At 42.5% G+C, this 72,089-nt stretch overlaps 2 protein-coding genes across 4 annotated transcripts in view; both read right to left on the bottom strand.

The window, feature by feature from the left end:
* LOC134460847 (receptor tyrosine-protein kinase erbB-4-like) overlaps positions 1 to 2,335 on the bottom strand; it is a 387,488-nt gene extending 385,153 nt beyond the window's left edge. For both annotated transcript variants that reach the window (XM_063213431.1, XM_063213432.1), the window contains exon 1: positions 1,964 to 2,335. In XM_063213431.1, the coding sequence (XP_063069501.1) occupies positions 1,964 to 2,042 (79 nt within the window). In that variant the 5' untranslated portion in view covers positions 2,043 to 2,335. The remainder of the gene's footprint in view (positions 1 to 1,963) is intronic.
* Positions 2,336 to 37,175: 34,840 nt separating this feature from the next.
* Positions 37,176 to 66,578, bottom strand: ikzf2 (IKAROS family zinc finger 2). 2 transcript variants are annotated; one of them, XM_063213429.1, is made up of 8 exons: positions 66,339 to 66,578; positions 63,817 to 63,865; positions 57,805 to 57,909; positions 51,359 to 51,562; positions 47,922 to 48,089; positions 40,943 to 41,077; positions 39,315 to 39,443; positions 37,176 to 38,071 (listed from the first exon to the last, which is right to left on the bottom strand). In XM_063213429.1, the coding sequence occupies exons 1-8, from the start codon at positions 66,345 to 66,347 to the stop codon at positions 37,269 to 37,271; spliced, it is 1,602 nt and encodes a 533-aa protein (XP_063069499.1). In that variant the 5' UTR covers positions 66,348 to 66,578; the 3' UTR covers positions 37,176 to 37,268. The 2 variants fall into 2 exon arrangements, with proteins under 2 accessions (XP_063069499.1, XP_063069500.1); XM_063213430.1 differs by lacking the exon at positions 66,339 to 66,578 and adding an exon at positions 65,532 to 65,954.
* Between the last annotated feature and the right edge of the window lie 5,511 nt (positions 66,579 to 72,089).

Below are 72,089 nucleotides of genomic sequence, written 5' to 3'. Positions count from 1 at the left end.
ACAATGTACAAGATACAACACAATTTCATCTCCTACAGGCCTATTTCTTCACAACACATTGTTGTCGCTCGCCATGATGTAGGACAACACAAAATAACGTTTGTTAGGACAAAAATCACTTAACATACAACATCTAATGCCTTCCAGAATGCTTGAGTATTGTCTATTTAATTCTCAAACAAACAGCCTATCAATTAAATATACCTAATGCTAAATAGGGGGCACAATGAACACCTGCACAGAGTTTCAAACAACGGCAAACTGCTAGTCGCATATGCACTTCTCCGTCCTGGCGCTTCTTGGCACAAGTGCACCTCGTTACGCACGGCGCCTCACGCAGCTCTGGCAAGCGCACCCAAATACAAGCGGAGGGAATGCTTTCGTACACCGACAGAGACCAAAATCAAGTGATTCACACGTAAGTAGCCCTTAGACTCAATGGACAGACATGTTCGTGTCGTTAGATCAAAAATAACACCGCAAAAAAAACAAAACAAATAGATTGAAACACCGAGGAAAAACAGTCACCCCCTGCCTGAACAAGTCCAAATCTAAAACGCCTAAGTCCTATTCAGAACAATCATTGTCAACATCAACGAAAATAAGGTACATGTAATTACAACTCGAGAATAGTTTGGGAAAACGTTTAAAACATTCACCATGAAACTGAGCAGTCGCCTTTGCCATTTCTTGGATATTGAATTGGAAATACAGCACTGTGTGGTATCATTAAAAAAAATCAATACACATAGTTCATTAAAGAATTTCCTACGTGTCCTAAAATTTAAAAGGGGGGTATTCGTCAAACGTTTGCGTGTGCCGCGCAACCATTAGGCTATAGGACCACCGTAACGGGAGGACACTGGTCTCCGTGTCATACTACCACCATGTGGATATTTGAGTTTTTCAGCACTCAAAACAAACCTTTTATTTCGCTAGACCCTTATCGCATATTATACAGAACTCGATGTAGGATTCCATATCCGCATTTCATTTGTCTGGCTGTTTCCAGACTGTCAATTCTGAAAAATAATGTCGCTTCACAAATAACCACGACTTGTGACATATCCTCTTTACATGACTTGGGCATGGATAAAACAATGCAAGGGCAACTTGCTATTACCCTATCTGAAGATCTCAAAGCTATACCAGCTAGGGAAAAAAACACCTCCAAATATTTTTGGGGAAATAATATCACAGGCTTTCACAATCTGGAAACAATGTGTGGCAGATTGAGCGATGGGAGCAGAAAATCTCCCTGAACAAAACACATTTTGTTCAGCAATACTTATTGTTCTCCTAAAAAGCGACAGAAAAAAATCTGGTCAGGGTAAATTCCTTCTCCCACCAGGGACGGGATGAGAATAATAACGCTCCAGTTGGAAGAGGCGAGCGAGCAGCTTTGGTAGTGGGACACGTGTGATAGATACCGTTTCTCACTGCCTCATTCTTTGTAGCCTACATTCAACAGTGCCTCTATGCGCCCACACATCAACTGGTTTGCTGTTTTCATTTGCACTTTTCACAGCGATGTAAATGGCACACCGGAGTTCCATCCAAAAAATAACCAAATGAACCTGTTCTGAGCGAAGAGAACAGCGCTGCCTCTCAAAGGCGTCCTTTACTGCCGGTTGAAAAGTAGCACAATGATCTGTGAATGTAGTTTGAAAAGCCGAAGAAAGGAAACTCACTTTTCCCAAGAAAACGGAATGTGTGCTTCCTATGTGTATGCTATGAAATATGTTTCTAAAATACTGTTTGGATGAAACTCCAGAAAAAGAAAAACTAATTTCACCTCCTCAAATAATTGTGTCTGTAATTTTGGTCACCACGCAGTGCAAGAATTGAAAATACAGAGAACTGAATGTATTGCACTGCCAGACAACAGAGATATTGACAGGACGGCTTTGAAGTCAAGTGTCATGACAATCGTCCACATAGCGCGGGCAGAGCTGTCACTCACCTGACTGCGATGTGCCCATCCGAAACACGAGTGCGGTCAGAAGAAAGCCAAACAAACACGGAGAAGACGCCAGCTTCATTTTGGGCAAGAAGGTGGTTGTAACTCCTATAATTCACATGTCCAACACCATATCCCTTTTGCGGTTGTTGTTGTTGTTGTTGCTGTTGTTATTATTGAAATGAACCAAGTGTCAGTATCGGAGCGCACCGCTACTTTTAGGTACTTGTCCGCAAACTCTCCTTTATTGATGTATAGGTTCCTCGATGAACTGTCAAGAGTTTAAACCAGTGGCGTTTCGTAAGCGCACAATACAGTGGCTGGACTAAATCGCAATGCAATGCTCATGCCATTAGAACTACTGTCTTCAGACTTCAGTACGCAGACGGCTCAGCGGCTAGACACTCCCACATGCGAATACCCTCTCCCTCTCTTTCCAGACATTGGACTAGATTGGAGTATGTAGAAGTACTCGGAAACCCGCCCTCTTCAACTCGCTGTCTACTACTATTGGAATTTGAAGTCTTTGAGTACCTCCATTTTTTCTCCTTTGCGATACACCTGTCTGTCAAAGTGAAATAACCGCGCGCTTTCACATGCCCCGTGTAATAGCCCATCCATAATTACAAGGCAGATGAAGATATACATTTCAAGTTTAGCGTTGGTGTGCACTGTGCGTAATAATGGCAATGTAGGCCAACTAGTTGTGTATTGTTTTCTAGGTTTAGTGTGAAATTGTAACTCCGCTGGTGTATCTGCCTCGCATTGCGCACCTGCCTTTTGACAGCCAGTAAAGCTGTTATTTCAGTTTTGTTGTCAATAATAATAATAATAATAGGCTAATAATAAAGGCTGTTTCGTCCCTTTCAGTCTATTGTCCTTTCAATATCATTTCACTTTAACACCTCATTCACGGGGTTAGGACTTCCTGGAGATACAATATGTTGAAACATCTGGTCTTCCTCTGTGAGTGACAGCAGTGACAAACACCTGTTCTTAGAGGTCAAGCTGGAAAAAAATACGAACAGAAGTGGTCACTAAATGCCGCGCATAGCCAGCGTTGCTGAAAGTATTTGACGATTTTGGTGTTTCATACGTTGATGAGTTTCATTGGATGTGCCATGGTGTGCGCAAATCATGTCTGGATAACTTTTAGTCTCTAGGTTTTGACGTTTATGAAGCCTATATAGCCAAGCAGGAAAGCAGAGGCACCATGTCCTCTCCCGTGACATTAATGTTGACGCTTTCGCTAGGGGTGCGACTAATACATTCCCCGCTAGAGGGTGACAAACACTTGTGAAGAGCGAAACAGGTGTACGCTTTAACCTCCACCCAGTATCCAATAAGAGCAATTGCTATTAAGCTTACAGTGATGAACCAAGTGTTGGGTCTTGGAGAAACTGATTTTATACACATCAAATAGATTGTCAAATCTGCAACTTAATTTCAGACACACAACAGACGTTGTGTAAAACGTCTGTTGTGTGTCTGAAATTAAAAAAAGACCTTAAAATGGGAATGTAGGGCTTCCTTGAGATAACAAAAGATAATGTGGAGCTTGTTAAACGTGTTATACACTGTCAGTAATACAGCCCACTGCTCCACAAAAAAATGTTTAATGGATGGACATTGTCTGTGTCAATAAAATAAATAAATAAATAAAAAAGCGTCTCTGGAGAGGGCTCCTCTCATAACGATTCCAGCCACACAATATCCAAGTAATGAAGCAGCTTTATCAAACTGGGCAGAGCATATTTCCAACAGTGTCCGCGCATCCCCGGCAATCCCCCATTATCCTACAGCAATCATACACATGGGCATTCATATGCCGGCCACAGAAAGAGGCCCACCACCACAGCAGCACAGCTGAATGCACTTTCCTATCTGAACGCTGCAATGTGTCATATGCATAGCCAGCCGGCTCTTAGCTGTTTGTCATTTGGGCAGAGAGAGAGAGAGAGAGAGAGAGAGAGAGAGAGAGAGAGAGAGAGAGAGAGAGGGAGAGAGAGCTGGCGTGCCATTTTTACACACTAAATATTAGTCATAACAGGTCCTGGTCTCAGAGACATTTTATTAGAGTCCCTCGCTGGGCAATTAAAAAGGTTATGAATGATTTGATTATAAAATGCATTTATGGACTTCGGGAAATTTGTGGTGATGAAGGCTTTACAAGGAAACTGTAATCTGTTCTGGCACAGACTCCTTTGTGTCGAACAAATAAAACACGTACAGTACTGTACTCACCTGCTTGCAGAGACACATCTATGCCAATGGGGATCCCTTCTTGCACACTTGGCCTTTCCCAAGTCTTTGGTTGCCATTTGCAAGATCCACCCCAGTCACCACCAACCCCTACCCTCACTCCCCCTCACTCAGCTCATGATTATCTTCTTTAACCAAGCGTCTACTACACCAGGGTTTCCCAAACTGTGGTGCGTGCACCCCCGGGGGGTGCGCAGCCAGGCATTAGGGGGTGCGCGAGCTAAATAGAGCAATGGTGGATATGTGAGTTTTTATCCAGCATTAATGACCATGGAGTAGTTTTTAATTGTATGGTGCATTATATGCTGGAAGGGTCCATCTGAAGTGTAGTTTAACTTCTAGACTGTTGGAAAAGAGGATTCCCCAAAACAACTGTGCAGTGAATACGCAGTTAATATACTTGCGTGGCCATCAGCACACCAAAATATTCGCTCAGGGGGTGCGCGAACTACATTGAAATGTACAAGGGGGTGCGCAGGGGGAAAAGTTTGGGAACCGCTGTACTACACCATGTCAAACCATTTCCATTACGATCTAGTTAGGAGGGAATTCATGAATTTTACCTGATGGCCCTCTCAATGACATTGCATTTGTAGTACCTGCTGTAGTACAAAGATAGCGCATTGTGATTCGAGGGCAGATTTTGTCTCCTAGGTCAGGGTTAGTGTACATGTATGTCAGATGGTGTGGTGCTAGTCAACCTATTTTGAATAAACACCTCCAAATGCCCTCCTTTAGCCCCTTTACCTACACACACACACACGCGCGCGCGCGCGCGCGCACGCACGCACGCACGCACACACACACACACACACACACACACACACACCTTGCATAAATACACATATACAAAACATCCATTCAGACCTAATGCACATTATTGCACATTGCAGTAAACATATAGCACACAACACACAGACATCACCATAAGTCTGCCAATGACCCCCCTTCCATTCATGATAATAATATCACACAAAAATCCCGGAGACTACATGTTTGGGACAACATCACCTCTAACTGCGCACCCTACTCAGAAATTCATGAAAAGCAGATGTGTCACCAATGCGATTTAACAGAAGAATAAACACAACTATCTATCTAGCAAAAAGAACACAAGGATGTTATTATTATAATCTTGTGCAATCACATGTAATGCTTGGTTAAACTGAAAACAATATTTTCTGTGTGGAGAAATTCCTCTGCATATTTACAATAGGCTGTAACACAAGCTAACGTCACTCAGGGAGCTAGACAGAGCCTTATGAAAACCCAACTGGGAAACTCCAACTACCATTGTCATTGTGACACAGCACTCCACAGCACACAAGTGAACACTGCACACAACGAAATTGCATTTATGCCTCACCCATGCAAGGGGGCAGCCCCCAAGGGAGCAGTGTGGCAGGACGGTACCATGCTCAGGGTAACTCAGTCATAGAGGAGGATGGGGGAGAGCACTGGTTAGTTACTCCCCCAACCAACCTGGCGGGTCAGGAGTTGAACCGGCAACCTTTGGGTTACAAGTTTGACGCCCTAACCGCTTACTCATGACTGCCCTCAAAGATGTTTTGATACACCAATCACACAGAGAAAATTAGGTATACACATCCATCTGCATTACTACTATTACAGAGACAATAGGTGTTATCCAATTAGGCAGAAAACTAGTTGTGAATTGTCCAACCACCCAGCTTAAAGGAATGTACATATGTCAAGATCATTTCATGCCAAGTTTTTTTCTATTTTTCAAATAATGCAACCGTTATTGCCATGAAAGCCCATTGATGCAGCTAACCACCGGTGCAAGTATTAACACAACTCAAAAACCTTTAAACCCTTTCTTCATTCTGCGGACAGGTAGAAATGTGACATTTTAAGCAACGTCCAAGCACTCCTAAAAGGGAAACCATAGCCATATTTAAAACATTAATTGATATTTGCTGTACAGAACTATGGAACAAACTCTTTCAAGGCTTTGCTTCAAAGATCTAGCACCATGATTCACACAAAGCTTCACTACCATTTCTACAGCTTTACAAGAGTGCATAGGCTACAGCATGTACATGTACGAATATGGAGAATGACACAAAACACACAGAGTGGCACACACTAGACCTATTCATTCAGTATTTTGAACTGTTGTCAGCATACGTAGTAACCTACATTTCAGTCAGTTATCCAGAGGTTCACTTTTTCATCCATGTATCACCGATTCTCAAAGTGTGGTCCAGGGACCACTGGTGGTCCGTGACAGAGCTCAGGTGGTCCACGAGGGGATTTCTACTTTTCCAAGAAAAACTAGCAGTAGGCTTTATTTGTAACATTATTACAAAGCTAAACATAGCTGAAGCCATATTATAACCACAATAAGACAGGCTTCTAATGTGCATAAAAAGCAAGTGATCTGCATCGAAATGAGCAGTGTCAAATTAGCACCTGTCAACTGTCAATTCAGTTGACAGGTGGTGCCAGAACATTTTTAGGGGGAGGGAGTGGTCCTTGGTCTGAAAAAGTTTGAGAATCACTGATATAGACTATATGCATGAGTCATATGTAAGGGAGGGAGCACAGCACATGCGTGTTTATTTCTAATCTGCTCTTAAATTCAGCCCAGTATGGCTGTCACGGCGCTGGCCTGACTAGCTGCCCTGCTGGCATGACTAATGGTGTCTATGTGCCCTTGTGAAGGTGCTGTAAATTGGACGGCCTACGCGGCAAATTATTGTGGGTCGAGAGTTCAGAGAAAGCCAGATGTGTCAGCGGTGACAGGGACGAGTTTGAAAATAGTTTTCCTCACTCAGTGGCGGCCGGGGACAGTTCTTTTCAACATGCCGTGTTCCAGCCAGTAATTTACTGACCACTACACTATACTCTACTACACTGATGGTGATTGCATGGCACTGGGTCAACAAATGTGCACTGTTTTACAGTAGTATGCTGCCATCTGCTGAAGAAAACCCGATGCAGCACTTGAAGCATATTAACCCTTTCAAGTACTAGACCCTATCAATTAGAGCAGGGGTGGGGAACCTTTTTCATTCGAAGGGCCACTTGAAATTCATCCGAGGGGCGTAAAAGTCCTCCGAGGGCCGTACTATGAACACAAACTAGGATTAATCCCTTCACTTTAGGCTTATATTAGAGGCAGCCACCCTTTAAACAAACACCACCTTCTCTAGGCTCCCTGAATACAACTTAATTGTATTGCAAATGCATTTTCTAAGATTCCTTTACAAAATAGTTCATATTTCATGTGAAGCTGAATAACATTAAAATTATATCGGGTGCCGGATAAAGCGGCTCCAAGGGCCACAAATGGCCCTCGAGACATAGGTTCCCCACCCCTGAATTAGAGTGTTGTTACTAACCAACATGGTAATAACCCAATCTTAATCTGTTATTGAAGACATTTATTAAGTCAGTATTGCAGTAGCAGTGTGGTCATGATGTAGTCGAGTTGTTTAAGCAAGTGAGAGATTGCAGCTGATATCATCTGCACCGAAAGGTACGTTAAAGACATACACTTCTTCAACACTCGGATCAAAGGGTCAGCATTATGTAATCCTACTAATATGGACTATCTACTACAGTGTTTCTCAACCTTTTTTTAGGCAAGGCACCCTTTCAATTCATGAAAAATGTCAAGGCACCCCAAACCAACAAGCCGTAACATGGCATTGCATCCGATAGGCCTACCACACAAGCTTAGAAAAGTAACACATTTGGAGACGTCACACGACCTACGTTCGAAGTTGCAGCTGAGTGGGGTGACCTATATTTACTTTATTGTGCATAATTGGCAGATGAAAGATTCCACTGACAAGCATTAACTTATCAATTTAGACAAATATGTATTACATTACATAATTCATGCCCCGGCACCCCTGTTGAGAAACACTGATATACTACACACTAATGCTTGAGCTGCCCCAGTCCCGGGCCTGACTCTATGGCATTTTTGTGTGTGCGTGTGGGTACTCCACTTGACCCTGTGGTAATGTACTAAAAAAAAGTAAATCTACTTAGCATCTGCACTTGTTGCTTTGTATATTTCCTGTGCAATTAGTATCTGTTAGTGATGTTGGCTATGATTATATCCTCGATTGTAAGTCAGTTTAGTTGAAAAAAGTGTCTGCCAAATGCAGTTTAATGCAATGAGATGTGTGGTTGATATGAGTGGTGTTCAGCAAGCATGATTTTGGATGTATGATGCTTTTTCACTCACTGACCACTGTGCTTTACCTTTTAGTGTTGTGAACAGGGCAGGTTGAAATGGCAACAGTGACCTCTGCTGTGCATTTGTGGTAAGTCTGAAAAGGGTAAGTGAAGAAAAGTCCTGCCATGCAGGCTTGGTAAAGTACTTAGTGCAGTGTTTTAGCCCATAGTAACAAAACAGGTTGAGCTAGTTTGAGAAACGCATGAGAAAATCTGGTGACACTGTTTGAAAAGTCCTAAATCTGATCAACCGCACAACATGGAGAGAAAGTTCAGGGCATGTCCAAACTGGTTTTGTCATCACTGACATCATGTTGTAATACATTTCTGTTACTACCAACTCTTTCAACAGATCCATAAGCAACCATAACTGTAAAATGTGGGTTTTTTTCAGGACAGTGTCTGTAGAAATGTTAAAAAAGATGACCCATGATGTCACCTTCAAATAGGGACAGTAGTACAGCAGCTTTAGAAAGACAATCAAAGTGGACCTTATATCCTACGTGAGTATGAATATGTGTGGAATATTTCATATGTCCAAACCAATAACTATGCTTGTTTACAGTTAGAATGAATGAACAGAAATATGTACGTAGTTAACCAAGCATAGGGTGTGAAGGGTACCCAGTTTTTCTGACCCATTACTGTAAATGAGAAACCCAGTCTGGACATTTATTTACCGCATATAAAAAAAAATTGGTTGCAAGTGGGTGGATTATTTGCCACTTCGCATAGGTCATAATGCAACTAAGGTTAATGTAAATTGCTAATCTGAATTCATCCCATTTTTTTATTGCGTTTCTGTCACGAGTCGCCCTGAAAACCTTATGTTGTGGTGACACAGCTTGTCACATCTCACTTGATTAGTAGACTGTGCTTCTGTAATTATCTCAGCATGCGAAAACACACACACACACACACACACACACACACACACACACACACACACACACACACACACACGCATCTTCTTTACCCAAATGTTCATGAAAGCACTTAAAATATGCAGATGAGCTGGAATCTATCCACTTCCAAGATGTCAACACTTTAAGGGTTTCTGCTGAGGTTATCTCAGTAGCATACATTTGAATCAATTAAGTTCCAGCACCGCAGGGTCTTACTAAATTAAAAAATGCAAGGCAGTCTGGGGGCTTGCTGTCCGTCAAGCACAGAATAAGAGTGAGTGGGTGCTGTGTCTGAGTCCAGTTCCAACAGGCTGTTACAGCTGACAGTTGTTAATCCTCACCCCCTTATGAGCGTGACATTGCACAGCCACTTTTAAAGGTCCGGTATGTAATTTTAGTCATTTACTTTCAAAATGTGTGCTGTCCATTCACAAATACGATCTTTTCATAACCATTTACTAAATAATTAACTCATATTTTCTGCTCTGACTCAAGTATAGCAAGTTTTGCAGCTAGAGATCTGTGGTAGTTCTAAATGGTAGACATGGAGAATATCCCCCTATTCATGTATGAAAAGAGTGAATTTCCAACAATAAGTCAAAGATAACATTTCTGAATGGACAGCATCAGTTTTGGAAATAAAGTTACTCAAACACTGTAATGCATTACTGATTACTTGTTACTGTTAGTGTTAAAAGGCCGAAACACCCCCTGATTCAAAGGAACACTACTGATGATGTGTCCCAAAATTGACGGACGTTACGACCTCCACGCCACTCTCAACATCAAGGCAACTCATGCAGCTTAAAGGGGTATGCCACTATTTTGGGGCTTAATACAGTTAAAATCGTTGGCTGGGGTTTATAAAGGCGGTAAAGTGTCTTATTTTTCATGTTAAGCGTTGTCTTGCTTTAAGACCAGTTAAAAGAGGGGATATGTCGCTAAGCTAGTGAAAGTCAATGTATCTGTGTAGCATACATTTCCTCTTTAAAGCCCCAAAATAGTGGCATACCCCTTTAACATCTAGTGGCACAATGGACAGTAAACCATCTCGTCCTGTGTATCATGAATCTGAAGCCCCAAAATAGTGGCATACCCCTTTAAAATGTAAGGCATTACACTACTTTTGCATTACTTTAGTTACTTTCGCCAAAAGAACTGTAGGCCTAAATATGGATCTGGCAATATATTACAGTGTAAATCAAGCTCATGAGTCATGACTTTTTCACCTCTCATCCAGGAGGTGGTTTTTGGCAGCATGCAGACTAAAAACTGTCAGGTTCAGGAATAGCTTCTTTCTGACCAACCACACTGAATATCACTAAATCCATGGCATTGTAATGCTTTGTAACTTAAGGTATTTAGCATTGTAACTAAGTAAATATTACATTAATACATTACTGACCAACACTGGAAATAAACTAAGAATGACATACTCTACCTCTGAAGTCCAGTGCTAGACCTAGTGCCTCAGCCCTGGAGGCATGAGATGACCACTGCCATATTCATAAGTTCCGATTCATGACACCAAAACATAAAATTCTCAGTATATGTCAGATGACCACAGCCACCCTATCTCCTGGCATGCACATGGGTTCTCTTGATACTACACCGTCTTGGTGAAATGAATCACCCAACCTTTTCAAACTAAAAATATTTTCGGCTAATGTGTCACTGACTCAGAAGACAGCTCCACACCAGGACAGGATCACTTCACTGGCAGCCTGCCTGCACAGTACACTGTAGTGTTAATTCGACACTAGTGATGTTGGTCCTGCTCTCTAAGTGTTAAAATGCTTTTTATCCATCCCTGAACAGTTTCAACATTAAAAGCTTTAGGTCAACAGTCTGTCAAACTGCCTGTCAGATCACTGTGTGGTGTGTCCTGTACCCCCTGCTGTGGTAGTAGCCATACACTTATGGGTACACTTATGGCCAGTTTGAAGTCTCATGGGGCTCAAACATCCTGGATGATGCCGAGTCAGACAGCGCAGGCAAACAGGCATGTGTTTTGTGTCTTAAAACATAAAAATGTGGGTAACACTTTACTTGACGTCGGCATCATACGGTAGGTATGACATAACAGTGTCATAATGGTGTCGTAACACAGTCATGGACGTGTCATAAACATCATGTCCATGTCATAAACATTTAAGCTTATGACTGTTGAAATGAAGTGACATTCATTATGGTAAAGACAGCCCTCACAATGTCAACTCTTCATGACCATAAAAACTTTATGACATTGACATAATGTTTATGACTCATGAGTGCGTCATGACACTGCTTTGACACAATTAATTTATGACACTGTAAGATTATGTCATTCATATGACGCCGGCATCAAGTAATGTGTAACCAAATCTTGTTGAATCTGTACCTGCAAGGTGTACTATAGATCTGATGTAGATACAGATATATGCATACTGTACTGGACAGAGTCTATCAAAACTGCATTTACGGGTGAAAGACGTTGTTTTGGGCTAAGACGTCAGGTGGAGTAACAGCATTTAATGCCCATGAATTCATCATTAGTATTGGTGGCTGATATGCTGCAATGAATATGCTTCTTAGATAGTTCACTAAAAACAAAAAAAAACAAAAAAATCCATATAATAGTGGCGCATGGCTGTCGTTGCGCCGTCCAGACGTGTACTGAAACGTGAGTGACTTATGCACTTTCAATCATTCTAAAATTAGTTTATGAAAATGTTTTTACATCGCCTGCTTTTCTCAAATGGACATCCATTCTGATCCTGTCCTCTATCCATTCACTAATGTTACCTTTTTCTAGCCTGATAAACCAGCCTAAATGGATTGGATGCAAAACATTTTGCCGTCCAGCAGTTGGTGCTGGTTTTCCAGGCTAACCTTTTTCATGAATACTTACCACCACCATCAAAGTATTTATTATGACTGGAAACATTTAATTTCCAGAAATAACCATTTTAGCTGTAAAAATGACTACTTGGGCCATCCTAGAAAATATTAGTAAACGTTCATGAAAAGATCAAATTTGGCAATAGACAACCCAGTTTCAATGAGCAGCATAGTTGCAGGAGGCTACCTTTTTTAGCCATTTCCTGCACAGTGTACCTATAATGTAAAAGGTCTAACATACCAATACTTCATCAATTATGTATGTTATAATGTGTAGAATGTTTAATATGCCATACAATTATTCTTACAATTCAGATAGATGTCATATATGGACTTGTGCATTACTACCTTTGTCTCGGTCTTTGACACTGAGCATGTGGTTTGAAGGTGGGAGGGTGAACTGGATGGGGGTGCTCGTTGTGGTGGGGTATTGGTGGCTGTGAATGCACCTGTCAATTTGTCTGTGGGGGGGGGGGTCTTGTGGTAGGTTTTGGGTGACTGCAAATGCATGAAGGTGTGGCTGGAGTGGAGACTTGTGGATAAACAATATGAGTCAGATTGCTATTTCTTTCACACCTACATACAGTTACATAGTAGTATTTATGAGAAAGTTAAAAATAACCTAGCAGAAACAATATTTCAGTGTTTTGTGAAATTGGATGTCTTGATGAATTTAAAAACAAAGATTACTGTATTCTGTCATATCATTTTGCATCACTATACTGTAAGCTAAAACAACATGCATGTACGTAAAAGAAAGGTTGCTGAATTAAGTGTTCACTTCTTGTTGGTGAGCCAAAAGGCTACATTGTAGTCCTGGCTCTAAATTAACTTTTTTCAGCCAAAATGGCTAATAGATGTTAATCTTACTAGCCACAAACACACTCACTAATGGGTCAAAGTGGCTAGCAGGTTTTCTTTTGTACCAGCCAGACTGAATTTTCACCAGCATTTGGCTGGTTGGCAGGTGTTAATTTAGAGCCCTGATTGTAGTATAATAATAATTTAATATAATAATAATAATAATAATAGTAATATATAATAATTTACCGTATTTACAGTAGCTTACAGTACAGTATTTACAGTACAGTTATTTTGGGCCTTCCTCTCGCAGTGGAAATGGGGATGATGGACCACCATAACCTGACTCAAATGTACACCAAAAGTGCAATTTTCACACCAGGCAGGCGGTTCGACTGTGGGGGCAGTGGAAAGTTCTGAAGCAGGAAGTAAAATTCTTGCAGTTTGAGTAAAAAATGAATGCTGCGTGTGGTTGAGTGTATCATTCAGAACTGAACTTGAGTGGCCATCCCCACCACACCACACACAGGCAACCCCCCTCTGTGATATGACACCCACTTCACAGGTGGTGCCAGGTGCAGTAGAGTGAGACAAAGTGAAACAGGAAAGATGTTGAGGAAAGATGACTGTAGACCCTCCAGTAGGCCTACAGTATAATCTCCCCTATATTTCAACACAAGAAAAATGTGTTGTTGTCCTTAATGTGCCCTGTGTGTTAAGGTGTGTGGCGCGTGTGATGCCTATTTTTTGGCTTAAGTGTGTAAGTCTTTATTTATTTATTTTTAATTGATTTATTTTTGATAATTAATATCAATTAAGAAACCATAGGCCTAAATACGGCTACACTCATTAGCAAGATAGATTCTGTGGGAAGGTGTAAGACAATGTGGTTGCATGGCACATTAGCCTGACTTTGCCAGACATAAATTAGCGCCATCAACAATACTTTTTGTAGGTAGGTAGGTAGGTAGGTAGGTATACTGATATTATTATTGTGTCATAATAACATGGTAGCCCACAGAAATTAAGACACTGAAAGTAGCCTAAATAAGTCTCAATAACAGCGTTTTTCAAAAGTTAGGCCTACTGCAAGACTATAGAACAGGCAAGCAAAGACATCCCTTATCACAAGTTTTCAAGAGAAATATAACGTTTACCTTTTTAGAAAGATGGTCATGGATGAATCAATGGATGGATCGATGAGTGGGTGGGTGATTGGGAGGGAAAGTGGAAAACAGCGATCCCAGCGGTTACGTTCCAAACACCAGGGTGATCCTATTGAAACTCCCATAGACAAGTTTTTAAAAAAAATCCCACAAAGATATGACTTGGAACTATAACACCAGACACATTTTTCAGCGTACACAATAGCATGAACTACTACATGTGAAAATCTTAAGTCATTTTTTGCCCTTTTAAGAAAAATAGAAATTGTGCCAATCTGGTCGGAAACGGACTACAGCTCCCAGCATGCTGTGCTTCGCGCCTCGTTGACAACACAGAGAAACAAATGAACGCGAACGAACGCAAGTTCTTCGCATATCTTCACATTCTTGTAATCCTATGAGTTCCACATTATCTTCTTATTACACATATATACACGCGATCATTTTGGTATGGTTTTAAATTCTCTAGTAGATATGATGGCTTCTGTGGTGACGAGTAACCACCTCTCTGGCTCATGTTTGGCTATGCTAATTTGGCTATGCTAATTACATGGAGTAAACAAGCCACACATGCCAGTCAGTGTAGTTCTGTATTAGCTTTTTAAAGAATATTAAAATCAGCTCAGATCAGTGAAAAACCGAACATTTTACCACCTGATTCGATAAAACGGGCCAACATGCCCATAATATGACTGCCACTACTTCTACTTCGTCGTCAGGGCCGAGATGTAATTTTTCAAAGAAAAAAAACATTCATTTGTTGCAGGGGGTTGGAACGTTGCCAGCAGGGGGCGATGAGATTACTTTCCCTCCCTATTGTGTGAGTCAAGATCTGCCAAATCATCAAGTAGCCTAGGCCTATGAATAAGGAGACAAGTTGGGCTGATAAATGATGGCTCAAATAATTTCAGTTCGACAAAATAAAACAAGTTCGTTTGGAAATGGTTGATGGGCATATAGTATGTCGAATGAATCCCGATTAATATGGTAAACTCTATTAACTTTGTTCATTATTACTTGTTGTACCTTGTTGTTACCCTTGCTCTGTTCCAGCGCTCAGTGGCGGCCATCTTGACTCCAATGTTTAATGACTGATTCGTCAAACTAAAAGTCATGGCCATGAAACTTACAGTAAAAATAATGACTGACTGACTGAATGAATGAATGAATGAATGAATGAATGAATGAATGAATGAATGAATGGATGGATGGATGAATGGATGAATGAACGTGAGTAATAGTAAGAATTAAGAAAATAATTACTACTTTACAATAACTTTCAGCTATTGTAGAGAAGCTGAATGCAATCCTCAGAGAGAGAAGATAACACATTGGTCAAATAATTGTTAGCCTACAGTGTTTCCCAACCACTGTGCTGCGGCACACTAGAGAGATCGTCAGGTGTGCCGTGGAAAATTCTTGTTTTCCAAAAAAAAAGAAAAGAAAAAAAAAACGAATTCATTACTATCAGCTAATAATGCCTATATGTCATTATGTAGTGTCTGCTGTTGACTGGCGTCCTAATCATGTAAGTTAATAATTCCTTATCACTAGGTGGCAGCAGGTAGCCAATTGCATTGTAGTAGGCCTAGCTGTCAAACAAGGCAAATGCCGTGCCGTGAGCTCGAGTCAATACAAAGAGAGTTGCATTTCATTTGGATTTAGGACTACCGGTACTTGTGCGTGGGATGCAACGGCACCGATTCCATTGTGCTTGGTATGTAAACGAAACACCCTTCACAAAACAAGAGTGCAGACTATTTCGTTGGCCTGCGTAAGCAAACAGAACCAAGCAACATTTATGAGGGAAAAAGGTAAACGAGAGAACCTTAAAGCTAGCTACCACGTAGCTGAACTTGTAGCTAAATCAAAAAAGTCACAAAGTGGCAGAGACGCTACCTGCTTGCAAAGCCATTGTAAATGAGATGCTTGGACCTTAAGCGGTTAAAGAAATAGCCAAAGTCCCACTCTCAAATAACACAATTTCCAGACATTGATGACATGTCTGCTGACATCGAAAGTGTGGTTTTGGAAAAGATCCGTATCCGTGAGAAATTTGCGTTGCAACTTGACGAGGCTGATATTAGTGGACATGCGCAACTCCTGGCCAATGTGCGTTTTTGTGGATGGAGACGCGTTCTATTTTGCAAGGCATTGAACAGAGATTGATATTAAACATGCATATTCATAATGTGTGTATGTGGCAGCTATGTATGTCCAAGACAAATTTCCTTCGGGACTATTAAAAGAATCTTGAATCTTGAATGTAACAGTGAAATCTTTCCTAAATAACATTGCTACTGTCAGAATAAGCATTATTTTCTACATTCCTGCAAATAGAATGCTTTTGGAATAACAATTTGTAAATAGTAAGCCAAGGCCTACTTTGAAGTTTATAGCTTCCTAGCTTCCTAAGAAGGGACAAAGTGCACTTTTTATTTGAAAGAGGAAATTTAAAAGATGATTAAAAAAATTGTGTTTATTTGATTGCTATTCAAGACACTTTTATAAGAATGACTATATTGTTAGGCGGCTACTATAATTTGTTTTCATTATTTCATCATTTTTGGTTGGTGGTGTGCCGCGAGATTTTTTGAAGGGAAAAAGTGTGCCCTGGCTCAAAAAAGGTTGGGAAACACTGGCCTACACTATCATGTTGCATTGCTTTCAATATGCTGTCTGGAGGCCAACACAGACAGTCTGATGGAATCATTCTAAAGAAAATGTGTTTTCTAAATTAACATGACTTTTGGAATTAGGGCCTATTCATCAAGGCGTTAGCCTAGGCCTACTGTTCTAAACCCATCATTCACTTACATATTAGCCTACAATTGGCTTAAGCCCTATTTTGTGTATAATTTAGGTAATGTGCTTTATGAAGTCTAAATGTTATGATACCGTAACCTGGTTAATATCTTATGATTAAGTCAAAGGACGGCTCCTTGTGGATTTACCTGGAAAAAAGGAAATTTCAGGATACCTGGAAAAAAGGATGGACAAGTGAGCTACCGAGTCCAATAATCCAATTTGAAGACAGAGAAAAATCAACATTGATCACACTGTTATTTGCATTAATAAAAGGCTGTGCACCTTCCTGAAGGTTTGCCTTCAAATGACTATCAAAGACATGTCCTAATTTGGTCAAGGTGTCATGCCAAAAACATTCTTAGTTTATGATAGGCCTATATTATAAATGTCAAACTGTCAGGGTCTCAACACAATGTCATATCAACAATGAAGGCCTACGTAACTTGGTGTACATATACGTTTTGACTGTAGATGGCAGTATTACCTGTGTCGTGTCAAACTGTGCCGTGTTCACAGCTTGATGAGGCATCAAGATTTTGGCTGCATAAATAAATCTTTGGGTTGTGCTGCGCAGGGCCGGATTAACACACAGGCTAGATGTGGCTGGAGCCTAGGGGGCCCCCATCTGCCAGTGGGCCCCAGATTGCCCAAAAGTGAAAAACTGCTGAATGCAATATTGAAAAATTCATCCATTGTGTTGAGTACAGTTGCTATACATGTTATCCTGAATTTCTAGCTCATAATTATGACACTTTCTAAAAACATTTTTTGGAAAAAAATTGCCTTCTGGGGGGGCCCACAGCAACCTGTAGCCTAGAGGGCCCAGGCCATCTTAATCCGGCCCTGGTGCTGCGCCTGGCTTTGTGCTGCGGTCATGTGAAATAAGATTTAATATTGTCATTTTGATTATGAAGCATTTCAATATAGAAATTCATCTGGGAATTAGACTAGTGGCCTTTTGTTTATAAGTGAGAAATGTAATTCAATGTCCCTTCAGTGACAGGTTTATGCTGACACAATATAGTAATAGATGGCTCTCCACATGTTTCAGCATATGACCATATGACTAGCATAGCCTATGTGTTGTGAGCCAGATCTCTGTATGGGTCAGAGAAAGCTGTAATCCTTGTCAAGAGCACTTTTAACCAGGGGCTGGGGATGTGTTTTAGTAGAGTCCGTCTGTCCGTCTTACTGTGACATATTATGTTGTGTAAGTGAGTACACCCCTCACATTTTTGCAGATTTGTGGGTATATCTTTTCATAGGAGAGCATTAAAGAAATTTCACTTTGACACAATGATTAGTGACCTGTTAGCAACATATATAACCGCTTATATTTCTTATTCACTCGGAAAAAAACAAAATACAGCCATAAATGTTTGAACATGTACCCCAGATTTAAAGGGTTATGCCACTATTTTGGAGCTTAATACAGTTAAAATCGTTGGCTGGGGTTTATAAAGGTGGTAAAGTGTCTTATTTTTCATGTAAGCCGTTGCCTTGCTTTGAGATAAGTTAAAAGAGGGCGCATGTCGCTAAGCTAGTGAAAGTCAATGGATCCGTGTAGCATGCTACACGGATCCATTGACTTTCACTAGCTTAGTGACATATTCCCTCTTTTAACTTGTCTTAAAGCAAGACAACCCTTAACATGAAAAATAAGACACTTTACCACCTTTATAAACCCCAGCCAACGATTTTAACTGTATTAAGCCCCAAAATAGTGGCACATCCCTTTGAATCCGGTAGAGAAGGGGCTGTGTTCGCCCAAATTGTCTCAAAATGAGAAGAGATTAAAAGGGAGGTCATCGGTGTGCGTTTCAATGTTTCTTTACATTGAACTTTTGCATTTTGAGTGTGCACCTGGCGTAGATAGATTTGTGTGAGATTTTAATGAAATAATATGGAGATCATGATCTCCTTCAGTTGTCACAGTGCATGTTGACATGCATGTTTCTTTTAGGTGTAATTCAGATTTCCAATGTTGACAGCATTCATGCATCCCCAAACCATGTCAGTCCCACTACCATGCTTGACTAGCCAGATGATAAACTTTTTTTGTAAAACCCACTTGTTTACCACCACACATGCTTGAGACCATCTAAAGCAAATTTGTTTATCTTGGTCTCTTCAGACCACACAACATGGTTCCAGTGATCCATATATCCTTGGTCTGTTCATCTCTTTTGAGACCAAGACATAGATGGTCTGGATGAGTGAGGTGAGTAAGAATTAATGTGAACAATGTGAGCTTCCATTTCTGTCTGAAGATGATGACTCATGCTCAGCCCTTTATAAAAGATAAAGCGTAAAATTACAAGATGCAGTAATGAAAACATACCGAGTGTGTGTGTGTGTGTGTGTGTGTGTGTGTGTGTGTGTGTGTGTGTGTGTGTGTGTGTGTGTGTGTGTGCGTGTGCAGTGCACGTGCATGTATATGCGTGTGCGTGTGCGTGTGCGTGCGTGTGTGTGTGTGTGTGTGTGTGTGTGTGTGTGTGTGTGTGTGTGTGTGTGTGTGTGTGTGTGTGTGTGTGTGTGTGTGTGTGTGTGTGTGTGTGTGTGTGTGTGTGCGTGCGTGCACGTGTGTGTGTGTGTGTGTGTGTGTGTGTGTGTGTGTGTGTGTGTGTGTGTGTCTGTGTCTGTGTCTGTGTCTGTGTCTGTGGTCTGTGTGTGTGAGACAGCGCGAGAGAGATGGTAGACGGGGGGGCTCACATGTGCATGCGCATTTGCATGTCACAAAACGCTTACCAGCATGTTTTAATTTGAAAATGACTATAGCTTCAATATGACTGAGCACAGCAGCCAAAACAACACGTGAGCAAGTAACAGGAATGTGTGTACAGTAGGTCCTTCTTTATGTTGGAAACCAGAAATGCTCCAGAATGCTGGCACTCTGGTGAGACATACAGTAGCCATGGTAATCATTTTGAGACAGCAGAATGACCACAGTGGAAATTTCCCACCATGCGGTGAACTTCACCTGATTCAAATACGCACCAAAATATTATCTCATATGAACCAAGCACTTCCAACTATATGACCTCAGAGTAGAAAGTGGGCCGACAATGACTAACGTTAACCCCTTAGCGCAGAGTCTATGTTATAACATCGCTGTCACCAAAAATGTTATATGGGCATTTTCACACCTAGTCCCCTTATTTAAGTGAACCAAACTCAGTCCTCTTTAAGTCGACCAAAAAGTGAACCGACAGCAAAAGGACTCTTCTCTTTTTGTTCATATTATTGTGAGTGTATTACAAAAAGAACCAGCTACACTTTCTGGTCCCGTCAGGCTTTTATGGTGTGTCAGTCCTCTTTTTAATCACACCCGGCCCTAGAGCTCTCCTTAATTGATTACACCTAGTCACAAGTGCAACTTGTCAGGACTATAAGTGAACTGTACGGAGACCACGTCAATGAAAGTCTCTGTACGGTTCACTTCCAAGGGGTCTGGGTACACTTTGGAGCGTTCACATATTCACAGAAAATGCTGAGTCACAGGTCTGAGTTCTCTTAAATGGCTGAAAGGTACCAGGTGTGAAAACCCTGTCTTAATCTGTTACTTACGGCTCTCTGCACTGTCATAGCAATGTTGTTATGACGTACTTAAGTGTTTTCAGCAAATAGTGAATAGGCCCGCCAGCGACCCCCATCTGCAGTAAGAGGCTACGTGCATAAGAAACTCCATTTGCAAGTCCATTTTGCTTTTATAAATCCCAGTGAGTAAAAAGCTGAGAGATAATTGTAGCCTACTGACACTGAGCCTGGAACACTTGAACTGTTAATTAAATCATTAACATAAAAATACAAGTGCATAAATACATGTTAATACTGCAGATGAATAAAAAAGGCTACCATTGTTAACCTTAATTCATTTTTCCACTCAAATACCTTAATCAACAGGTGATGTCAACTAGAGCAAAAGGAGTGAAACTGATCAAATGTCTCTCCCCGGCTTGTCCTAGAAACAGCACTCAGACACTGCACAAATTACTGGTATGGAGTGTAGACTGATAGCCTCGTTACTATTTTAAATGAATGAGTCAATTAATGAGTATGCAAAAGGGGTTGTCTTCTCATGTACAACACGTTGTTTACCATGGAGCTATAGCCTTCAGAAGAGTATAGATGTAAAAAGAAGTGATCACCTCCAAATCACACATTTTAGAGTGAGGAGTCCGCACGCTTAAAATCCTTTATCCACACTTTAAAAAAAGGAGTTTTTTCTTTTTTTTACTCTCTGGCTGGAAAGGATAACATTTTGAGTGTTGTCTTCATCCACCTCCAAAACACATTCACACAGAAAGTTTATTTCAGAAGTTGAACGAATGCTATACTTGTAGACAGCCACCGCCAGCCGGGAGAACATTCTGATGAACAAAATGTCCGGCAGAAGAGGCAGATTATATCCCGGGGCCCGCCGCAGCAGATGGATGGAGTGGAGAGGCCATTTAGTGGCTAAGTCTGTCCGTAAGTGGCCAAGAGAGAAATTGCTTTAGGGCTAAAGGGCTGATCTTAAACACTGAACAGACAGACAGCAGATTAGACACACTTCAGAAGTAGGGTGGATAGAAGATGTGTTTTCATATAATTCAGGCATCTTGTTTTAAAGACAGATTTGTTCACGTCGGGCCAACACTGCAATTACCCTGTGCACAGATATTTTAAAGAGAATATGGAAGCGAACACACGTTTTGTGAACATTTGGTGAAAATTAAACAAAGATTAAACGAATTAAACCAGTATGTCACCCAGTCAAACATTCTTTGAGACAAATCAATACATGGTTTTAATAGCCTAAAGTTAAAGGACAATAGTCTCCAAAAAAACAACAGAATAAAAGACCAAACTCAGCTCTGACAAAAATGTAGTGTTAATGCAAAGTTTGTTTTATGCAACAAAACATTTTGCAAACGCAAAAACTGCAGATTTGATTAAACATTTCGTCATATAAGTTTAAAATTCATTTTTGTTGCACTGTAAAAAAAAAAAATGGTTCAGCCAACTTTTAAAAAGAAAGTGAAGCAACTCAATGTATATGTCATATGCTGTACATAGTTGTGTTGAATAGTTTTCACACATACTTTTAGGATAAAATGCAACATAGAGCACCCAATTGTTAGTCTGTTTTGTCTCTGGAACAAGCAGTGAGACTAATTGTCTCTCTATCCAGAAATGTCTCAACTTTAGAGACATCTGCTATGGACCTTCATCCAACCAAAACGCTGGTGAGATAAATATTTTTAGGACTTTTTAGAAGCAATGTATATGATCTAGAACAAAAAAGAAAAAGATTAGATGGATCTAGCTGGTTTGTAAACAGATTCAGCTTTCCATATTGGACCCGAGCTGTGTAACTGTGATTATTAGGCCTACATCAAGGCACTGTGTCATGGTTGGACACTGTTCATGAGTCATTTCAGTTTATGGCTGACCCCACTGATAAGAGCATTGCTGAGATGCAGGTCAGATGCACTCATCATCGCCATACTCCTACTGTAATTTTCGACACTAGGGGCTGGGGGAGAAATAGGTCCCGGGCACTTTTGGCTTAAAGGGACCCTTCATAATTGGCGGCGCAGAATTGACTCACCGGTGGGCCCCGCACCCTCGTGGGCCCTTATTTTCAGAAATGTAATAAATATATATTAGGGCCCACGAGATGTATATATATTAATATATTGTGGCCCCTTAAAAATAATAGGGGCCCACAAGGGTGCGGGGCCCACAAAGGTGCGGAGCTCACTGGGAAAAGGCCGCTATGCCTGATGGTCCAACCCTGGTCGACACTGAGTTGTTTGACTGAAAGACAACAAGAAAAGTTATGAATGTAACCTTTGTCTAACAGACCCCACAAGGCAAGCATTTGTCTTCACAGGCATCAATCCTCGGAGCATGTTAAACTGCTTGAGGATTTGAGGTAACTTGCTCTTGGGTGTGTCCGCCTATGTGCTGTACACTGAGGTATAAGTTGAAATCTTTGAAGTCTCCAGAAATAGTGATTACATGATTGAGGAGAGGCTCCCATTGACTGTTTGTGCTCGCCCTCAGAGAACCAAACTTCAACTCTGGTTCTCTGTGGGCGAGCACAAACTGTCAATGGGAGCCTCTCTGCAACACATTGTGTTCTCCCTCAGAGAACCGGGGTTGGTTCCATTGTGACAATGTCTTTCCACTATGAAGCCTCTCTCTCTCTCTCTCTCCTCCCTGTGCTATCTCTGCTCTGCTCTGCTCTCCTTGCACAACCCACTTCCAGTGTGATGTAAGGGCACAACCAAACGCTTGGCCCAGGCCACAAACTTGTGGTGCATGGTGGTGGTGGATGTTTGTGTCAAAGCGCCGAGTGAGCAGATGCACAGCCACAGAGGAGCTGGCAGTCCAGGATGGGACGAAGGAGAGTTTTTGTGAGGCTGGTGCTCTCATCTGAGTAATCTTGAGACTGCATCTTCAGACCGCAGGCTGCCTGAAGCTGTGAACACATACAGCGTACTGTAGCTACAGCAGGCTTTTGACATTTACCAAGTAGCTTTATCTTTGTTGTTGTTTGTTTGTTTGTTTGTTTGTTTGTTTGTTTGTTTTTACCTTATCATGGATGTCATTGTCAGCTTTTTCATAACCCTGGGCCATAATGGAATCAAGTACCGGTAATGACGCATGAACCTTGCGTGAATGTCTTTAACCAAAGGACACCAAGCATTTTGTGAACATTTTGTTGACCAAAACATGTACTTTGAACACATCAATGGCTTACACATTTCAAAATGCTTTTCTTAGAATGCCTAATGAAAAAGTAGGTAGTGGTTTTTCTGACAGACTACTGTAGATCATAGTGGGTATAAAAATAGCCATGAATGAATGTAGGCGTGCGTGAAGAATTGAGACATGGTAGGCGCCATTATAATATAAGGCGCGACTGACATGTCACGCTGTAGTACTACGCTAGCCAGGACTGCGAAGGATAAGCAACCCACTCTTTCCAGTCATTTCTTTTTGATGTCTTTCCTACTCACCCATTTTCTGTGCCACGTTTAAGTGAGTCATTCTTTTAAGGTGCTCAGACAGTTGTGAAATACACTGTGCCACAGCCACCTGTAGCACCATTTTTGTGGTCACCTCTCTGTGGTCACTATTATATTATTAGCCTACTTCAAGTTCTCTGAGCTGACGTACTGTGCACTAACTATGCAAGTGCAACAAACAAATGATTGGATGAAAACAATGGTAACACTTTCTATGAAGCCCAAATCTATAGCGCATTATGAGCACATTTATAACAACTTATAATAATGCGCATCATAATTTATCATAGTATGACAGTTATAATGACATTATGACAGTTATAATGTATTATAAGCCCCTTCACTGCCTGTAGTTTATAACCATTCATGAGCACTGAAAACACCCTAAGATTCATAATGCATTATATACTAGATTTATAGCTATTCATGACTGTTGATATCCATCATGAAGCGTTATGAGTGTAGTCATAATGCACTATGATTATGATGTGCATTATAGTTTGTTATAAATGTGCACTATAGCCTAGATATGGGCTTCATAGAAAGTGTTGCCAAAAAAAGAATAGGTCTAATTATTTTCTGATTTCAATGCGTTTACATACAATGCAGTCACATACATTACACATAATGTACAAGTAATGTACAAGTAATGTACAAGTAATTCAGGGACAAAAACAATCCAACTGAAGGCCCAAGACAACATTTTGAGTCTATAAGTCAATCAATGCAGTCTCTGGCAGCAAACTTCAAGGATATTTATCAGGTTCCAAACTGACATCTAGGCGGACATACACATTTGTTTCAGTAAAAAGAATAATTCAGAAAATAATATGAATGACAGTCCGTAGATGTCTTATTGTAAATAGGCTACTTGCCACAGTCTGGGCTCTGAGGACACTGTAGCCAGTCCAGCTTTTGCTGGGCCGGGGACAAAGCCATCTGAAAAGGCCCGATCCTCAATTCATACAATGTCATGGGATCCCAATTCTGGGCCCCTATTTTCTCTGGGCCCGGGACAACTGACCCCTTTGTCCCGCCCCTGTCGGCGGGCCTGAGCAGACAGGCAGGTCTTGGCCCCTCTGTGGTCACCATTCAGTGACCTTTAGCGCACTGAGCTTCTGCTCCAGGATGTGAGAATGTCAGAGACCTAACAAGAGGCGCAGAGTCTTCACACATAGCCAACAATATATATGCTGCCTTACACAGCAAAAAGACAATAACTGCGCAGGGCTCCAAACTAAGTAAAATGATGTTAAAATGATCCTATAGTCCAGTCTATGTTTTAGGTAGATTACTTTACATTACCTTTATTCACAGTATACACCTTTATTTACCTTTATTTATATGCTATACTGTTCTATTATTTTTTTGCAGATCAGTTGTTTTTTCTAACTTTTGATATAGGCCTATGTTTCAGGGATGTTTCAGCAGTAGCACACATCAGGGGGGCGCAACTACAGCCAATGCCACTATTATATGGATTCTTGTTTGTTTGTTTTTAGTGGGCTATCTAAGAAGCATGGGTGCCGCTAGGAAGGGGGGAGATGTTACAAATTCTAAGGGCCCAAGCACTGACAAGGGCCCTTAAGAGGGCCCAAAAGCACAAAATTTGAATATTTCATCGGGCCCGACATTTCTGGTGGCGCCCCTGCTAAGAAGCATATTCATAGCAGCATATCAACCATTCATTTTAGTTCATGTATGGGCATTAGATGCCACTGCCCCACCTGATGTCTGAGCCCAACAAAATGTCTTGGACCCAGGTGCAGTAAATTAAACATTTAAAAGCTAAATAATAAAAAAATGGTTTGTGCACAAACATCAATTTTGCCTGCACAAACGTGCACAAACGAAGCACAAACGATTCCAACCATTTTCGAGTCATTTAGATGTTAATGGGGTGCTGAGTGACCTACGGTTACCAACCTCTTAAAATGAAAATATCTTAAAGAGGGTTTGTGCATAAACGCTCATTTTGCCTGCACAATCGTGCACAAACGATGCACAAACGGACCAAAATGCTTTTATTCAGATTTTCAACATATGGGGTGCCAACTTTACACAGGTATATACAGTATGTCATTAAAATCATGGTTGCTAATTTTCAACAACAACAAATCTACTGCCTTTTTACATCGCCGGGCAGTATGGCTCTTCAACACGCGTAAATAAACACAAGTGCATTGATAGGGACTACACTTTCACAACTCTTAAGATCCCATGCAGGACATTTCATTACTAATTAGTGAACACAATATGCCTTTGTATTCATTTCTGAAGATTTAGATTTTCTCAAATGGGTTCTCCTACGTGAGGTCGAAAATGTATCTTCAGTTTTCCTATTTATAAATGTCACAAGAATATAACATTGCTCATAATGTTAAACATTTTTTTTTTTTACAAAATATAGTATATAATAGTTTATATACTCTATATAATCTTTGTTTCATAATTTGAACTTGATTGACTTGAAATAATTTGGGGAATTATTTTAGTAGCTAGTGTTGATATAATCTTTCACAGATATATACAGTATATATATATTTTGTACGAAACACTGCTTTCTGTTCTCCAACTGCTTTAGAGTGTACAAACCATCACGCCAACAGCTTCTGTCGTGATCGGATCAATGAACGCAGTACGAATGGCTTTGGTGCCTTTCTGGGGACTAGGGAGCAATCACCTGAAAAATTTGTTTCCTGTTTTCAGTTCACATATTGGCAGCTGTTCACCCGTTTTTAGTCAAACCACTGTTTCACTGTTTAGCTCCAGTCATCACCCCACCTCCCACAGCTCTCTCCAGCAGCGATCCACTCTCACTTTCCACTATCTGCTCTCCTCCATCTCCATCCACAGGTGTGTTGTTTCCAGTTTCCACATCTCCTTTTTCATGACTGATCTCTCTCTCTCTCTCTCTCTCTCTCTCTCTCTCTCTCTCTCTCTCTCTCTCTCTCTCTCTCTCTCTCTCTCTCTCTCTCTCTCTCTCTCTCTCCGCCTCACTCACTGAATTTCTCATTTAACACAGGAACTCTCTGCCTCTTTCCATCCCCCTCCTCTTTTTCTGTCCTTCGCAACGTTCCCTTCATCTGTTCAAAATGACTTTTTCTTGACCTCTATTTTTCTCTGAAACTCACCTCACCTACTCAACGCCCCGCCACCCCAACATCCCCTCACACCCCCTTTTCATTCTCAAGCATCTCTGTCTTTCTCACAACATGTCTAGCCATAGTACACTCGCTATGCACATTCAAAAATTAAAATTAACCCTGATACATAGTACCTTGGGGTTTCTGTCACTCACAGAGTTTCCTATTGTTATGTGGATTTCATTTGTACAAAATGCACAGTCAATTCAACACCTTGAGAGTACTCTGGGACCAAATGCAATGTAGGTGTTAAATCGCCTCTCCTAAGTGTTACGTACGTACGCATTTTTACTCTGTAAACAAGCACCAGTGGGCCTATAGCCCCTCAGCCCTGTCTCCCCTATTTGGTAGTCTAGTGGCTCTGCGTTGTTGGTGAGAAGTAGGAAGCAAAGTGGAACCCCCCCAACCCCCACCCCCACCCCTCCTCCCTCTCCCTCTTCCTCCCTCTATTTCTGAGTGCGACCGTGCTCCACCGAGGTGCACGACCACAAAACCCTAACCCGCTTTTTACCCAGAGTCCCTTGCAGCTGAGATCCGACTCTCTGTCTCTCTCTGTTTCTCTCTGTCTCTCTGTCTCTCTCTCTCCCTCTCTCTCTCTCTCTCTCTCTCTCTCTCTCTCTCTCTCTCTCTCTCTCTCTCTCTCTCTCTCTCTCTCTCTCTCTCTCTCTCGCCCTCTCTCTCTTTCTCTCTCTCTCTCTCTGTGAAGTTGTCAGTCAGTACAGGAAGTTGTGCTCCTCAGCTCTGAGTAGCGAGGTCCCCAAGGGCAGGGTGACGAAGGGAAGGAAGACTGCACCACTGCTGTGCCCATGCTCCAAGGCCTATATAGCCTGTCGGTGACACTTTATTTTAGGGATACATCTATTAGCACTAATACATACAATGTGCCTGTATAAGTAACTTGTAAGGCATGTACAAAGCAAAACCAAACATTTGTTAGGCATGTATTCGCAAATGTCTTGTTCATGCACAATAAGGGATTTATTACCAATTTAACCTTAGTAAGGACCTAGTAGGCCTTAGCGTTTGCTTAGTACATCCCTTACAAGTTCCTTATGCAGGCATTAACATTGTATGTATTAGTGCTTATAGATGTATCCCTAAAATAAAGTGTTACCAGCTTGCCCTAGTGTTTGAAATGTGGTCATAATTACACTTGAGTTAAAAAAGGTGCCTAAACAGATTAAAACAGGAACAGATTATGGTAAGTCCGGCAATTAGGAGGTAGCTATGGTATACGTACAGGGCTGACAGTTGGCTAAGAGCACAAGTTGTATGTTTCCTGCAAAAAATATATGGAACTGGCTTTCCTTGTTCTAAAAAAAAAAAGTGCCAGTGTTGTGTTACACTGGCAAGCGAAAATCCTCCTTGAGAGAGTGGCCTAGCTGTCCCCAGGCGTTTCTGTGGAGACGCAGGTACCTGTGCATGGCTGTGACTCAAACAAGAGGAGAGGACAGGAAGGCAACTCAGTAACTGCCTCCACCGGTGGAGCTGGATTCTCCTGACACTCCCTGACTGGCGACTGCTGGCTCAGGCTGCAGCACTCCCTATCCCACATCTCTCTCTCTCTCTCTCTCTCAATCTCTCTCTCTGTCTCTCTCTCTCTCTCTCTCTCTCTCTCTCTCTCTCTCTCTCTCTCTCTCTCTCTCTCTCTCTCTCTCTCTCTCGCTCTCTGTCTGTCTCTCTCTCTCTCTCTCTCTCATACTTTCTCTTCAATCACTGAGTTGCAATTCAACTTTTTAATGAACTTATTAAACACGCTTGCCTGTAGTACATAGTTATATGGACAAATGGGTGAAATGGGTGGTCGTGCACACGCAGTTCTACTACATCTGGAAAAAGTTGAAAAAAGTTGAAAGAAATGTAGGACCGTGGAAAGCCCATGCATCAGTGGTGGGTGTGTTCCAGAGGCTGAGTGAGTGTGTGAGTGACAGTTCGAAAAGGTTACAGCTGAAACAACCCCCACTGTCAGGCAGGAAAGACAGGAAGAGCCGAGGACTCGCCAATAATTGCACAACAATAACAGGGAACTTTGAAGGCCTCAAGGTACTGAGGTTGCTCCTATAGGCACCTATGGTAAAAGCAGTGACTGGCGAGCCAGTGTCTGCGCACAGACAAAGTAAACTAGGAATGCACTCAGGGAGAGCTGACCTCCACCAAGGAAGCTGTTTGATAGAGCATTTGACTATGTTACACTCTAAAAGCCTTTCTGCCTTATTTTTGTGAAGTTATAAACTAGGATGTCAAAATTTGCCCTGTTCCATCCGGATCACCACCAAAATGTAATCACTCCACAAGATTTCAGCAAAATCTGAAAAGCTGACAGCCAAACAGACAGCCAAACAGATAGACTAACAATGCGCCCAAAAACATAAGCTCCTTGGCAGAGGTAAAAAATAAGGTAGCCCTTCACCACCGATCCCGTTCACTGTTTGGTGAAAACCCGTAGCTCTTTAATGCATGCTGGTCCACCAGAGGAACACTGTAGTAGTCATTGAAAAGGTTAACTACCATAGTACTATGGGCAGTCATGGGTAAGCGGTTAGGGTGCCTGTTTGACTCCCGACCCACCAGGTTACAGGGGGAGTCATTAATCATCTCCCCCATCCTCCTCCGTGACTGAAGTACCCTGAGCATGTTACCGTCCTGCCGCACTGCTCCCTTTCGGGCACCTCTGGGGGCTGCCCCCTTGCACGGGTGAGGCATAAATGCAATTGCGTTGTGTGCAGTGGAGTGCTGTGTCACAATGGCAATGTGAGTTGGAGTTTCCCAGTTGGACTTTCACTGCGCTTTCACTACTACACTATACTACTACTATGACATAACATAGACCCTTTCCTAATGCACTACGCATTGGTCGTTGCCATTCTGGTAACAGCAAGTTAGTAACACTGTGTCTTAACGGGTTTACTACTTCATCATCATCAACATTGCTATGAAACTGCCAAGAGTCTTAGGCACCTGCTTAAGATATAGTCATGACCATTTTGGTGACAATGAGGTAATAACAGGATCTGCATGGAAGGGTTAATTCAACACTTGTAGAGTACTCTAGGATCAAATACAGTTGTACACAGTGTTGCTGTGCATGCTCTGAATAGAAAAAGGATACATGGTGGTGACTTAGAGAACATGGTGGTGTCTAATTGTGTCTTTATCTCCACATCAAGAATTGTTTGGGGTTTTTTGTTGTTCTACACAGGAACATGAGCCAGACCAGAGATTTGTTTTTCGTAGTTATCTTGACTGACTCATCTCTCATAGCCATACATTGGCGACCAGTAGCTACAATTCAAACCACAGGGATGCAGTTAGACACGCCACCGCTTTCGAAGCCCCTCGCTGCAGGCTTGCCTTATCACCGTGCTAAATCACCTGTCTTCACGCTCACCACTACCCCTGTAGAGTAGACGGGGCCCACTTTCTGCCGAGGGCCCTGGGCAATTGCCTAGTCAGCGTTTCTGATTGTGGTCCTCCCTTGTGTGAGCTTGGCATAGAACGGCACAGACCTCATTTCCACACCAACTTTTCAGGTCATTGCGCAAGATTTCCCTGCCTTTCGTGCAAGCCAAACACAAGCTCAAAACCTGCCGCAGCACTTTTGGCGAATAGCAACAGCGACAAGACTACCTTTGTCATTAGACATATCCATATAACCCGTAGACCCAAAATGCACGCCGTACCTCCTGTGGCACGCTGTAATAGTTATTGAAAAGTTAACTACCAAACTACACTACTATGACATAACACAGGGCCTTTACTAATGCACTTGGACTTGATCATTGCCATTCTGGTAACAGCAAATTTATAACGGCGTGTCTTAACAGGTTAATATACTTTGTCTCTAATGCAAAAAGGAAAGGTGTGTGGGGTTTGCGGAGGTGAGGCTCTAATTGCCCTTATGAATCTAATATTAATACCATAAATCTGCGCAATACGTAGCTTGATCTAGAAGTTGATACTTTAATTTAATAAGGAGAAGTTTTCATTAATATATTTTATTGTAATAAGGCATGGCTGGATTGGCCATAAGGCATCCATGGCATTTGCCTGGTGGACTGTTCATGAGTTTGGCCTGGTCCTCCCCTCAATGTAGTGGTATCAGTCCTCATGCCGCTTCAACTGAACTCTCAGAGTCAGATTTAAATGCTAGTTTTGGCTGTTGTGGTCAAAATAGCGTGTAATACATGACTAAAAATGTCGTCATAGGCTTCATTGTCTCTCTCAATTCCTGGCGGGATGGTCTTGCCTGAAAATACCCAGCCTGATTTCTATGTCCCAGTCCAGTCCAGCCCTGCGATAAGGACCGCAACAACATTTTGTGCACTGTGTATTATCAGAGAGAGTAGAGAGAGAGAGAGGTTCTGTTGGCCCATTGTTTCCAGGTTCTATTATTGCAAGGGGGAGAGGGGGAAATCCCCCTTTAGGCAGACCTAAGGACTGTTCTATTCAATGCTAGGAGTATTATGACACGCCCCTTTAGGCAGACCGGAACCTGGTCATGTTAGGTGTCCATAGCAACCTATTACATTGGCATATCTCTATATACTTAAAGAATGTCTGGTATTATTTTCCCTCCTTTATCAAGTGCACATGTATAAGAAAATCTCGAGGTATCTGTGACAGTGACACAGGGCTGAGGAGGATGGAAGTATCTGTTCCCGTTCCCAAGCTGCAAGCACCACGTCAGCACCATGTCAGATGCTGCCTACTGGCACCATAGTAGCCTCCAAGCATTGGAGCAGGCAAATTACCATCCTTCCCTGTTTGGACTGACTCTTTAGCACAAGCGGCTGAGCTTCCCTCAGGGTTATGGGAAAGGTGGAAGGAGAAAAGCCAAGAGACATTCTCAATGAAAACTTGAGTTACAGGTTTTTGTTTTTCCAGACCTTGTGAAGCAGAAAGGACAGACACATCACTTAAGTGTCTCAGCCAATGGATGTGTATCAAAAATAGATAGCCATTGATTTGACCATTGCTGGGAAAAAAAATCTATGAATTTTTCTGTACATTTGAGATACTTGTTTTCATGATGATATAAAGTTGTGGAATCTGAATAACATTAAGGGGCCAGGTCAGGTGTACATTTTCTTCACATTTTCAGGATTTCTTTCCGCATTTGATAAATTGTGGGACTACGTTTTGATATAGACTCTAATCACTTTTATTCCGGAGACTCTTTTGTTTATAATGGGATATGCATTACGCTGTCTTACCCTATTTTCATATGAAAGAAACCTAAAACCCACAGCACATTTTCCCTACTTGCTAAACATTATCATGTATATTTCATCATCTCCCACCATGTATAGTCATAATGGCTACGCATTCAGTAGGCCTACTTCAGCAATCTTAACACCCAATAGTGCCGAAAGAACGATTATGTGTTGTGTGGACTTGGGTGGGTAGGATTCTTATGAGAAAAGACTTGTAAGAGGGCTTCATGTTAAGAAAGAAAACACCGAAGCGAGGTGGGAGAGTGAGAGGCGGGGAGGTGGGGAGGCGGGGGGGCTATCAAGAAATGAGAGCGAGCTGGTGTTGCAATCCACCTTAGATCAAGAGAACGTTTCCGAAGAAAGAAGATGCCACTGCAAGCTCTTTCAAACAGCTACATGTAGTATGCTTGAAGCCATCAAAAAGGCAGCAGCAGCAGTCACACATGGAGCCTGGTGTGCCCCTTACTCGGGGGGATGCCTTGCCCATGCTGAAACAGGCTAGAAAGCCACACACTAGGAGGTGCCCACCATCTGACATTTAAGGCAGCGCCTCACATCTCAGAGAGAGAGATGGAGAGAGAGAGAGAAGAAAGAAAGAAAGAAAGAAAGAAAGAAAGAAAGAAAGAAAGAAAGAAAGAAAGAAAGAAAGAAAGAAAGAAAGAAAGAAAGAAAGAAAGAACGAACAAAAGGGAAAGAAATACTATGGCATGGCATTGGTCTGCATTTCAGTGTGAAGGGTAGTCTTGAGGCATCCTCTGTAAACAGCTGCCACAACCTTTTCTCACACCATATCGCTTTGCATTCATTACTTACGTCATAATTCATCATTTATACTGAGTTGTAAGTATGTCGTCTTGTACTGTGGGCAATATAGCTGTTTTCTTCACACATTTATCAAAGGGGGTATATTAGAGAGTGTTACACCCATTTCCTGCTAGTAAGTATCCTTTTCCTGGTATTAGTTTGACTGCACCATACACCATACGCCAACCCTCCACTGAGAAACTCCATTGACACGAAGGTGTAGATACTGTGTATAGAGAACAGATGGGCTCAGACCAAATAAAATCCCACAGCCACAGAGAAACTGTATTTAATGCAGAGGTCCCATGCTTAGTAAACTAATATATACAGCACAGTGCAACATGAGATGTAGCATAAATGTAAGACATTACAATGATATAGAAAGCCATTTTACCTCAAGGCAGCTACTTCATTTTGCAGCTTTATGATTGTTTTTTCCATTCCACTGATTCAAAAGCTATTCACTTCAAACTGTAAGGTATTTATTAAAAACAGGAATGATAATTACATGATATGTATGAGGGAATTTGACAACAAAGAAATACCTGAGAAGCCCCGCATATAATCAACGCACAGCAAAAGGTAAACATTTGTAACAAAATATATATAGCTCATATATTATGATCACTTATATAAAAATACACTGCAAAGCCATATCATTCTGTATTCTACAGTTTCTGGTAAATACAGATAAAAACACTTCATGTTCACAAAACTATGTACAAATGATTTCATTAAAATAGCGCTCATTTATATAATTAATATAGAAAATGCACTCTCAGTGTCTCTGATCATTTTCAAGTATGCTGTATTTCAAAGCTTTCCACTGAGAACAGTTTAAGCATGCTCACATTTTACTGATCTGAAAGGGCTTTTTTTTCACCGATAGGCTATATAACCACAAAAAGTATTCTTCAACCACCCTAATATATTTATAATGCATTTTGATAGACAGCAAAGAAAGAAATAATAAAGACATCTCAAAGGAACAGATGTTTTTGCAAGGAAAAAAGAACGTAGTCCATATTGTCCCAATAATACATTTCGTTTGTCTATGCTGCCCTGCTTCCATTCCAGAACTTGCCCTTTTCTGATCATTTCAGATGAATGGTCTTTCTTGTAAAAAATATAAATTAAAAAAAGGGAAAGGGAAAGGGAAATGTGATATACATTGTTTCTTTGCTCTGTTGTGTTGATGACAGGTACAGAAGCGTCAATATGAAACTGTAGCTATTACATTTGTCAATGCTTAATAAAATAAGACATGCTTTTCATGAGTTGTTTTGAAGCAGCAAGCATAGCTGGCAAGAGAAAAAAAACTTTAAAGCACCGTTGTGAAATTATTAAAGTCCTCGAGACAGGTAAAGCAACAGCCTAAAACCAGCACATTAAAAAATTAAATTCAAGCTCTGCTTTTGAATATAAACATACACACTATAGATATCCTTCACAAGTTAAAGCTCAACTGTGGAGCGCTGCTACAGCATGCCACTCCAGCAAAGTCACCTGCGTTGTGTAAACTGCAGACACTTCGTTTTTCAGAAGCCTGCCCAGCCCTCTCGACCTCAACAACACATACACACAGCATCTGGACAGTAATATGCATCAAATGTGCCAGACTGAACACACAACAATCAGATATTTACATTAAATACAGGTGTCATCCTATAGAAGAGTTACAGTAAAATAGGCTCTTAGTCATGTAAAGCTGTCAATCTAAAGTAAATTGGGAATGTTGCGACACACGATGAAAGATGTATTTTTTTATATATATATATTTCAATACATAATAAATGAATAATGTGGAATTACTACCAAGTATGTCCAATTTATTTGTGCATTCCATCTTTTACATCTATTCAAAATGATAAAAGGAATGAGGATAGTGGGAACGAGGATAATGGGGACTCTTACAGGGAAAATGCATTATGCTGTACTGTACTACTCTACTCTACTCTACTCTACTCTACTCTACTCTACTCTACTCTAATCTAATCTAATCTACTTTAATCTGCTGCAGTTCAGTGGCTCAGAAGGACTGTGTATATAAGAAGGAAAACTGTGAATTTATTGACAACAATAATAGGTAACACTTTATTTAAAGGTTTCACTATTACAGTGGCTCTACCACATTAGGTACAGTGTAATAACCAATGTAACAATATTTAATACCATGTAATACCAGTGAAACACCATGTACCAATTTTGTACTTGCATCTATGGTTAGGGTTGGTACATGGTATTACACTGGTTTTACATTTTATGAAATATTGTTACTCTGGTAATTACACTGTACCTAATGTGGTAGAGCCACTGTAATAGTGAACCATTAAAATAAAGTGTTACCCAATAAGAATGCAGAACAGCAGCAACATTTAACTTCCCTGTCTTTCTTGGCACTAGAGTAAATTTCAATATGCATTAGGCTTTCCAGTTTCCTCATATTTAAAATCACAATGGAAACTGGGTTTAGGGTGTGAGGTGCTGTTTCGCTTATATTCATCTTTGGGGTTTAAGGTACTATGCTTTGTAGTCAACACATTGTCTAGTGATGATGTGTCTGAACTACTGACCTTGCTAAATCCATACTCAGTGCATCCACATAAAGTGCATTTGTGTGTTCAAATTCATCGTAATTTCATGTCTATGAAAATTGTACGCATGCATCACATTCTATAGGCACGCCCTTCAGTGACATGGACACCAAGGTCAATGGCTTGCTGTGGAGTATCCAGTGGACTCCACTTGTTCCAGTGCAACAACAGATAACGACTGAGCCCTACCGTAACATAGAATAGCATTAGCATAGCAGAGCATAACAGTGCCGAGTTCACAAAAGTGCATGTGAATGAGTTTAAACATGGTCCGTAGTACTTAAAACCAGGATGTGAAGAAACTCAGTGGAGGGCAAAAGTAAAGGGGTGGCTCAGACCGAGTTTTGGAATGATTTGTCCTCCACTTGCTGCTCGTAGATTTGCCAATGCAAACGGAGCAGGGTGCCCTTTTATGTGGTCGGGTCTACACTACAATGCCCTCGATTACAATAACTGCATCTGCGTTAGCAAGAGTACCGACTGTAATCTCTGTAACTGAGTGGTATTTGATTTACTCAACAACCGTTTCTACATTAGACGTACAGTATACTACACAAACTACATACTGTACAAGGTCATCAATAAAACGCAACAGAAAAATCTGTCATGGATGACCAGAGTAGAGTAGAGTAGAGTAGAGTAGAGTAGAGTAGAGTAGAGTAGAGTAGAGTAGAGAAGAGTACTTTTGATTTCCTTCGGGATTAATAAAAGTGCTCTACTTGACTCTACTCTACTATACTCCACTTTACTCTACTCAAAATGTATTGAAGCCAAGCCATAGAACATGTACCAGATCATGTCTGATGAACAGCTCAGCTGCAAACTAAAGCAAAGAACTGGAAAAAAATATAACAAAAAAATCCCATATTAAGCAAGAGAAGATAATAAGATAAGTACCTATCACTAAATGGTATTGGACATTGCTATGTTCTGTTATGCTCTGTTCTGTTCTGTTCTGTTCTGTTCTGTTCTGTTCTGTTCTGATTAATACATCATGAAAAAAATAGCTGCTCAGAGTAAGGCGGATCATATGGACAAAACCAAGACCAAAAATAACTTGGTAAGTGATCCACAGATTATCATTCAGTGTACAGGATAACAACACGGTATCATGTTCCAATTTCAATATACATTTACTCAACAAACATAAAAGGTTAAAATAATAGTTCTGAAAAACATGTGTATTGGACCCAAACCTTCATATACGGCAAATATCTGAGAGAAACCTTTACTGCAGATGCGTTCACTGGTTTACTGTTGCTTCTTGTCCTCCTCCAGGGAGGTGTGTGTGTGTGTGTGTGTGTGTGTGTGTGTGTGTGTGTGTGTGTGTGTGTGTGTGTGTGTGTGTGTGTGTGTGTGTGTGTGTGTGTGTGTGTGTGTGTGTGTGTGTGTGTGTGTGCGCGCGCGCGTGTGCGCATGTGTTTGTGTCTGTGTGTGTGCGCGAGTGTGTGTGCTGGCATCTCGGAGCATGACCCATCCTCCTCATCTCATCCTCCTACTGGAAGGTGTGCTCGCCGCGGACGATGTGCGAGGAGAACTCGTAGCGGTCCTTGCTGCAGTGGCCGCAGATGTTGCACTCCAGCGGGTCCCTGTAGCCATGGCAGCCCATGTGGATGGTGTACATCACGTGGTCCAGGAAGAGCACCCGGCAGTGCTCGCACTGGAAGGCCCGCAGCTCCTGGCCCTCGCGGCTGAAGACGCGCACACCGTCCCGGACGGCCGCCGACGCCGCCCGCGCCAAGGCTGCCGCCTCGCCAAGCCTCCCGTCCGCCTCTCCCTTCATGAGACCCCCCGGGCTGGTTCTGGACCTGCCGGGGGCGCCCGACCTGTCCCTGGGGCTGCTTCGGGCCGAGTCCACCGACTCCTGAGCGCTGTTGCTGGGGGAGCCGTCTCGTCCGGCGTGGTGGTGGGGGTGGTGGTGGTGCTTGGGCCGGACCAGGGAGATGGCCCCGTTGGAGGAGGGGTGGAACTCCGGAGGAGGCCGGGGCAGTGGGGGCGGCGGCTGGGGCTGGGGCTGGGGGTGAGGTGGTGGTGGGGTCCCTCTGCTGCTGGGGCGGTCCATCCTGGGGCCCGCTGGGTACACGGGGTGGAACAGCGAGTTGACCATGGGGACCACTTCTGACATGGGCAGGGGCGGGTGGTGGACCATGGGCCTGAGGGAGTCTGAGCTGAGGAACGGCATGACGTTGATGGCTTGGTCCATCATGTGGGCCTGCATCAGCTGCTCGGCCTCCTTCTCGTACTTCAGCCCCATGTCGAAGTTGATGTCCGGGTAAGAGTAACGCAGCATCTTCTCACCTGCGCACACACACACACACACACACACACACACACACACACACACACACACACACACACACACACACACACACACACACACACACACACACACACACACACACACACACACACACACAGTAATGTGATGAGCAACATGCTGCAACAGCTTTGCACCACAACGTTTAGGGACCAAGCAGCGAGGGCTTCTGCTAAGGCATCTTGCAGTGTAGCTAGTATTGCTGCTAGGATTGTGTGAAATTCACACCTATACAGTATACATGAGCCTTCCGCATGTGATGAGATGAGCGAAGACAATTAAGCGATATATAGGGGTATTTGACATGAATATTTCAGGTGAGAATCGACAAATTCGATGTGAGAAACCTCAAAGAGAACTTTCCAGACCTAGCCCACACCTTGGTGGAAAAAAAAAGTTTGCAAGTTTGCAGATTATTTTGTCAGTGTTTTCTTCTCTCTTTGTTATTTCTCGTGATGGTTTGTGACATGGTGGAAAGCCCCACTCTGGAAGGCAGCCAGGTTAGGGTTTTAACCCCTATAAAACATGGATGCATGCGGTGAGCTGCTTTGCACTCCTCCTCGCCGTAACTGCAGTGGCAAACTTACAGGTGTGCAAAAACCACAAAATGAAAAACATGTTTCTTTTTCAACCGGCTGCAACTTTTTTTTTGTTGTTTGTTTTTTTTGCTTTCCTCCTGATTTAATGAAGGCTGAATGTTGCTCTCAAATGTTTTATATTTCCCTGAAACCCAAAGAAATTTTAGGGAATGACATAATTTAACGACAAACTTTATTTGATGCAGTGCATTGTATCTTAATAACATGACAATCTCCTTTATTCTGATGTACTACTAAAATGCCATTGCACTAGTCTTACCTTCTAAAAATAATGAAATGTCGTGTTCCTTATTATTGTAATAATTGAAACAATAATGACGTGTGACTAATTTTGGTTCGTTTTAAATTCAACATGATTTTAACAGCAGCCTATGTTGCAGCACTTGTATTGCCTAAGGTGTTTCCCAATCAGGGGTACGAGTACCACTAGGGGTACGCGAGCACACAGCAGGGGGCACTTGGAAATGTTTAATTTTGGAAAATGCATGGAGTATGGTCACACTAGGATAGAGAAAGTGCTAAAGAACATGAGTTAGGGGGTACTCATGGCACAACGAAAAGGCTTTGGGGGTACATGAGATAAAAAAGGTTGGTAAATACTGGTCTAAGGAGCTGTGTGACTCACCCACAAACTTCTGTGGGGTGGTGCTCTTCCTCTTGCCCACGTTGCCCTGCAACCTCTCAATGACGGGAGGACGCTCGAAGGGCACAATGTTGGATGGCTCGATTTTAGGCCACGACTCTTTGGACACCTCTAACAAAGCACAAGGCATAGCAAAGATCAGGCATTCTGCATATTTACAGTACAGAGGGAAAAAAACCACGACACAAGTGTATTTTAACTAACATTTTCACCATACATGACAGCAAAAGATAACACTGTGTACTTCCACTGTGGATGGTACACCTAAACCATTACATTCTGAAGAAACTTAGTTTCAATTTTCTTCATGGGGTACATCCATAGAATCAAGTAGGTAGCAGGCTTCACTCAGGTTTCTTGATAACTTTTAAGGGTGCTGTCCCAAATGAATACTTAGAATCAAAGAAAAAGGGGGGGCGCACCTTGCATATTTTTTTTTCTTTTTTCTTTATTTTTTGTGCACAGACGCGTTTCGGCGTGTGCCTTCCTCAGTGTGCAACCCTCGGTTTTGCAACCCCCTTTCTCTTTGATTCTAAGTACATCCATAGAAACAATGACCCCATGAACATGACTGTACAGTATGTTTGAAGACACAGGACCCAAGAAGAAGAAAGCAGGAGGGTGATGGTGATATGAAACTGTATTAACCCATTACGACATACAGTAACAAGTCAAAACAACGAACAGAATTGCCAATTATGTCAAAGGTAGAATGCTGCAGGAGGTTTTAAAGGAAAATACCCACATTTCAATTTCCCGGTTTTATTATATTTCACTTCATTTAACCTTTATTTAGCTAGGATTGTCCCATTGAGACTAAACGTCTCTTCTGCCAGGGAGTCCAGATCAAAATGGCAGCCAAACTAATAGTTCTAGACGCAGACAAAGATGCAGTTTTAATGTGTGTAAAAGAATGGGTGCATTCTAATATGCAGACTCCCGTCCTCCCTTGCTCCCTTGCATGCCTGTGGCCTCGCAATGACATCACTGATGACAGAAGTGTATTTCAATATCTCGCTAAAGTGCAAATCCTATGGAACTCTAATGCCATTTTCTGATTTGCATTCAGCATGGTGTATGAAGAATAGTCCCTCAAAAGTTGGAAGTGGCTAGGCTGACGGCGGGGGAAATGTATCGTTTTCTCCACGGAGGTGGGGCGTCAGCGAAACGCGAGGCCCAGTGGTGTAGTCTACTTTTTTGAAGTGGGTATACTGTATATCCTAGCATTTTCTGAAGTGGGTATACTGTATATATTTATGCTATTCTAAATAATGGATCAATCAATTTTAAGTGGGTATACTGAATCCCCTAGAATTTAGAAGTGGGTATACTCCGTATACCTGCGTTCTACGTAGACTACACCGCTGGGGTGAGTTTCTCAAAAGAGAAGTTGTTAGCCTGTTAGCAACTTCGGTAGTTGCCAATGGGAAAATGCATTGAAAACAGCAAAGTAACTACTGTAGTTAGCAACTTTGGTTTTGAGAAATTCACCCCTGGTGAGGCCACAAGCACAGGTTGAGGACGGGCCAGAGTCTGCATATTGGAATCCACCCAATGTGTCGTGACAGTGACAGTGACAGCGTTCAGGACAGGAAGTTGTATTCACACACCTGGGTAGTGGGCTGCACTGGTGCTGTCCATGCCCACGCTCTGCAGGTAGTTGTGGCAGCGCTCTTTGTGCTCCTCCAGTGAAGTTCGCTGCTTATAGCTTCGGCCGCAGTAGGTGCACTTGTGCGGTTTACCCACTGAAAGATGGCGAATACAAAAAGAGCATATTAATGAAAACTGTGAACTACCCATTCACACCCGAGTGGTTTTCATTTCCCTCCCAGGCATAGCCCATCAGCAAAAAAAAACGTGTTAAAAATGAAAAAGGTGTGAACCCACGCACACAAAGTACACACAAGAATGTGTGTGTGTGTGGCTTTAGTGTACTACACAGGAAAAAAAGGCCACCCAAACAATACCCCACCTAGGAACAGGTTTGGGCCAAGTGTGAAGAAGGGTGAGAAGGGTGTGTGGCCACCTCACAATATCCAGCGTACCACAAAGCGAGGCCCAAGCCCACCTATAGGGCTATTGCATGCCGTTAAGCTCTGTGATGATCGCTTGGAAAAAAAAAACACTTGTGAATGCAGAAACAGAAATAGCTTGGGTGTTTTCATGTTGATATTGCGTGTGTGTGTGTGAGTGTGATTCACAGTCTCAGTTCCACTCAGTTCCACTGAGACTGGATCACTGGTGTGCGGAGAGAGGGAGGGAGGGAGATGAAGGAGGTTCCCCCCTAGGGAACAGTGGCAAACTGGGGAGGGACAATGGCTTCCAGTGGGGGAGGAGGAGGAGGAGGAGGAGGAGGAGGAGAGAAAGGAGGAAGAGGACAAAAGAGGGGGAGGACAGAAAGAATGAGTGCAAAATGTCGCCCCCATACTCTGGTCACATTACTCTGAAGAAATGTCCTGTTGATTAGAAAACGTAAATACATTGTGTCCCAAAAACAAAACAATAAGACAATTTCTGTCAATTGTATTACAATTCAGAAAAAAATCAATATAATTCCCGCACACTGACCATTTCCACTTTTACAACTTTCCGGTCTTAGACCTTCATCAGATAATTTTCTCTAAATTTACCTGATGAAGATCTAAGACCAAGATGTCATGAGTGAATGAAAGTAAAAGCGAAATGGTCAGTGTGCAGGAGTTTTATGTTTTCTTTTCTTTCTGATTATCGCTGTATGGGATCATCTCAAATGGACCTGCAAGCTGCTTGTGCAGAAAAAAAACAAAAATGTAATTCTATTACACTTGAAAGGTACATGAATTCTAATAAACTCATAACCAACATGTAAAGTGGGCCACCCTGCATGTAAATACTAGTAAAATATCCCATTGGGTCCTATTGTCCAACCAATTTGTAACCACATTGTGAGCACTAGCTGTTTATAAAGGATTTTTTGTGGACTTTTTAAAAAGACAGAACAGCAGCTGTGGTGTGTGTGTGTGTGTGTGTGTGTGTGTGCGTGCGTGCATGTGTGTGTCCACGCGCGTATGTGTGTGTGTGTGTGTGTGTGTGTGTGTGTGTGTGTGTGTGTGTGTGTGTGTGTGTGTGTGTGTGTGTGTGTGTGTGTGTGTGTGTGTGACCACATCTCTGGAGGCCAAGATTGCCTGTAAAGTGTGCCTGTGTGTGCCAGCAGCCGGGCTCATTTCTGGCAAACTTGACAAAGGGGCCCCGTGCGCTTTCAGTCTGAGGCGCAGGGTGAAAGTGAGACTACAAACATGAGACTCAGAGAGAGGTGACCTCTCACGTGCGCGCCATCATGCCACCTTTTGACTGTGACAAAAAAACTGTGTTCACTTGTGTTTTGAACTGTGAATGTTACGCTTTAAAACATTTCTTTTTTTGGTGGCCTTTTTTGCCTTTACTTGACAGGACAGTGAATGTAATGACAGGAAGCGAGTGGGGAGAGAGAGATGGGGAAGGCTCAGCAAAGTACCCCGGCCCGGATTCGAACCTGGGTCGGCCACATAGCAGACGAGTGCCCCACCATTTGTGCCACGATAGGGCCTGAAAAACATTTCAAGTTTGTTAAACTTGTATATGACCCAACCCAACTTGAGGTTTTTTTTCAACTCAGAAATTAATCCATCAATATTTGAGTTGAATATTTCTGAGTTGAAACATTTCAAACCTCAACTTGAGGTTTTACAGTCTACTGTTTTGGCTATTGACTCATTTGAAGTTGTGATGGCTCAGCACGACGAGACCGTTTTCAGAATCAGATTGACTGGGGACAGTGTAGGTACATCAGTATTTGAGTGTATTGGAAAGTCTTAGCTTGATGGAGAGTCCATGAGTAAGAAACCATTACTAATGATTCTCGATTGACAAACACTTTCGTATTTCTGATGAGGGGGTGGAGTGAGATGGGACTGAGTAGTATTATAATTAGGTCACTGTGACCAATCATATCGCTACACTGATGACATGCACAAATATGATTACACCTCCACAGTCAGAAAGGCACAGGCACAGAATGGAAATAAACACACAAAAAAAACAGAAGCACTTACTCTTTTGTGCACCTGCAAACTGTCATCATCATAGCGTAAAACGTATACACCCTCACACAACCAACCTCTTTCCCTTCTCTCTCTCTGTCTCTCTGTCTCTCTCTCTCTCTCTCTCTCTCTCTCTCACACACACACACACACACATACACACACACACACACACACACACACACACACACACACACACACACACACACACACACACACACACACACACACACACACACACACACACACACACGTGCGCGCACAGCATGGAAAAATGAAGGATATGTGTCTCAAACTAGTAGTGCTATTCTTGCGCATGCAAATACCTCCAGTCTTGCATTAAGACCCATTTAACCGTATCGGACAGGAAGTTCACAGTGCCACATACGGTACAGTTATCGCCATGACCAGACCACTCAGGACTTCATGCCATCCATGAGTTACAGTAAAAAAGTCAGAGAATGCGCGCGCATCAGTAGCACTGAGTACTGGGCCAAACAAGACAACTGAAAGGAAAGGAAAGGTCCGCAACACTGTTTGATGCTCCCAAAATGTAATGCATTTGGGAGCATCAAACAGTGTTGTGGACCTTTCCTTTCCTTTCAGTTATCTATGAGTTACAGTACATTTTGTAATAACTCAAAAGATACTTTCTGTTCAATGATGGGAGTATCAGCATGCCTATTTATTTATTGTTTAGTAATATACATCTTGTGACTATAGTGACAGAAAAATTGGTGTCAATTGATTAGAAAATTGAAAATATTTTTCAATTTATTAGAAAATGGTCTAACCAACATAACATCTGTCAGTAAGCATGGACTGAAGAAAAAGCCTTTTATGTAATATTTGCTATCAAAAGATGTGGTCAGACTGGATCTACTGTAGGCTTATAGTCCATGTGGCAACTAAAGAAGGAACCTTGATGGATAAGCACACACACACACACACACACACACACACACACACACACACACACACACACACACACACACACACACACACACACACACACACACACACACACACACACACACACACACACACACACACACACACACACACACACACACACACACACACACCAGGGGTGGGACTGAAACATTTTCCCCACCAGTCACTGTGGCAGGTATATTCTAAAATCTAGCAGTCACTGACAATTTTTACCAGTCACCATTTTTACGAGTTCATATTTAACAAACATTGCAATGCCAAGTAATATCATTTTCTGATCCATGCTTTTGTTTCGTAGGTCATGAATTCAGTTATTCATTTCAAATTTACTTAAACCTTTGATGTTGAATGCTGCGAAACGTTCAGCATTAACCCAGGCGCCTGTAGAAATATTTCACCAGTCAAAGTGACTGGTGGGTTGACATATTTCACCTGCCAAAGGGCAAATTCACCCGTCATTGGCAGGTGGACGGGTGCTTATTTCCATCCCTGACACACACACACACACACACACACACACACACACACACACACACACACACACACACACACACACACACACACACACACACACACACACACACACACACACACACACACACACACACTCACCTATTCAACCCTTTTCACATGATCTTTAAAGGTGCCATTGCATCGTTTTTACTCCTTTTGTGTCTCTAGCGTAACAGTAAAGAATGTCAGTGTCATATCAGTTTTGATGAAAAAGAAATGCTTTAATCGAGCCATTTCAGAGTGTTCCTCTTTGTTGGAAAAGGTTGGCCTGGGAGGCATCATTATTTCATTTATAATAGTGACAGCCCATCATCATTCAAAGCCAATTTGGTTAAACTACACCAAATACAAGATCCAAATGTTCTAAAGAAACACATGGTTTAACACATATCAAGGTGATAGTATGACATTTTCTTAGTCACTCTTCATTGCCATCTTTTTTTTTCATTGACTGTAATGGAGGCAAAGAGAGAAAAACAACATATTGAACTGGGGTGACCCATCTTATTGTATGTCAAAATGTGCACTTGCACTACCTTGGACACTTTAAGGCAGGCGTGGGGAACCTCTGTCTCGAGGGCCGTTTGCGGCCCTTGAGGTTGTTTTATCCGGCCTCCGATATGATTTTATTGTTATGCAGCTTCATATGAAATATGACATATCTTGTAAAGGAATATTAGGAATTACATTTGCAATACAATTAAGTTATATTCAGGGGTCCTAGAGAAGATGGGGACTGTTTTAAAGGTAGCTACCTTCAATATGAACCTAAAGTGCAGGGGGAAATCCTGGTTTGTGTACATAATACGGCCCTCGGAGGACTTTTACAGCCCTCGGATGAATTTGAAGTGGCCCCTCGAATGAAAAAGGTTCCCCACCCCTGCTTTAAGGGGACAGTGGACAGTAACACAATACAACCTAAAACAGAACAATCACCCACCCTACCCCCCCAACCTCACCCTCTGGGATACCATAGCTGCTTTGTACTACCGTGGCATTTTTATTTTTGCTGAACTAAGAACTTAATAAAAGTACTCTACTCTACTCTACTGTACGAAAAGATCAGAAACTAAATTGTCCCTTAGGAGTGAGAGCTTTAAGTAGACTCCAGAGTTTTGTGATGTAAAGGTAAGCATCACCATTTCTAGCTCCCATGACGATAACTTGATTTCATTCCTGTTTTACGTTTGGGCGTTTCAGCTAGACAACAGCCTTAGGCTAATATGATCTTAAAGGGGTATGCCACGATTTTGGGGCTTAATACAGTTAAAATCATCGGCCGGGGTTTATAAAGGTGATGAAGTGTCTTTTTGTTCATGTTAAGCGTTGTTTTGCTTTAAGACAAGTTAAAAGAGGGAGTATGTAGCTAAGCTAGTGAAAGTCAATGGATCACTGTAATATGTGTGATCCATTGACTCACACCAGCTTAGATGCTTACTCCCTCCTTAAAACAAGACAACGGCTAACATGAAAAATAAGAGATGTTACCACCTTTATAAACCCAGGGCAACGATTTTAACCGTATTCAGCCCCAAAATAGCGGCATAGCTACCCCTTTAAAGCCACACTAAGTAACATTACCAAGGTGAAAGGCGCTTCTTAATTTATTTTCCCTCCGTCCATGGGCTATGATTGTACTTGGGAGGAAAAGGCCATCTGTAGATTAAACAAGAGACAGTTCCTCTTCCAACCTGTATGTGTAGGGAAACTGTATATAGGAAAACCACAGACTGTTGCTTTAACCCGTTAAGACGTGGCGTTGTAAATTTTCTGTTACCAGAATGGCAATGAGCAAGTCGTAGAGCATTATTAAAGGCCTTGTGTTACGTCATAGTTAACGTTTCAATGACTATTACTGCGTTCCACTGGTGGAATGGCGTGAATTATGAGTCTACTGAAGTTATAGTAATTCTGTATAGTGTACAACTTCTTTCTGTAAAACTGTAACTCTGAACATCCCATTTAAATTAAAAAATAAACCTACAAAAGCCTCGAGATTTCAGAAGGAGGACACACATACTGCACAAAATAAGACAACAATATACTAGACAAGTACAGAAGATACTAAAGAACCGCTCAACCGTTTCCCCCTAAAACAACAAAAGCAACGCTGCAAGGCAATAGCCTACAGAGGGTCCCCAACGGAGGAAGTGACATATGACCTGGATCTCGAACAACTGGGGACAACACCACCGAACCAGATGATGGGGTGATATGAAAAGCAGGTTAGGGAGAGAGAGCAAAGACGCTTTTTGACACAAGATAACATTTCCCTTTGGTTGAGAAGAGCGAGCGCTTCCTTTGGTGGCGCGAGAGCCTAGGCTGGGTACAGGAACAGCGCGTCCTAGGTAGCCTAACCACAGAGTGCACAAGGCTTGTCTGCAAAAGCCCCTTATTCTTCTTCAGAGGAAGAGGAAGTGCAGCCAAGATGCATGCAAACGAGGTTGAGGGGGGATATTCTCCAAAAGCAGTGCATGCAAGACGTGACCATCGGTCAAACCTAACCAGCGAGTCTTCATAACATCCTCAGGTCACAGCGTGAATACAACATGGCTAACTCTATGAGTGTGTGTTTGTGTGTGTTTGTGTGTGTGTGTGTGTGTGTGTGTGTGTGTGTGTGTGTGTGTGTGTGTGTGTGTGTGTGTGTGTGTGTGTGTGTGTGTGTGTGTGTGTGTGTGTGTGGGGGTGGTGTGTGAGTGTGTGTGTGTGTGTGTGTGTGTGTGTGTGTGTGTGTGTGTGTGTGTGTGTGTGTGTGTGTGTGTGTGTGTGTGTGTGTGTGTGTGTGTGTTTGTGTGTGTGTTTGTGTGTGTATGGTGGGGTTAGTTGTATGGAAGATGGTGGGGAACAAAGGCGACTAACATGTGTATGTACAGTATGTGTGTGTGTGTGTGTGTGTGTGTGTGTGTGTGTGTGTGTGTGTGTGTGTGTGTGTGTGTGTGTGTGTGTGTGTGTGTGTGTGTGTGTGTGTGTGTGTGTGTGTGTGTGTGTGTGTGTGTGTGTGTGTGTGTGTGTGGTTGGTTGGATGGATGGAGGGTAGGCCTCCCTTCACACACAGGCCACTGACCTGAGTGTGTGCGCAGGTGTCCGGTGAGGGCGTCACGGCGGCGGCAGGCGTAGTTGCAGAAGGGGCACTTGAAGGGCTTCTCCCCCGTGTGCAGCTTGATGTGCCGCAGCAGGTTGCCCTTCTGGGTGAAGGACACGCCACACTGGCTGCATTGGAAAGGCCTGTCTCCTGCAGGGGTAGAACCGTCATAAAGGTAAAAATCCACAAAGTAAAAGAAAAAACCTTTCCACATTTTCCATCCAACCAGCATAGAATCAGCTGGTTGCATTGGAGGGGGCTGTGTCCTGCAGTGCAGGAGATTTGTTAGGGCTGATAGGGCAGACACGGGAAAGGAAAAGGTTTTTGAATAGGCAACTCGTTAACAACTGTCCTTGTAGTGTGCCATGTAGGAGGCTGCAATAAGTGCGCACTGTATGCAATTAATACATCTCTATTATGTCTGCATGTTTTTGGGTTGTTTATTTTGGTGTCTTGTGTTGTCTGTTATGCTCCAGCTATTATATATGTATGTCCAAGACAAATTTCCCTCGGAACAAATAAAAAGAATCTTGAATCTTGAAAGGCGGTAGTAGGGGCTTAGGGGTAGATCCATCCAAAAAATAAAAATCCACAACCTAAAAGGGAGAAAATAACCTTTCCACATTTTCCATCCAACCAGTATAGAATCAGCTGGCTGCATTGGAGGGGCATGTGTCCTGCAGTACAGTGAGAGGAAAGGGGAAGAGAGAAATGAACTGTTGGGGCGCACATGGGGCCACACTGGAGTGCTGGTAGGGCTGTGCAATATATGGTATAAATATTGTGATATATATATATATATATATATATATATACAAATTTCATAATATCGATTTGAAACAATATTTTTGTCATTTGTCTATACTGTCAAAAGGTAGGTTACGCGAAGCACAATGCATTCCCCTCCACTTAAGCCATTGCGAGCACAAAGCAGACTTGCTACCCAACACTCATGCAGAACACCACTGTTTGTTTCTCTATGGCCCTCCACTCCAACTGCTGAAGGGAGGGAAGATTGTGAATGGTTTTAGCACAATTAATTTGTTTTTAAAAAAAATATCGTGATAAAAATATTGTGATATCAATATTGACTGAAATTATCGTGACATTGATTTTTCTCATTAACATGCAGCCCTAAGCGCTGCGTCTGTCTCCTGCACACAGTGAGAGAAGGTGGGAGAAAGGGTGACCGAAAGAGAAAGAGCTGCTAGGGGCGCCAATGGGGTCGAGTGACATGCAAGCAGGGGGGGGACACTGTTGACATAGATGATATCGGCTGCAACCGCTGAGCAAAACCTTGTGGCCACTTGACCTACACAGCTGCCTGCCCTCCCTGTAAAACAGTATGGTCCTACTGGAATGAATACATGCAATGCTGCACAAACGATTTGTGTGTGCGTGTGTGTGTGTGTGTGTGTGTGTGTGTGTGTGTGTGTGTGTGTGTGTGTGTGTGTGTGTGTGTGTGTGTGTGTGTGTGTGTGTGTGTGTGTGTGTGTGTGTGCGCGGGCGCGTGTGTGTGTGTGTGTGTGTGCGTGTGTACACCAATCTATCTTTGTGAGGCCACTGCTATTGGTGCACACCCACATGCTGGGGCCCTCGCTCCATGTGGGGCCCAAATTCTGAACCCAATATGTTTTGACCCCTTTTGCTGAGGTAGTTGTGTTGCTACTGGTAAAAATAAAAGTGTAAAAACTCACGGACAGGTTAGGGTTATGGATTGTTTTGGTTTGGGCACAGTTTAGAATTATTTAGCTCTTGTTAGGGTTAATATGAATGGAAGGGCCCCACAAAGATACGAAGGCCACCACAAGGATACACAAGGGGCCACACAAAGATATAAAGGCTGAGCTGTGTGTGTGTGTGTGTGTGTGTGTATGTGTGTGTGTGTGTGTGTGTGTGTGTGTGTGTGTGTGTGTGTGTGTGTGTGTGTGTGTGTCTGTGTGTGTGTGTGTGTGTGTGTGTGTGTGTGTGTGTGTGTGTGTGTGTGAGTGCGCGCGCGTGTGTGTGTTTGTGTGCTTGTGTGTGTGCGTGTAACTCACAAGGGCCACTCACGCTTGCTCGTTGCACACAGTTAGACGTTCGAAATAAGCTGTTGAGCGTGAGGGAAGGCCACAAATAAAAGGGTGGTGTCTTCAGTATGGCCTGGAGGTGACAGATCGCGTGTTTCTCTCTCTCCTTTAGCCCGCCTGTATTTTTTGCAGAGCCTGGCTTACCACATGGACTGACTGTTTCCACTGTTAGGCAAAGACCCCTTCGCAAGCAAGCAAGGCCATGGGTCACTCTCTTCGCCTCTGCATGCGACAACGACGCCAGCAGCCAGGCAGATAGATAGACAACAGGAGTGCTGTATATAGTCTTGAGTGTGACAGCTTTTTGTGGTCTAGCGTTTGGTAGGTGCCAGAAATGTATGTGAATCGCAAGAGAGCAGCAGCAAACCTGGCCTGGTCTGCCTTGTTCTCAACTGCTTCTCTCTGATATACTGTGTGACATTCAAAGGAAATTACACGTGCTGCTTTTTCCATTTCCAACTGAGTTTCTTAACGTTGTACGCTTTCCTGTTGATGTGGGCCCACCAAGGCATATAGGTACATGCTTGAGCGGGTACATTTGATTAAGCCCTCTTTACTTCATTAAAGACTAGCGACTAGCATTTTTAAAAGTTACAAAGTATTCACCATGCTTCGGAAAGTATGTCATCTAAACTGCCCTTTCACTGCCTTCGGAATGTATTAAAATTAATGTAAGCGAGTGCTTCATGCAGGTGTATGACCTCACACAAGTTTTAAAATAGATCCTTTAAGAAGCTACACAGATGTTCTTCAAACAAAATGACTCATCTGACTGCATTTCGGATGCTGCGTCAAATACTGGCAATTCATTACTACAATAGTTGTTTACCGTGAGGCAGAAACATGTCTGAGTTGTTTGCCTGATCACACTGTAGATACACCCAGGTTCTATCTCCAAAAGCCATTTGGAAAAGTGAAATATGATCTTGGCATGGTGACGAGCGGAGTACGGCAAGAGCGTCAGAAAAGGGTTTGGGAACTGGTTGTGGAGGATTCCTGGGATACTTTCCTTAAGAACGATTCCTGGCCTGACCTATTGTGTTCAACGCAAAAAAAAGGTACCATGTCCGCACCCAAGATTCTGACGAAAGATTGAGTGAATGTGTGCAGGAGAACAAGTTAAGGTACACGCCGTGCAGATGGATTAATAAACACGTCTGGGGACCTTTTTCTTTGTCAAGTGCTTTCTGTCATTGCTACTTCATTTAGATAATGTCAAAGACAGTCACACAATTGAATAGTCAACCATTTAAAACAGTCATTCAAATGTGACAATTTCAACAGCAAAAAAAAAAGGGGAAAAAATCATTATGAGGCTTCGGTTGGTTCCCCATGCGATAAGGAACTCACCATTGGGCAATCGGGCATTGCTATCATGGGGGCCATCTGTTGCGGGTCCCATGTCTTGGAGAGCGCCGGGGCTGTCAATCATGGGCTCCTCCGGCCCCGAGCCCTCCTCTCCTCCTCCTACTCCCCCGCCGTGAGACATCTCCTCTGCGCCAGACACCCGCCTCTCCTCCTCCTCTCCCACCTCCTCCTGCTTGATGGAGTGCTCTGTGAGCAAATGACATGGATAGAAAAGTAGAGGTTGGAAAATTAAAAAAGGCACAATATTCATTTTTCCCCCTGGTATTCTGGTATTTTTGCTCAACCATATAAGGCATTTGATTATGAAAAGGTAGGGTGGCTTTTCATTATTTTTATGCCCTCGGGTCCAAAGGGCAGCAAGGTATTTTGTATGTATGAATAGAGCTTCGAGGCAGCATTTGAATTCACTCAGCTCTGCTTTCACTCCTATGAGTGAAAAAGGTTGTCTATTACCTACTAAAGTCACAATGTCACTGCACTGTTAAATGGACAAGCATTAATCAGGTATGATTTCTCTTTTGGAGGCAGACAGGAAGTCTAACCCTTGTGGACCACAGGTTTATCACCACGACTTGAGCTATAAGCTAAGCTTGAATAACCTGTAGCCATACTTGTCTGCTACATCTATTTTTTGCCAACATATGTCGTTGTGGGAAGGACACTGAGCTTATTGGACACATATTAATGTACAGCCTGAAAGCAAAGTGCTCTTATGTGTGTGTGTGTTTTTTTTCTCTCTTGAAAGCATTAAAGTGACAGTAGAGAGAGTACATTTCGTGGCCATGGATGTCTGAGACAGACGCCATACATCTCACTAAGAGTCCCTCCAGGGCGAGACCACCCACTCAATCAGATGGAGAAGAAATGTACAGTATACAGGCAAGTATACAACACAAAGACTTGACAGGCCCGGTCGCATTCTGCACATCACAGCTCTCTGATTTCCACGGTCATTTATACGGTCGACACACCACTCTCTTCAAACAAAATGAATATGTTTCCACTTGATGAACCATAACAAAATAGTGCATACACGGACAAACACCATTTCTGAAGATTTACAACTATTTCACGATACAGGACAGATACAGTACAGTGTTACTCAACAAGATTGAGTAAAACCATCTTTGGTACCTTATCAAATTTTATTATCAAAACTTAAAAAACTCGAGTTGAGTGCAAGCATTGGATAGTCGTTAACACCATTTCTGAACATTTAGAACTATTTCACGATACCGTATACATGTTGTACAGTGTTACTCAATATGATTGAGTAAAACCATCTTTGGTACCTTACCAAATGTATTTAACAAAACTTAAAAAACCTGAGTTGAGTGCAAGAAATGGATAGTCGTGCCGACTAATCAGCATGCTAAGCAGGTGCAGTTGACCTATCCCTTTGGAGAAAGTCTGGCCCAGCCGGCTGTCTCATGTATTAGCAGTAATTACAGCTTTGCGTGGGCTACTGCATGTCTGCTGCACTGCTCTTTTTTTCTTTTTTTACTTTATTGACTTTATTTATTGCCAGAACCAATGGAATGAAGAAAAGCTTCTTCCCCAAAGCTGCCACTATACTGAACACACACTTGGAGGACTGTGTTGATCTACAGTATGAAGGACTCTGTGTGCCTCGTAGGGAAGCTCAAATCTCATTATACTTTGTATAATGACAATAAAAGGCTTTGTATTTGTCAGAAATACAAACTTGCAGGAAATACAAACAGACATACATTCAATACAAATACACACAACCTAACCCTCCCATATGAGGCTACAAACAAATAAACGAACCAACAACAACTGCTGCACTGCTCTTTTTGTTGATTGGTGCTATTTTTACATCAGGGAGTACTTTGACTTCATGGCCCAACCTGCTATTGTGATAAGTCATAATGCTTCAGTCATTGGTTAGACACTGTATGCTGTCCACAATGGTGAATATGTTGCAAATGCAAAAAGCCCTGGACCAGTTCACACCTGGATTTAAAAAAATATCTTTCCATAAAAAAGATGCATGTGACATGACTTGGAACGAGCCTGGCATATTAGTCCCCACCAAGCCAGAAATCTCACTGTGGCACCTTGATCCAAACTCAAGAGTCTCAACTCAGTAAAGCTCATTTCTGCACTAATACTAAATAATGTTTTTCAGTACATTTGCTTAGCTATGTCCACATATAGCCTTATGAAAAGTTCAGTAACCAAACATCTCTTGGAGGTAATATGATAACCATTGATGGAGAGGTTAGCAATTAAAAAAGAGAAGTTTATGGAGATCAGGTCACAAACACTGCAATGTAGTCTGTCAGTAAAATGCACAGGTTGTAATATGAACCTGCCTGCTCTTTTCCCATCCTCTCCATCCAGATGAACCTGTTTGCATTTTCTTTTCTCCATAGACCACGTCTTAGTACATAAAGGGACGGGTAGAGAGGAAAGACAGACAGACAGACAGACAGACAGACAGACAGACAGACAGACAGACAGACAGACAGACAGACAGACAGACAGACAGACAGACAGACAGACAGACAGACAGACAGACGGAGAAGCAACTGGCTCCCGAGCGCAACCAGCTCTTAGGGGGAAGGATTTTCCCACCAATCTGCAGGACTGCTGCACGGTGGACTGAGCCCCAGTTGACAGCAAGCGCAGCATGAGAGGAATGTCAGAAATCCTCCATGATTGAGGACGATGTCAAACTCTACACAAAAGGGGTCATTTCCAGTTCCCATCCATTTTCTTACAGCTCCCTCCAGGAAAAACAACAACAGTGCCTGATGGCATAGACCAGCAGGCAAAAGCTGCTCAAGCAGGTTAAGTCAGCACTTGCGACTAGCAGTAAGTCTGACACAATCTTCCACACAGATCTTTGATTAAAAGCACATTTTGGACAGCTAAAAGCGAACAGCTAACAAACAGCACTCTCAAACAACACTATATTCATCGTCCTTTCCTATGTAAAATATGTGCCTGCCTGTGTATATTGAAGTTATTTTTCATCAATAGCTTCTCTTTCTCTTTGACACAAGGTATACAGCATATAATGTGTACGCAATGGGCCCAGCTGATTGAACCTGAAATGGTTGCCAGGACAACGGCAGACAGAATCCTTGTCCTTGTTTTGCCTCTCTTGATCAAAGTGGGCGACCGAAAGCGCAGAGAGCATTGTGTGGAAGTGGGGCTGAAGGAGAGAGAGAGAGAGATGGAGAGAGAGAGATGGAGAGAGAGAGAGAGAGAGAGAGAGAGCACTCTTTACATCTTCACGCATTCAAAATGTCTTGTCTGGTAGTCTGGTATGACTCATCAAAAAGGCTTGACCTCATGGCGGAGAGATGGGGGCATTTAATACAACAAGGCAGACCTCAGGTCATGCAGTCCGAGTTGTATAACATGCTATGCTGCCCACCATGGACTGTCTCCAACTGATAAATAGGCCAATGAGCCTGTATACTGTGGGTGCACTGATATGCTAGGCTAAATCAATTTACTGAATGGTGATCCTACAACGATGATGGACTACATGCCAACACACTACAAAGGGATGATGTGATGCTATACCGTACATTTAGCATGCGTTAGTTACTGAAAGGCCCACTTTAGAAAGTTAAAGACCATTTAATGTGATTAAGGAGAGTGAGTGTGCAGTATTCAACATAGTGAATGCACATGGGGAACTGTGTATAATAGGCCTAACTCTTCCACAGCTAACCACTTGAGTTAAACTGCAGTATTTTAAGCTGTGTTATTGCAGTGTTATTAACACACACTGCATAATTATCCTTTCTGACATGCTGCCGTTTGTCTTATACTGTAAAGGAAATTCTGACTTTTCAATACACTATGCATATTGCAGATTGAAATTTGAAGAGTTTGAAATTAAATACAACCACATGTGAAGAAAATGTATAGACATTTTTGGACCATTACTATGACCTTAAAGTATCTTGTGAAACAGCATGGCCCTTATTTTGCATTTCACATCAGAATGACTTCACAAAGAGAAAGCAAAAATCTTAATGTGAAATTGCTTATAAAAAATACAAATGAATTTAGAATATCAATGATCAACAGCCATCTCCGTCTAAACACAGTTATGTCTGCAATGAAAAGAAATAAGGTGTGAACCAAAATGGATGAACATGCTTCGATCGCCACAGGTCGCCAGCCAATGAGCTCCTCCCATAGAGATGGTGACCGATTCTTACGAATAAGAAACCAACACAGGTGAATGTTGACCACACAGTACACCTACATAAATGTGTTGTTATGAGTCAGGTCTCTCACCCTATTCTGGTTTGGTGAGGACAGCAGTGCTATTCACCTGCTACGAAATGTGGATGAATGAAAATGTGAATGAAAAAAAATGTGTTGCTTATAAAGATGTGGCTGGTGTCAATTCTGTGGAAATATACAGTTACACGTCTGGGTGTCCTTTCTGCTTTTTAAATTCTACCTCTTGTTGAAAGTGTACAGTGCATAATATAGGAAACCATTTGGTGAAGATGGGACCGATTCACTCTTGGCTGAAAAATAAAACCTCAACTAAATCACACTGACATTGCTCTTGCATTACAGAGAGTCTTAGGTAACAGATTAAGACTTTGTCATTACCAATTTGGTAACAACAGGCTTGCAATAGAGTCTTTGCATGAAATTAAAACTACTATGATGTCCGTTTCTCAGAATGACCCTTGATTCCAGTAATCACACACACAGCGGTCGCCCTTTTACACCTCTGAGTGTTACTTCCACCATTGGCCCCAACTAGCAAGTAGCCTAACCAGACAAGCGAGCAACTACGACTCAACGCAGAGGTTATGGATGATCTTTTAAGTTTTTAGTTGGCGTACAGAACAAGAGACTTATCATATTGACACCAATGTCTGAATGGTGTCCAAAATAAACTTCATTTCGCTTCACCTTTGGTACGAACTGAGTATGGGTTAAAACACCATGTTTAAAAGCTTGACTAATGGGTCTATTGGCAGGATACGTTGGTTGGTAAGATCGAATCAAGATATTTGCTCTTTGCTAAAAAAGAGGGCCAGCTAGCCTGGGTGCAGGGCAGGCGAGAACAGCAGATATCAGCGATAGTCGGTGAGGCCCAGACATGGTATGATGGTGTTGTGATATGGAGCTGAAAGGGTGCAAAGGGCTTTCTCTGTGATGACATTAATAGATAGCACAGTAAGTGCTTCTGAATGGGCCAAAATACAGCGCAACACAGAAGACACTAAAGGGCTTAAAGCGCTCAGGAGACTTTTCAGGGTAATACATCAGCGCAACACATTTCGCACACTTAAAGTCAGATTTAACAGTCTTCATGATGATGATGATGACTATGACCACCTAATGGCGACAACAAGCTTTTTAAGATGTCAAAAGGTAACCATGACCTACTTGTGTACGTCACCTTTTGTCAATAGATAGCACAGTAAGTGCTTCTGAATGGGCCAAAATACTGTCCATTTCACACATTTCACACTTTTAAAGTCAGATTTAACCTTTTCATGATGATGATGACTATGGCCCACCTAATGGCGACAACAAGCTTTTTAACCCCTGAGCACAGAGCCTATGTTATAATCTTACTGTCATCAGAATTGTAATGGCTATGTCTTCATCTGTCACTTAAGGCTCCCGGTAATCTCATAGCAATGTCGTCATGATGTAGTTGAGTATTTTCAGCCGGCGACCCCATCTGCACAAAGAGGCTACGACGTCAAAAGGTAACAGTGACCTACTTGTGTACATCACCTTTCGTCATTTGGCATTTTTAAGTGGCAAAGAGAGTTGAATGGCAAATATCCTTCCTAGATGGCTTCATTTACAACCCAACAAGTAAACAACATGTACCGCGTGCAAATTTCTCTGTAGGGTTTGGACATCTTCCTGGAGCGTATTTCTCAACCTCCTGTATGACCTGTTATAATAAGAAGCCTATCAACAACAACAATCTCCTCCTGGATGCCGGCCGATGTCCACACAGTAGCTGGCAAGAGCGCTTCCCTTTTCTCAGTATGCCACTTCATGATGACATGCCTGTCCACAAAACCAGCAGCTCTTTCCACCAATTTCTGTTGAAGGAGGTCTCACAAGGCAAGACTATACCCAAACTATTCTGTAAACCAACAGTGTGTGTGTGTGTGTTCACATGTGTGTATTCACGTGTGTGCGCGTGTGTGTGTGTGTGTGTGCGTGTGCGTGTGCGTGTGCGTGTGTGTGTGTGTGTGTGTGTGTGTGTGTGTGTGTGTGTGTGTGTGTGTGTGTGTGTGTGTGTGTGTGTGTGTGTGTGAGTGTGTCTGTGTGTGTGTGTGTGTGTGTGTGTGCTCGCGCGCCGTTGGTGTGGTATATGTGATCACACTAAATAAAGCTGTAGGTTTTTTGTGCCGAGCAGTTGTGATGATAAGAGAGGTACTACTTACCAGTGGGTGACACAGGACTTTGGGAATGTTGCCCATTAGGTGTGTTGGTTGACAGGTCCACCAGCATTCTCGGGTTCTCCTTCCTGGGAGAGCAGTTTCCGTTACCTAGGAGACAGACAGCAACAAAAGTTCCAAGGACGTAGACTTACTTCAGGTCATGTACTAAGCATTGGCCACCACAGCTCCCTTTCTCTCGGCAGATCTACCTACCTACCCACCCAAGGCAGCTTGGCTCACAAAAGCTTCTTTTCAATGTATAATAGAGAACTAAAAAAAGTAGCCGTCAGTGTGCGTGTGTGTGTGTGTGTGTGTGTGTGTGTGTGTGTGTGTGTGTGTGTGTGTGTGTGTGTGTGTGTGTGTGTGTGTGTGTGTGTGTGTGTGTGTGTGTGTGTGTGTGTGTGTGTGTGTCTGTGTGTGTGTCTGTGTGTCTGTGTGTCTGTGTGTGTGTGTTTCACAGGGGAAAAGAGAGAAAAAGTAAAGAAAGAGCATGCCAGAAGAAGGACACAAAACAAAGGGAAGCAAAAAGTTATAGAAAGCCAGACACGGACCCAAACAGAAGGCCTGATAATGAAAGTAAGGCTACCGATACTGTACATGCTCTGACTTTTCATTAAATCCTGTGAGTGTGTCAGAAGGACCGTGTCAAAAGGCAGCACAATTGAGCAACTCAACCACCCCACACCCCCCATCCCCCAAAAAAGGAAAAACGAACACAATTTTTAAAACCACCCACAGTTAAGCTAACTTTTCATTAAATCCTGTGAGAGTGACAGAAGGACCGTGTTAAAGGGCAGCACAATTGAGCAACTCACCCCGCCCCCCCCCCAAACCCAACCCCCCTCGAAAAAGAAAAAACTAACACGATTTTTAAAACCTCCCAGAGTTAAACTAACAGCCTCCAGCAGTGTCTCTCATGCCGGCCGGCAGGCCGTTTGTCTGCAAGTCGTGGACTAGTAGTCTCCCCGCCCGCCCGCCACATCCTCCTGATTCAGATTGGATTTCCTCGTCTCTCAGCGCAGCGCGCCGCGCAGCAGGGACATGATCTGCCGCGGCTGTGTCCACTCAGGGAGAGCAATCCCTTCCTCCCTTATCCCATTACCACCTGACCCCTTCGGAGCCAGCCACACAAAGCAAGCCAGCGATAGGCAGCGTACGGACGTAGTGTATACCCCCCAGGCTGCCAAGGAGGTCTCTGTCGAGGAGGTCTGCGTCTTAACAGGGGGATCGAATGTGGGCCCCCAAGCCCCCATCTCTTTCTCTCTCTCTCTCTCTCTCTCTCTCTCTCTCTCTCTCTCTCTCTCTCTCTCTCTCTCTCTCTCTCTCTCTCTCCCACCATGCCCTAGACCCACTGCTGCGTTAAACGAGGGGGGTGGGCCATTACTGACATGAAATCCCATTTTGTGGGGTCAGTCGTCTGCAGCTAAGGGGTTATGATATGTGTCTGTAATGCTCGGTGCAGCAACAGGTGAATTGGGTCTCGGATGTGTTGTGTTAAACTCATTCCCCAGACAGGTACTATGTGTGCACTCTGCTAAGTCTCAAAGCGTATTACAGAAACAACATCTTTTCTGCTACTCTATTTGAAGAGTTCAGATGCAAAACCCCCTAACTCCATTTCTGAAGACCTGCACTTCTATATTTTTAGAGAACCCCGTTGTTGGTTTGGTTTACATTCATGTACTTGATAATACATATAGATAGTTAAGTTACATGAATAAGATAAAAAAATATGCAATTTTGATAGCTTTGTATTAAATAAAAATGAATTCAGATTATTTTCTGAAAAGGTACTTAGGGGGTTTTGCATCTGAACTCTTCAATTCTCCTTTCCAAATGATTTTCTTGTGTAATACATGCACTGCTGGCGGTGCAACAAAAAAAAAACGCCACTTCAAACCCACAAACGTACATACTCAGCTCCTTGGAGACGTTTCTTTTTTTTTTTTTAAAGTGCCCCCCACCCTCAAAAAAAAAAAAGATTTAAGCAGCGGCAGACAAAGCGAGTCAGCTTTCTCTGCACTTCGCGGCGCGTGACAGGCCCTGTCAGGCTGCGAGCGAGGCGCACCGGGAGACGCCAGTCAATGACACAATCCCAGAACCCGTGTCCGGTTACTGAGCCAGGGTTGAGGCAAATCTCAGGTGACCAGCCATCCCCTGGAAACGGGACACTAGCGACGTCTCCAATTTGAATGACAGCGGAAGGGAGGATTTTCCATAACAGCACAGCACAGCACAGCACAGCACAGCACAGCACAGCACAGCACAGCACAGCACAGCACAGCACAGCACAGCACAGCACAGCACAGCACAGCACAGCACAGCACAGCACAGGGCTGCCGCCACTGCTGCACCTCAGGTAAAGCTCACTGTGATGGCTGTGTGTGGTAGCCTACATATAACGGATAGACTGAATATCTCTCTCTCTCTCTCTTTCTCTCTCTCTGTCTCACTCACACATACATTACACTCACATACACACGCAGACACACACGCAGACACACACGCAGACACATACACACGCAGACACACACGCAGACACACACGCAGACACATACACACGCAGACACACACACACACACACTTTTCAGTTTCTAATCACAGAGTGAAAAAGAGAGCACAGAGTTTCTGTGTGTGGATGTGCCACTGCAGATTTTCTACACTATTTTCTCTCTCTCTCTCTCTCTCTCTCTCTCTCTCTCTCTCTCTCTCTCTCTCTCTCTCTCTCTCTCTCTCTCTCTTTCACACACACACACACACACACACACACACACACACACACACACACACACACACACACACACACACACACACACACACACACACACACACACACACACACACACACACACACACACACACATTCCCACATTATTGGCAGTCCAGTTGGAACTCCTATGCTCAAATTCAAGTGCTCTCTGTTGATATTAAAAACATACGGCCACCGTTTGTCAGAGGCTGAAGAGTACGGACTTGAGGAGAAGAGAAGAGGACACTCATTGGCAACACCAGGCCCCCGACAAGGGGCGACAAAGGGGTATGTTTTCCCGGGCACAGGGAAAAATGGGGCCCAGAATTGGGTCCCCATTACATTGCATGTATTGGATAGGGGGACCTTTCAGATGACTTTGTCCTGGGCCCAGCAAAGGCTGTCAGGGGCCCTCATTGGCAACACGCATGGTGTTCAGACAGATTCAGAACAGAGGCATCTGTTTAGAGCAGAGCAGGCCACAGAGCCGAGAGCACACTGAGCTGACACCCCTTCCTCATTAGCCTGAACCTCCACCCCCTCTCTGTTTCTCTCTCTCTTTATCTCTCTCTCTCTCTCTCTCTCTCTCTCTGTATCTATCTTTCACTCTATATATCTCTCTCTCTCTCTCTCTCGGTTGCTATCTCTCTCTCTCTCTCTCTCTCTCTCTCTCTCTCTCTCTCTCTCTCTCTCGGTTGCTATCTCTCTCTCTCTCTCTCTCTCTCTCTCTCTCTCTCTCGGTTGCTATCTCTCTCTATCTCTCTCTCTCTCTAGCTGTCTCTGTGGGGCTGAAATAATTACACCTACTCTGTCATTTGCCGGTTCTTCTTCTTCTTCTTCTTCTTTTTCTTCTTCTCCAGCCGACAGATGGAGGAGCGCGATAAGAGGGCCATGCAGACGTGAAAGACGTGGTGGTGGCTATGGTAAATGGTAATGGTTATGGATAATATTGAGAAAGCAAGCCGCTGCCCCCGTACCGGTGCTGACTGCTGAGGCAGGCTGAGAACCCGTAGGAGCCCCGGTGGAGACTACCGGAGTGACTGTGGCTCTGGCCCAGGAGACTGCTGAGTAAGAATCAGCGTGATTCATATAACGCTCCTCCAGCACTGACTCACTCTGGACTGCAGCCAGACTCTCGCTGGCTGGATTCAGCAGCCCGCCAGAAACCCCTGTTTCCATGCGTTGGTGGCCTACATATAGCCTAGGTATCACTCGCACACCCGATTTTGTAATTGTGGATTTATGTTTTGTCACACCCGGCCTCAAATCATTCCACCTGTTACACACAGACAGGGGGGTGGTTTATGTCAGATAGTTACTACATTGCCCTGTTTCTGAGTTTATCCATGTTGGCCATGGAGGGGGAGCAGATTCCCTAACAATCATTGGCTGCTGCCCAGCCGCGACTGCCCTGGATGGGTGAGACGGCGCCAAAATCGGATAAATGGAGGGGTTGTAGTGGCTCGGTTAGGGTTAGGATTAGCGAGGAGCAGATTTTTTTTGTCACAGGATTCTCCCTGACAAGCAAACGATTGGTTGCGGCATGTTGGATACACAACTTGAGAGCTCCTCAAATCAGGTTTTTCCTGTCCGGCCCCGCACCTCCAGATTATCCCTCCGTATCAAATACAAACCACGGCAGCCAGCGGCCGCCTGTTTGAACAGATTTTTCTGTGACAAAACTGATATATCACTGACTGTGGAGAGGGGCCTTTGGAAATGCTGTACATGTGAAAGCATCTAAAATCGGGTAATTTCAAGCAACTTTACACAACTCTACACACAATTAAGCAGGTGTTTGGCTTGATGTTGAAGCTGCAACTCAAAATAACGAAAATGGGCCATCATTTTTGTTTTTATCCTAACCCACAGTAGGCCTATGTCATGCTGCTATACACCACAAATCATCTTGATGGTCAATTAAAAAAATATGATTCCAATGTTAACACACATTTATAATTGCATACTAAGCTGTCACTATAAATCACTCTCCATATTTACCACAACAGTGATGCACTGCCCAGTAATTGGGGTTCTCTCAAATTTCCCTTAAAAAGTATAAGCTCTGAGACACCTGCAAGAACTTCAAAATGAAAGTCATTTTATCAGCCCTTTCCATCTGAGGGAATTTGTGGGGGTGAAAAACGGCTGGGAATGTACCATAAAGCACCTGGTACTGTAGCACCGTCCTGATAAGAAATCTCCAGGGAAGCCAAGTCAAGCCAAGCACGATACACTACACTACACTACGCTGCACTACACTACACTACAGTCATTCGCTATTTTGCAGGATTAGAGTGCAGCTTGTGACTGCTCTCTCCCGCTTTAATACCACAGCTGCACCAACATGTGCCATTATCTGCACACTGCAACACACTATTTTTAAAAACTGCATTTGTTTTTTTTGTTATTAAAGTAGTTATAGTAGATCCATTGTTGAAGTGAAACAAATCTGGGAAACATCGTATAAGACAACCTGGGCAATACCATTATTATCTAAGAAATATTCAGCAGAGACATTGATAAAGTGTGCAGGGCAGGCATAGAGGTTGAAGACAAGTTTGAAATAATTGTGTCGCCTACATCGTCATTGCAGAGGGGTGTGCAAAAGAAATAAAAACTAGAATCAAGCCAGTCCATCCTCATGTCACATGAAGCATGAGTGCCAGGATGCCATCAGAGGAGTGTATGTTAACAGTACAATCAAACAGTGTGTAAAAGCTGTGGTACGTTGACTTTGTAAAAGTTGTAATGAGTGTTGTCATCGAGATTTCCGCAGCAGTTGCTAATGTCCACGAGGAACGTTTCATATTCTGAATACTGACCATTACACATGATTAAGGCCTAAAACTCACTACAACAGCCCCTTGGCGTTGATAACTCTGTAAGTTGCAAGAGCCAACTCAGATTCATTTGAGATGAAAGTACTTCTTTTTTTGAAAGATCAATACTACTGCCAGCTAGATAGCAAAATGGAATACAGTAGAGAGTGTTTTAACAAGACATATCTCGGTAGCGTGTCAAAGGAGGAAGTATTGCAGTTCCTTCTTTTCATGGACCAAAAGATAACCATCTACTGGAGCAATTTAAGAAAAACTGACAGTGCAGAGAACATGAGTACAGGGTTTACTTGACTGAAACTGGATAAGAAATGAACGTATCCCCAATGCAACAGAAAGCTGATAAGTATTTTAAAAGTACCAGACAGCAGTTCGTCAATGAAGAACACGATACCGGATGATACTGGAGAGGAAATGAGAACTTACTAGCAAGATATCCATCCGATGTCTCCATCTCCATAGTCATAGGACAGGACTGCAGGGGGGAGGAAAAGAAGATACGCCGTTAGGGTGGAACTTCTGAAACCAGGTCCCTTCAAAATGAGGTGTCATACGATGGGATGCATATATGGTCATGATGTCACTACCAGTCAGCCTCCTCTACAGGGAACATGTGGGTTCCTGTTCATTACAGCTGAACACGATGGTTTATGATGGACAATAAAAACACTATTTGCAATGTCCAAAGCTATTCAATCCGGTTCTTATGTACTGCGACAATCTTGAATTCCTTGCTTTTCATGCAAGGGCAGGTTATGAAGTATGGTGGTGTCTTTCCCTAATTCAAAAATAGAAGAGGGCCTATATGCTCTGTGCCATAATTGGAAGTGACACACAAATCAAAAGACAACCTGGGCCTATATCATAGCTGATGCCCTGCAAATGTGTCTTTAGAAGAACAGAAAACATGTTACTGCATACAGAACTCAAAGTAAGAAAAAGCTGCACAATATTATCTTGTCTCCTGATTAGATACGTCCAGGTCCTGTGAGCACCTTGGAGACATATAGTAGAAGAGAACAAGACCCACAGCCAGTGAGAGAGCCATATGCATCAGAGAAGTAGGCCAACCAGAGTGGGCCCAAATGCCTTGTTTTATATTCCATAACGGTGTGTGGTAGTTTATTTCGCCAAATATTGCTATTTTATGATCATGTCTATGTAATGGAAATAGTAGGCCTACTGGGCAACCATTTTTTTTACACTTTTGTTTGTAGCAGTGAATTAGCAATAAGCTTGCAATAGGCCTATCTGTTAACTCGTACATTTTGGAACGGAAATGAATGCAATTGATATTCTTGCGAGACCAATTAATGATCTGCCTGGTTAGAAACTCCTTCATCATTGCTATTCCGTTAAAGAACTCAGGGGACTGGAGGGTGTTCAAGGTGAACATTTATAAAAGACTTGCTTATTTATTATGGATTAAAGTTGACTGATATCTCCCTGCAATATTTATATTCAGTTGGCTAAACAAGACTATTGCTGCTCAGGCAACTAATAGCAGTAGGTCTACATGACGTGACTTCAATTTGCACAGCAGCCTACATTGTGCTGCAGATGACTAATTGCTGGTCGAACAGTGGTCAAACTGAGAGACACCTGTCAAAACGTCAAAAAAAAAGGCACCATGGACGAGGTGCAAATGTAGACTATAGCTCGACTTGCTCAGGCTGACTTGACAACAGGCTGAAGAGAGTTCGAGCTGGGTATGTAGACATTGAATCATTACCTTTTCAAGATTTTTCATGACACTGAAGTTATGTGGCTTAAACATAAGCAGTGCGTAAAACCGTATTCGGTCACTGGATCCAAAAAGCGTAATCTTACAGGGACTGTCTGTTTGACGTTGGTCAGGTGTCGATATATAGATTTTAATGAAGCCTTTATGTCATCCATATTATCTGTGTGTGTGTGTGTGTGTGTGTGAGAGAGAGAGGGAGAGAGAGAGAGAGAGAGAGAGAGAGAGAGAGAGAGAGAGAGAGAGAGAGAGAGAGAGAGAGAGAGAGAGAGAGAGAGAGAGAGAGAGAGAGAGAGAGAGAGCTCTACGACGCATGAAACACAACTTGAACCCCTAAATCAATCATAATCATGAAAGAAAAAGATTATTTTGTATTAAATTAGCCGTTCAACTGAATTACCTTTGCGGGTCCCCTGAAGGACTTACAGTTGGACTGCCCGTCTTCTGAATTAACTCGAGTTTAAGTGGTCAAGCGAAATCCTCGAGGGATGCTTCGTATGATCCCCAATACTTATGGCTTCCACCTTTAAGAACCGTTCAGAGGATGTGATCGACCTGAGAATTTTAACTTCTCCTCCAAATGAGAGATAGGAGGAGACCTTGCACAAACAGTACAGAAAAGAGCCCAGGAGCACGTTTACTCCTGAAGTACGTCTGGTTACTTCCTATGCGCTGGCCCATCAACTTTTCCACCCCAGACACGACCCCACACCTGTTGCGTGTAGGCTACTTCTTCAATAGAGAACACCCTCGATTTGATCTACCCAATTCTTTAGAAAACGTATCGCGAAACGTTTCAGCTGTCTGATCCCAAGACGGTCAGTTCACGACACCACTGACACAATCTAGGAAAATGGAAGAAAAATAATAAACTGGATCCACCGGTTCCTAAGGAATTAGGCAAAGTAAAGGAGAAGGGACCTGCCTATTTGCAGCAGAGGAGATGACTTGGGATTTTGAACAGTTGGTTCATAGGTCGGAATTTGTCTTCACGTAGCCAACAACATATCTTTACTACTACCATGTTATAGACCTATAACTATCCTAGCCTACATATTTATTAATTACCATATGACATAATGCTCAAATGCCGGTTGCCATAAGATGGAAGGCTATATCGATGCTTTCCGCTTCGAACCAATCACATATTTTTAGCAAACAAAAAGAATTGCAGAGCGCTGTGGAGAAATGGAAGATTTGTACTCACAATGCGCATTGCCGCAGTCACAACTTTATGGGCACCACTGCAATCCTTCTGTAGCAACAAGTGATCCGATAAGCATTTCTCCACCTGTCACTTGAGAGCGCAAGTCATTTATCGACGCACATGTCTGCAAAGCAGACACAATGCTGCGGTCCCCCTTTCCGTGCGTTATGGTAGGCGACTTTCACCAGAGACTTAAGACTACTGACAGTTATCACTGATGGGTATTTTCATTAATCTCGATGTTGTCCATTACGTCTGGAAGGTGTTGTTTCACTCTGTGCACATTTTGATGCTGTTGTTTTAGCCATAGTTAAGGCAAACCCCTCCGTGTCATCAGTTAAGCGCGAGACACCTATCATTTTGCGCATTCTCAAACACTGCCGGTTTAAGATTAAGTGTAACGTATTTGTTTTGGTGCAGCAGTTATTCTTTCGTTTAGGCTACTTCCTCCATCTTCGAAGGCATAGCATACAGACAACCAGAGCCAGACAGGGCTTCTCTAGTAACTTGGTCTAACGCAGAGAAACGGATCCCTCGCCATGAACTGTCTGCATTCGGTAATCGCTTACAGAACTTATAATGTTGTGACTCGTAGGGACATGTTAAATACCTCGACTTATATGAACTTAAATGAGTGATACAACTCACCAGTGCACCTATGGGTTTCAAAGGCAATCGTCAGTTGTCATCATACATTTTGCCTACAGCAGGTAGCGGCGCACCGCCCAAACTGTTCATTAACGTGCAGTATACCATCTAAAATATATCTGTGAATCAAACAGCGTTTGTCTGCATTAGAGGAAAGTGATACAATTATACATTTGAAAAGGCTTGCAACTTCAAAGTTTTGGGATTGGTCTCATCTTACATTTCTTGAACGGTACCCTGTAACTATAGCCTACTACATGAAGCCCAGAAATTAGAAAAAAAATGTCCCTAACAAATTAAACTAAACGTTTCATAGTTGACGTTCATTTGATCAATGTAATGGCGCCTTTGGTGGTATCCCAACCAACATTATGTGTGTAATGTACGCTATGTATGTATGCAATGTCAATTACTATTTCCACAGTCTGGGAGGCCTCAGTAGGAGCCCTTTGCAAAGGGTCAAAAACTGTAAGCAGCAGACCGATGAGTGTGGTTGCATCATGACAGCAGTGTTATACATGTCTGTCTATTCTGTAAGGCTCCTCTCGCACCCTCCACTGGTCATTCCGTGCCACATCTCCGATGACCTACTTGGAACAAATACAGGTCATCTTCCTAAGGTTTGCCTCATTCTGAGTCTGTTTGGTTTCTAGTCACAATTCTTACTGTGAGAATATGGCCCAGAAAAAGACAGGCAGAGGACCTAAGAAAATGATTGATGATATATTAATTTGCCAACAGCTGGTTATTAACCCCTTAATGCAGAGCTTATGTTATCAATGAAAGCCCAACTCCCATTGCCATTGTGACACAGCACTCCACAGCAAACAAGTGAACACTGCACACTGAACACAACAAAATTGCATTTATACCTCACCCGGTCAAGGGGGCAGCCCCCATTGGCGCCCGAAAGGTAGTAGTGCGGCAGGACTACCATGCTCAGGGTACCTCAGTCATGGAGGAGGATGGAGGAGAGCACTGGATAATTTAGGCTACTCCCTCCACCTGGCGGGTCAGGAGTCGAGACGGCAACCTTTGGGATACAAGTCTGATGCCCTAACGACTTACCCATGACTGCCCATCTTACCCATGATTGTCCATAAGATTACTCTCACCAAAATTGTAATGACCATGTCTTAATCTGTTAATCTCAAGGTTCTCGGTAATGTCATAGAAATGTTGTTATGGTGTAGTTGAGTATTTTCAGCAAAGCCTGAATAGGCCATTCTATGGGCCCAGCTGCAGTAAGAGGCTACGATTATGTTTTCAGGTATGCATTTGAAGCACCTAAACTGTGAGTTAGAAAATACTCCCAAAATGGTTGCAATAACAGCAGGAGTCTTTTCATTATTAAAATAGAATACAACAATGGTTGAGAAGATTAGTGTCCATTGGGCCACACTTTTGTCTTCAGAATCCAATACATGTATGATGTCCTTTACAATGATCACCACCATGTAGCCTATGTGTGAATTAAGGAATCAGTGCAAAGCTTTTTCAGTGTTAAACCTGTCTGTTGAAATCTTCTGAAACGTTAGAAATAAAATGCTCCCAAATACATTTCTCTGCTTGTGACCTTCAAAATGATGGCAGAGAGTGAGATACGCATTTTCAGCTCTGAAAAGAAAACATAACAATGACCGGCACTCATTTGAGCAAGACAAAACAGGATCAGTCATATTTCTCAGCACTTCAAATCCAGCGTCACAACTGAGTTTTACAGTTGAATGTTTTCATTGAGCCTGTGCCTTACAACAATCTCAGTTTCCATTTTGAAGTCACGGTTTCTGTGAAACTGTTATTGAGTTGTACAGTGTGAAAATAGCTTGCTTTGCCTTTTTCGATTATAATGTGAACACTAGTTAAGACGTAAAAATTGTCGGATATTCCGCACAATTATTTCCAGCACAAAGGCCTGAAAAACATTAGTCTGCTGCTAGGCCCATATATTTTCTAGGTCACATTAGAGCCGTGTTGTTGCACGAGAACGTTTCTCACTTCGTGCTTACTGTTTAGTTTACTTTACACCATAAACCTGAGATCCGCAATGTGGTCCCCATCAATGGCAATGGCTTGTGCGCTGAGGCTGAGTTTCCACCGCTGTAGCGCACTGTTTGAAGTGGAGGAGAGACCGTTAAGTACCCCCAACCCCCCCATCCCCTCTCTTCTCTCTTCCGCAACCCCTATACTTCTCCCCAGGCTGCTGCTCAGTCCTCTATTCCATGGCTTCAGCTAAAACATCAGACCACCTGTGTTTGGGGTTTCCATCATCAACCTTTTGCCCCCCCCCCTGTGTCATCGGTAAAAAAAAAGGCTCTGAAGAATCTTACTGAAGAAAAGCGAAAAGACAACAACAACAAAAAAAACACTGACTTAACAGCAATTCCATTCCACATGTCGAGATCTTCAAATTCAGCTGCTAGGAAACAGAGATACAAGCTGCATACACGCCTCCCTATTTCCATTCAAGGGCCTCTCACTCATCTCTTAAGGATAGAAGAGTTTAATGACTTATATAGAAGTAAGGAATGACTGAAAGTTGCTTTATGAAATGATTACAGTACAACCTGGTCATAGACCCAACTAAAAACAATTGATAAATCAGTGACTTTAAACATCTATAGAAACTGTGAGCATATTTTTTTTTAATGAGCTATGCAAATTGAAAGAAAAAATCATTAAAATGAATTTGTTACCGTACACTGTGAAACATTAAACCATTAATAGATTGTACACTATAAACTGCACAAATCATTCCAACAGGTACTGTGATCAAAGTTTTGATGTCTAAAACAGTACCAGTAATACATTGTAGTTTATGGAAAACAGAAGTATCCTGGTGATTTCCCTTAACTATATTCACACAGATATGTGTTTCATTCATATAATTAATGTACACTTTGCAGCATGTTCTGCAATCACCATGGGAAATCTCAGAAAACAATCGATGATGAGTATCATTGTTACCCATATTGTGCACAATGCACCACGATTAAAATCCACGGCACATCCTCACATTAAACCTTCCCATACATAAGCAAAAGAAGTCATGACTTTCTGCTCTAAATCTGAAAAACAAGCAGACAGAATTGCCAAAAAAAACCAAAAGAAACAACTCAAGTGTAAGCGACAAGTGCAGCCGCCCACGTTGGGGTCAGAGTGCCTGCTGCTAGATGGATAGATACGGTACCCATGCAGGATCGTGGAGCTTGGCACAGCCTGTAGAGAGCGAGAGCATGCATGCTATGCAAGCACATCACACTTCAGCTTTCACAGCAGACCTGTGGCTGCACCACATGCTTTTTTTAGGCAGGAAATGCTTCTCATTGCAAAGATGGGAAATAACCCCAAAAGTGTTTTGAAGGGAGATTGTTGCTTCCTCCCAAACAAATAACCTCAACCCCCTCAAGCTAATACAGATGAACGCCCTGACCTGACTTGGTCTAGCTGCATTTAAATATGGCACAGGCTACGTAATATTTTCACATTTAGACCTACAATTAGTCAAAGAAACGTTTTTGCCCACTGAAAACTCATGATATTTAGATTAATTACTCATACATTTTTTTTAAACAGCAGCTTTGCTGCTTGTATCAAAAATAAAACTATTTTTCAACCTATTAAAGCTGGCAACCAGCAAAATGGGGAATAAGGTGAAAGTACATCTTCACAACACTGCCATCTGCAGATTTTAAGGCACAAAAACAGCAGCACAATTTTCAGTAGGAATGTTGTCCATGTGGTGTCTCCACCTGCTAGATGGCAGTGTTAGACCCTCCACATCACTGGCCTTCCTCAGTAGCCACAGCATAGACTGCAGTTTTAAAAAAAATCAGTTTCAGTTCAAACTGATTAATCTAGTGGACAGTGTAAGCATATGCGTGTAGTGTATGATGGAGAAAAGGCAGAGATCATAGACCATGTTCAATGTTTATCTGGCTGTGCTGTTAGGAAAAGGGGGGGAAAGAGGAGCGCTCTCTGCCTTTACACATGTGCAGGTGTATAATAAACAATAACTGAACCAGTAGAGGCCTTTTCAATTAGGTCTGAATGACCAAATGTCGGTATATAAGCCTTTCACGTTACCCATGTGTATCCGTGTGACTTTGACAAATCGCTGCATAGTCTAAGTCATACTCGTAGATGCGCAATTGATGCAGCCTGACCACAGAGTAAAAATAGACGTGGACGAAGAGCATTTGCAAACTGCTTGTATTGGTCTTATTGAGTCTGTCAAATCACTCCCTTTTAACTGTATTTTCCAGCGATGACTATGTTTAAATCAGTTTCAGTCATAGTCATTGAGTCACTGATTGAGCTTGTGGACAGTGTAAGCGTATACAGTATATGACAGAGTAAAGGCAGAGGTGGTAACCTGTCGTAGGCCATGTTAAATGTTTATCTAGCTATGCTGTTTGGAAAAGGGGATAAAAGAGGAGAACGCTCTGCCTTTACATAACCTGCATGTGCAGGTGCATAATAAACAGCTGACACAGTAGAGACCTTTTCAATTGGGTCTGAGGCCAATAACAAACAGATTTTATTCAGTTTTATTCAGTTTTTCCACACTGCATGACCTGTTTTAACTTGCATGTATCGTATTGATTGTTTTTTGAACATTGTAAAATTGAAGAGTTCAGATGCAAAACCCCCTAAGTGCCTTTTCAGAAAATAATCTTAATTCATTTTTATTTAATACAAAGCTATCAAAATTGCATATTTTTTATTTTATTTATGTAATATAACTATTTATATGTGTTATCAAGTACATGAATGTAAACCAAACCAACAATGGGGTTCTCTAAAAATATAGAAGTGCAGGTCTTCAGAAATGGAGTTAGGGGGGTTTGCATCTGAACTCTTCAATTACAAATGTAAAGTGAGATTACAGACATGTAAAGTGAGATTACAGACATGAGAGAAGAGAACTGGAGTCGAACCAGAGTTCCGTTATCAACTGACCTAAGTTTTTGGTCTGCTTTTTTCAAGACAACCTTTGTCCTGTATTGTTAAACAGGAAAGTGTCAGAGTGAAACATTTTGAAGGTGAAAGCTGAAATGTGTGAAGTTCTGCACGTGTCATGAAGTTCACACACATCCATGT

This window comes from Engraulis encrasicolus, chromosome 13, assembly GCF_034702125.1.
Source record: "Engraulis encrasicolus isolate BLACKSEA-1 chromosome 13, IST_EnEncr_1.0, whole genome shotgun sequence".
In the NCBI taxonomy this organism is placed as follows: domain Eukaryota; kingdom Metazoa; phylum Chordata; class Actinopteri; order Clupeiformes; family Engraulidae; genus Engraulis; species Engraulis encrasicolus.
Note: the sequence above shows the minus strand (reverse complement) of the source record. Positions and strands in the feature narration are given on the sequence as shown.

Excerpts from the sequence above, each read along its gene's own strand:
- ikzf2 (XM_063213429.1), bottom strand. Across the intron at positions 41,078-47,921 it reads ACACCTGCGCACACACTCAG|TGGGTAAACCGCACAAGTGC; the intron begins GTCAGTGGCCTG and ends GCCATCTTTCAG. Across the intron at positions 39,444-40,942 it reads CAGTGCAGCCCACTACCCAG|AGGTGTCCAAAGAGTCGTGG; the intron begins GTGTGTGAATAC and ends GTGCTTTGTTAG.